The 72,089-nt window shown below is 35.4% G+C and overlaps 1 protein-coding gene and 2 long non-coding RNA genes across 7 annotated transcripts; all 3 read left to right on the top strand.

The window, feature by feature from the left end:
- The first annotated feature begins 31,711 nt into the window (after positions 1 to 31,711).
- Positions 31,712 to 35,931, top strand: LOC127840523 (uncharacterized). 3 transcript variants are annotated; one of them, XR_008030531.1, is made up of 4 exons: positions 31,712 to 32,336; positions 32,631 to 33,858; positions 34,023 to 34,078; positions 35,858 to 35,931. It is a non-coding gene; the product is annotated as an uncharacterized LOC127840523 (long non-coding RNA). The 3 variants fall into 3 exon arrangements; XR_008030532.1 differs by having other exon boundaries at positions 31,712 to 33,311; positions 33,522 to 33,858; XR_008030530.1 differs by having other exon boundaries at positions 31,712 to 33,858.
- Positions 34,108 to 36,370, top strand: LOC127840487 (uncharacterized). 3 transcript variants are annotated; one of them, XM_052368918.1, is made up of 6 exons: positions 34,108 to 34,207; positions 34,385 to 34,451; positions 34,650 to 34,701; positions 35,430 to 35,506; positions 35,714 to 35,792; positions 36,290 to 36,370. In XM_052368918.1, the coding sequence occupies exons 1-5, from the start codon at positions 34,190 to 34,192 to the stop codon at positions 35,770 to 35,772; spliced, it is 273 nt and encodes a 90-aa protein (XP_052224878.1). In that variant the 5' UTR covers positions 34,108 to 34,189; the 3' UTR covers positions 35,773 to 35,792; positions 36,290 to 36,370. The 3 variants fall into 3 exon arrangements, with proteins under 3 accessions (XP_052224878.1, XP_052224868.1, XP_052224875.1); XM_052368915.1 differs by lacking the exon at positions 36,290 to 36,370 and having other exon boundaries at positions 34,132 to 34,207; positions 35,714 to 35,863; XM_052368908.1 differs by lacking the exons at positions 35,714 to 35,792; positions 36,290 to 36,370 and having other exon boundaries at positions 35,430 to 35,621.
- A 596-nt stretch (positions 36,371 to 36,966) lies between these two features.
- On the top strand, positions 36,967 to 39,458 carry LOC127840537 (uncharacterized). Its single transcript, XR_008030533.1, has 3 exons — positions 36,967 to 37,873; positions 37,994 to 38,053; positions 38,219 to 39,458. It is a non-coding gene; the product is annotated as an uncharacterized LOC127840537 (long non-coding RNA).
- Positions 39,459 to 72,089: the final 32,631 nt, after the last annotated feature.

Here is a 72,089-nt window from a genome sequence, read left to right as displayed (position 1 = left end):
AAAAAAAACATTAATCATGTTAAAAAATAAGTTAAAATCATTAATTTCATTGATTTTTTTTTCGAGTTATTGACCACATGTTTGCCCAGTTGCAACTGAGAGTAACATTCTTTTGTGACATAGACATTTTGCTTCACTTCATTATAAGAGCTATCACACTGCAGTTTATAAATTAACTAATAAGATAAGCTATTGGGGGACATCACCGACCCCAGTAGACAGATTATCTCCAGAGCCAATTAAATATGCAGGTTTTGTTTTTTGCTATAATTAGCACATGCTTAACAGTTACATGTATATGTTTCAATTGTACTTTCTCGTGGAAGCTGTCTAAGCCAGCTTTTACCTTACCTGACCTTTGTAAGACAGACTGTCCAATAAAATTTCCTGCGGCTAGACACAAATAAAGACACTTCATTTATTCCATTGGCTGATTTGAGCGATATATATATATATGGTATGTCAATAAAAGATTCTTATTGTGTTTTCAACAATATCATGAAAATATTATTTTTGATTATTTCACCATATTGACGTTGCCAAATGTGTGGGGAATGCTTGCAAAAAAAAAAATGATGTTATAATATATTATACATTTTGGGAAGTAATTTAAGTATTTCTTTGGGGGGGGGGGGGGGGACTGAGACCGCTGAGACTTGCGAAATGTGACCCATTTTTATACTGGAACTCTGATAAAGTACACCCATTTTGATACAAGATTTTTTTTTAAAGCATACCCATTTGTATACGATACCATTGAGAATGTGGACCAATTTCAATACAAGAAGTTTTATAAACTGGACCCATTTAAAATACTAGAATTTGATAAAGTGGACACAGTTCATACTTGAATTTTAATTTCTGTCATATCAATACAGTATACTTATTGAATTTGCTATGATATCTTTAACACTACTGAAATTTACTTTTTGATACCCATTTATATGGTGTGCGGTAAAAATGCCAGAGGTAAAAATGCCAGCGGTAAAAGTGCCAGAGGTAAAGTGGTAAAAATGCCATAGGTAAAAATGCCAAAGGTAAAAATGCCAGACGTTATATAGTAAAACAGATTTTTGAGCAATATTTTTTAAGGATATTGAGTATTGTACGGAAACATTTTTTTTTTAATTGAACATGTTGTTAATGGTTGGGAATTTGTGTTTCTTTGATGAATCGGTCATTAAAGAAAACTTGTTAAATTCATTGTAAAAGGATATTGAGTATTGTACGGATACATTTTTTTAATTAAACATGTTGTTTGAGAATAATGTGTCAGTAATACATGTTATTTTATATTGTATTCTAAAGATTCACATGCTTTTTTTAAGAAATGAAAGATTCAAATGTGTCTTATTCATATTGTTTATGTGTCTTAAATGTGTCTTATTTATATGTGACTACGTGCTTATTTTTTGAAGAAATGAAAGATTCATATGTGTCATAATTGTATTTTATCCATGTCTTAAATGTGTCTTATTTAAGACTACAGGCTATACCGCCAGTGCGATGCAATAGATCTTATTTCTTAATCTCCACTTTAACACTTAGCGCTGTCTTTAATAAGGCTACCTCTATTTCAAGGACAGATTACTGAAAACTAAATAAAAAGTACAACGGTGATGTTGATCCATGTTGATGTTGATTCTAGCTAGATCATATTTAAGTAAATTATATTAGTTCGGAATTATACAATTGCGTATGCTATGCTTAGAATATATAGACATTTATTAAAATTTATTAATTGTACTGATATCCACATCAAATAATGATTTTACCTGTATTATTTGCCATTGAACGCGTATTTAAAATAATAATGGTAAATAAAACGGATGCTTGCAATAATTGTCATTAACTTTTTCAAATGGTATAAATATAAGACAATGGTAGAGCGTTTACTATTTATTGAAGTTTTTTTAAGGTACACAACAATTTAGCAATAAATGAAATCAGTTATTTTGGCAGTAAATCCAATTTTTCCAGTACAGTAGCCAGGTGCCTGTGTATTGAGCTAATAAGATAGTGATCAACACAGCAGGTTGCTAATACACAGTGTAGACTTCCCCTGACTTTATTCGAGCACAATAAATCCCAATATTATAAAATTAACAGAACAGAACAGCGAGTTTATTTGCGACATAAGCATATACAGCTAAACATCAAACTACCATAATAATAAATACACAATACACATGCATCAAAATAACACCAAAAATATGTTTATGCATTTTGTACAAATATATGACTTGTGAGAATGTGTGATGTAAGAGAAAGCTCTTTCTGTTTTAACAAAGTTAAGTGAATTTTTAAAATCCGCAATTGATAAAGAAAAAAATACAGTTAGATGTTATGTACAAAATTTTAGTTGTGGGGGGAAAATTTAATCTCTAAAAAATCTTTATATTATCTGCTCTAAGTTTAAATGCTATAATTAGCAAGACGTATCAATACATGCCTCATTTAACAATCTATTATGCATTTATATATAAGCAAATTTCTGATTTCAATAGTTTTATGGTTTCCCATATTTATGCCCCCTTCAAAGAAGAGGGGGTAGATTTTTTGTACATGTCGGTCAGTCCGTCCGTCCACCGAATGGTGACGTATATCATTTGATGTATATCAAAGTTATAATGGCAGACACAGTATGGTGCCAGATAAGAGATTAGCCCTCCCCAATTAAATCAACTTTTATAATAATTTAAACATTTATAATTTGACTTCATTCTCATTCAAAATCTTACTTTGTGTAAATTAGTATAAATAATGGTTTGTTTATTTTGTGTAGGTAGTTAAAATCATCGAAGAATGTGCTTAATTAAAAAAGTGCTTCAGTTTTATAAGTTAAGGAAAGTTTTAATAAATTGATCATTTAATATATGATTTAATTTATAAATTTAGTTTTGAAACAAGAGTCATTTAATAATTAAGATAAGAATTTAATTAATAATTTAATTTTAATCCATTGATCAAGGAATATTAAATCTAAGAATTTAATTTAAAACAGGTACTTGTTGATCAATTTATAATATAGGAAGATAATTTAATAAGGTGTCTTAGCTCAGGTAATATTAAATACCACACAATACCTGGAAATAAGACAGCATTTTGTCTTATTACCAGTTATTGTGTGGTGTAAATGGTGGATTGGTTGTTTATTGTCTTTCTGTGTTCATTTGCTTAAATATGACAATGAATTTATAAAAATGAAGCTCATTCTATTACAAGAAAAGGAATTTTGTATAATGGAAGAGTTTTTAAGTTACAATATTCATGTAACACACATAAATCCTATTTTAAAGGGAACTGGCCGTCAACTGCAGTAGTCTTTTGTATCTTATGGAGAAATTGCCATTATTACATTATGCAGTAACAAGTCAACTAAACAGCCTGAATGTTGTTGGGTTAAAATGGTTAAAATGCTGATAGAAAGAAAAGAATTCACATATGAAACATTATAAATTGCATGCTTATGTGCCTTCTTTATAAATTCCATGAGGCCTTTATATTTTATGCCCCCGGTAGGGTGGCATATAGCAGTTGAACTGTCAGTATGTCAGTCTGTCCGTCCGTCCGAAAAAAAATTAACGTTGGCCATAACTTTTGCAATATTGAAGATAGCAACTTGATATTTGTCATGCATGTGTATCTCATGAATCCGCACATTTTGAGTGGTGGAAGTTCAAGGTCAAGGTCATTCTTCAAGGTCAAAGGTCAAATTGCGGCACAGTAGGGGGCATTGTGTTTCTGATGAACACATCTCTTGTTTTATCTAAATTTAGAATAGCATATAATACATTTCATATTATTTGGTGTTCATCTGATATGCTCATTTGTATTTTCAGTTTGGCCATGCCCAGGAGGGAGTGACTGAGTTATGGGGTGCAGAAGAAGCACAAGCCATCTCGACATGATGAATCATCCCCAACAGCGCTTGAGGATGGTTTCTTGCTCGATGAGGATGAATCCATAACTGAGAATTGAGGATGATACTTCTCTCAACACTGCATTGTATGAAGACAAAGCAACTCAGTGTGGTTAGTCATCGTCAACAACAGAACCAGACTCAGCTGACGTTGGAGACTGTCAAGTTGAGATCACTGTGCCTATCAGGGTTGAGTGTTACATACTGAACGAAGTGATCCAAAGCAATTTATTGTCAATACGCACGCTAGAGACCTGGACATTCGCTTTTTACATTCAGATCAAAGCATGGCAAAACATATTTAAGGATGAAAGTATGTGTTAATGAAGCAGGACACACTACTGAATATGTTCATGGTTAGGAAGTTGCCCAGAACCATTTTTTGTGGGAACAAATTTCTAGTGATTATCTTTTTGCCCTTTAGCTCACCTGAGCACAATGTGCTAATGGTGAGCTTTTTTGATCGCCTTTTGGCAGTCGTGGAGTGCGTGTTGTGTGGCGTCAACATTTGCCTTGTAAACAATCTTGAGGCCACATTAATTGTCCAAACTTCATGAAATTTGGTCAGAACATTTTTCCAAATGAAATCTTGGACAAGTTAAAAAATTGTTCCGGTTTATTGTCCGTCATCATGAAACTTGTTCAGAAGATTTGTCAAAATGATATATTGGGCAAGTTCAAAAATGGTTCCGGTTGGTTCAAAAACATGGGCACCAGGGGGTGGGGCATTTTTCCTTATATGTCTATATATAGCTATAGAAAAACCTGGTATCCGGACAATCTCTCCTACAGACAATCGCTCCTACGCTAAATTTGATAGGGCGGACGGTCGCTCCTACGATGTTTTGACAGGGCGGACAGTCGCTCCTACGATGTTTTGCAAGGGCGGACAGTCGCTCCTACGATGTTTTGACAGGGCAGACAGTCGCTCCTACATTATTTTGCCAACCCGGACAATCGCTCCTACATTATTTTGTCAACCCAGACAGTCGCTCCTACATTATTTTGACTCCACGGCAAAATTTAGTGTACGCCGATCAAAGGCTAACACCTATGATTAACCGACAATTAAAATTGCCAACTTGTGTCGAAAAATGCAAAATAAGCCAGATATTTAAATTTGAAATCGAAAATGTCTGTACATTTGAATTCGCCATTATGTTGCATTTCATGAATTTTGTATTCAATGTATAATTGATTGAAGCGATTGAATAATTTGGAAAGTTCTAGTGATGTCGTTTAAATTTGTGAAACTACGATGATATAAGGTATAAAATACGCATCTTATGTATCCTTGGCAGGATAGCTCAGTTGGCTAATGCGTTTTTTACTTCGAGTCCTGCTGCGGGCTACTTTTGTTTTCCTTTTTTAAATTTTATTTTTGATTTTTTACTGGAGCTTTTAAAATTTAATGTTTACATTTATCAATATAAAGCATTTAATGACAAACTTCAAAACATGCCAAAATCTGTGAAAAGGCCCCTTTAATGTGACGCCATTCTGTAATCTTTATGCACGGTTGGCACATCATAGGTGTCAAAGTGGTCATTATCGATTGATACTACCATTGTTGTTATAGCAATTATTGATTTAATGCGGTTTTTATGTTTATTCCATTCGCAAAATGGCACTTATTCCAATAAATGTAATATAGGAAAGAATGTCCCTGATAGGAATAATGTAGGAACCATTGTCCAAAGTGCCCTTATAACTACCTTATATTTACAGAATCGACAAACTGTAACATAGTTTGTCAGTAAGTAAATTAATTAATTAAAATCAAATTGATCGGCTCATGTTAATTAAATTGGCTTTCTGTTAACAGGTTGGCAATTATAATTGTTGATTAATTATAGGTGTAAGCCTTTGATCAGCGAATAATATGTTTTGCCTTGGAGTCAAAAATAATGTAGGAGCGATTGTCCGGGTTGACAAAATAATGTAGGAGTGATTGTCCGGGTTGGCAAAATAATGTAGGAGCGACTGTCCGCCCTGTCAAAACATCGTAGGAGCGACTTTCCGCCCTGTCAAAACATCGTAGGAGCGACTGTCCGCCCTGTCAAAACATCGTAGGAGCGACTGTCCGCCTTGTCAAATTTAGCGTAGGAGCGATTGTCCGTAGGAGCGATTGTCCGGGATTCGAAAAACCTTTTTAACACTCTATAGAGTGTCCCAATGATATCATGAAAAACATGGCCACCAAGGGGCGGGGCTTTTTCCTTACATGACTTTGGTAAAAACATGTTAACACTCTCAGTCGCATTTATAGTCCAATCTCCATGATGAAAAATTCTTATGTGATTATGAATTTTCTTCAGCAACATTAATACCCTGCCCCATACGATAATGGCTCTTATGCTTACATGTTTGTTGCCTGCATAACTGCAGAATATTAGCTGTTTTCTCCCGATATGTTATTAATTTTGTAATATCAACAACTTGCTTAATACGTGTAATAAATTGCTTATTTTTTATGCCAGTTGTATTGATATGTGTTTATGAATGATGAAGTTTTGATGAAATATCATTAAATTGTAAAAACTATGTTCATGCATTCTTTTATTGCACAGACTAAAATTAAACCTATCTCGCCAAAACCACTGGATGCGCGAGAGTTTGCCGATATTTGGCGAGCTGCCTATCTCTGTTATCTCTGTTATCTATGTCTCTGATAAAACTAATTACTGCTGTGTTGTTTTTTTCATCCTTTCCATTTGTCTCTTATATGTCTGTCAAATACAGGGCATATTAAGGCTCGATTGGTCATTGTCGGCTCGGGTACTACTTACATTTACCCCGGGTACTCTTAAGTATACTTACATGTACCCAGGGTACGGTAAATATACTAAAACGTACCCGGGAATTTAAAGCTTAATCGGTCGTTGTCGGCTATTTTTATGTCCCCCACTATAGTAGTGGGGGACATATTGTTTTTGCCCTGTCTGTTGGTCTGTCTGTTGGTCTGTCTGTTTGCGCCAACTTTAACATTTTGCAATAACTTTTGCTATATTGAAGATAGCAACTTCATATGCTTGTGTATCTCATGAAGCTGCACATTTTGAGTGGTGAAAGGTCAAGGTCATCCTTTAAGGTCAGATGTCAAATATATGTGGCCAAAATCGCTCATTTTATGAATACTTTTGCATTATTTAAGATAGCAACTTGATATTTAGCATGCATGTGTATCTCATGGAGCTGCACATTTTTAGTGGTGAAAGGTCAAGGTCATCCTTCAAGGTCAGAGGTCAAATATATGAGGCCCAAATCGCTTATTTTATAAATACTTTTGCAATATTGAAGATAGCAATTTTATATTTGGCATGCATGTGTATCTCATGGAGCTGCACATTTTGAGTGGTGAAAGGTCAAGGTCATCCTTCAAGGTCAGAGGTCAAATATATGTGGCCCAAATCGCTCATTTTATGAATACTTTTGCAATATTGAAGATAGCAACTTGATATTTGGCATGCATGTGTATCTCATGGAGCTGCACATTTTGAGTGGTGAAAGGTCAAGGTCATCCTTTACAAGGTCAAGGTCAACCTTCAAGGTCAAACGTCATATAGGGGGACATTGTGTTTCACGAAGATAGCAACTTGATATTTGGCATGCATGTGTATCTCATGGAGCTGCACATTTTGAGTGGTGAAAGGTCAAGGTCATCCTTCACAAGGTCAAGGTCATCCTTCAAGGTCAAACGTCATATAGGGGGACATTGTGTTTCACAAACACATCTTGTTTTTAATTAAATATATTCACATTTATGTCAATTTTCTGTAAAATGACCTCTATATTATCGAAACTCATACTCACAAAGCATGTTGAGGCAGTTTTTTTTTAAATAGAAGTTTGTTTAAGATAATCGGTAGCGCGTTTTACGACATAGGATTTTAGGCGGGAATACAACTCGAGTACAGTCTAATATCGACCGGGTACGATTTAGTATATTTACCGTACCCGGGGTACATGTAAGTATACTTAAGAGTACCTGGGGTACACGTAAGTAGTACCGGAGTCGACAATGACCAATGGAGTCCATATTAAGGGATTAATTATGTCATGCCTGGGGTCGGGCAGCTTCCAGTACTTTGTCCAGAGTATTAGTCTTTAACTATATCACCTATTCACATGAAACTTCATATATGCATATATTGATAGATCTCACTGATTAGAAGTTCAGTGCACAAGAACTATAGCTATAGCCCCTTCATTACTTTATTTATCTCACTTTTTTAGTGTCCGGGTCATAACGTAATTACAATAAGACCCATTTACATCAAACTTCGAACAAAGGTAGGTTGTGGTGTATAGAAGTGCAGCGTTCAACAATCATAAGTCGAGAACTCTGGCTTGCATATTTCACAATTCTATGCCTTTGTTGGTTTCACATTTTTTCTTGGTTTCCTGTTTTCCTGAAACTACTAGTTCATGATTGAAAATTAAGTTTTTATTACATTTAGAAAGGAAATCATACTGCTTATATGGGTTATATCAAATATTTCAGTTGTGTGTGGTATATTGTATTTTATACACAATAATGAAAAGTGATATAAGTCCTTGGTGTTATATGTCTGTTTGTTTAGAGGGAAAAAGACAGCACAGGAACTAACGTCTGGATATCATATCCTTATCAGAAAACAAAACAGTTAATAACTGAAACTGCAAATATAACTAAAATGTATTTAAACATCATCGATTCTATTGGAGAAGTGGTGTGTCCCATAATTGAAACTAGCCAGTACAGTATGTTTCAAGAATACTCCCGCATGTCTCTGCTAATAACGCTACCAGTGCACGGTGTTGTTAAAGATAAAAAACAAACAACTGCAATAACAAAACAATGAACCTAACACACTGCCCTAATCAGGCATTTTGTGTAAAAAAAACACAACTTGTGGAATGTAACCGGTACACTAAGGTACGACATTGCACCGAAAATGTTTGCAAGGTAAATTTCTAGGAAAAAAACCTCCAAAACTGTTACACGGGAATAAACAGCAAAAGAAATACAATTCCGAATGACAATAATTATGCTTCCAATGTTATTGTCTTTCTGGATTGTATTTATCATCACAGAAATGGATAAAAGCAACGTTTGGATTATCAAAAGGTAAATGTAATATATTTTCGAGATAAGTCACTATATTATTTATACAGTCTTTCAAAATTATGGAACGTTTTAAATTCATCTTTCCAGAAATAGCAATATGTGGGGTTAATCTCTTTCAAAAAGACATTTTATTCAACGTAACGTACCGAGTTATGAAAATATAAAAATTATAAATTGATTTTGAAACCTTAAAAAGAAAACATTAATTATTTAATAAAGTTTGGTGTCTTTTACTCTTTATACAATGGAATATATTGCAATGGGTATAAACTGTTTATTGAAGTCTGATCCCCCCCCTCTCTTCTCTGGTCAAACTCCCATTGGAGTTCTTTATAAATTGGAGTTAAACGGGGATCCCCCGTCAAACACCCATTGGAGTTTAATTTAAATGGGGGATTGACGGGGTCCCCCGTGAAAACCCCGTTGGAGTTTAATGGATATGGGAGATGGACGGGATCCCCCGTCAAAACCCCACGGGGGAAGAAAATCTACAAACACTTTATTTTCTTATTAAAGTACATATTTCTTACAATTATAACTTAAACATGTGTATTTGTAAACATTGAAACAGAAAACAAAGCATAATATTTAAATTACATTTTTTGTAAAATATAGGTAAAATTCTCCCGTCTGGAAAAAACACCCGTTGGAGAATTGCAATTCTTAACGGGGGAGCCAAAACTCCGTTGGGATCCAACGGGGGATGGCAACTTTATCATCAAATAACTCTACTTTCCAAAAACATTTTAACTCTTTTTTTTCAATTATATGTATGTACTCAATGCCCCCTACAAATATGCAAAATTTCATAACAATTGTTCAATAAATAAAAAAAATAAGTTTGCAAATAATCTGGATTTGCAAACTTAATCTGGATACTGTTGTAATTTGCTACCATCGCAGCCACAAACTCACAGCTGAACATTTTTTACGTTATGACAACTACTGACTTTGCGTGAATGGTTTTATACTCGAGTTAGGCGCTTGTTATTTGAACTGTTGTAGTAGTTTGTAAACGTCTAGATTGAAATCCTTGCAACACATACGCAATAACTATAACTATAACCAAAGAAACAACCACAAATGTTAGTGCAATAAATAAGACCCAAAAGCTGTTTATTTTGGAATCATCGTCATTCGGTGAATCCAGTCCCATACCAGGAATTCTAATCTGACACAGAGTTCGTTTTGTTGTACAATCTTCATACGAAATAGATTTTTCATTCACGTCGATATACAAGCACGTATTGTTCTCATCATATGACACTCGCGAATAGACTATCGCGTAATCGTTTAATTCGAGCGTTTCGTTCAGACTGTCAATTTTGAACATCAAATTTTGAGATATTGCATTCACCTTCGGGTCGTGCGTTCTGTTAATCAGATAGTCAAAAGCGTTTTGCAACTCTTCTTCTGTTTGCAGCACTGCTGGTAAGCACTGGCCATCTTCATTCACCACGAAACAAGTTTTAGGTGATGTGATCGACGCTGCTGCGTTTTCGTCAAATGAACATGTCTTGTACGCACGCGGATTGAAAGGTGACACAGTCACAAACTCTCCTCGATCCGCTTTTAACCCATTTGAGTCGGGATACGGTTTCATTCGTATCGCCCTGATATAAGTTTATCAAAAATAAGTATATAAGCAAACACATTTATTTCCTGCTTTTTATTGTACAGCCATGAAACGCAAACGAGAGCATTTTACATTATGGGATGCTGCAAACGTCCACAAACACAAAAGTATGTGGTATTGGTGGGCGTACATAAGACGAAAGGATATGGTTAATCACGAGAAAACTGATTGCGATGTAATTCAATTGTTACAGTCTGCAAGTGTCAAAAAGCAAAAGACACATTCAGATGATTTTTTAACGTCTTTCTCGGTTGGAATTCGTCCTACTAAACATCAAAAACAAGTCCTCAACGAAATGCTTCGCGTTTCAAATTATACGTACAATTGGTGCTTGTGGTTAGTAAACGAAAAAGGATTAAAGCCACACCTATTCGAGCTTCAGAAAGTTGTTTGCAAAACAAATGCCAGCGATGTTGATCCATATTATAGGATGGAAAACGATAACTGGTTTTTCAACAACAAAATGTCAACTATAAAACTTACATCGTGCAAAAACTTTTGTACGTCTTACAAGTCGGCTAAGTCACTAAAATCAAAACTAAAACGACCCATGTCTGTATCGAATATCATACAGGGATCTTTTTGTGTTCAAAAACTGTTCATACGACGTCTGTCAGATAAAGATGTTTCTATCGATAATACTCAAATGCAGAACCGATACATTTGTATGATGCCGGACAATTTTGAAAAGCGTTCAAATCCTAAAGAACGATTCTTAAAATTGGCTAAACCGATAACAAAAATACCTCCTATTGATCACGACGTTAAAATTGTCAAGCGTGCTGATGGCATGTTTATCATGAATATTCCTTGTGATCCTAAGTATACACGAAGAAATGCATCAAATGATACGATAGAGAAACGTGTATGTGGCATTGATCCTGGTGGTAGAACGTTTGCTACAGTATATGACCCTATTGACTGTTGTGTTTTCCAAGTTGGAATTAAAGAAGACAAGCAGTATGTGATTAGTAAACTCCACAATAAAATTGATCATGCCCATATGCATTTGACTAAAGCGCAAAACAAAAAGCAACAACAAGCAGCACGTGAACGAATTGTATCACTAAAGAAAACACATTTAAAACTAAAAACGTTTGTTGACGATATTCACCTAAAGCTTTCCTCACATCTCGTCAAAGAATATCAGTATGTTGCACTGGGTAAAATCAATGTAGCGCAACTGGTAAAGACAGACAGACCAAAACCGCTTTCACCGCGAGCCAAAAGGGATCTGCTATATTGGCAACATTACAGATTTCGCCAAAGGCTAACTCACCGAACTACGAACACAGAATGCATATTGGATGTTCAAAATGAAGCATACACTTCGAAGACGTGTGGAGTGTGTGGAACAATAAACAAAAATCTAGAAAAGAGTGAAACATTTTATTGCGATAACTGCAAATATAACACACACAGAGACGTTAATGGTGCTAGAAATATTTTGCTAAAATCGTTGCGCATGTTTCCATTTGTCAATTCGCAGTAATAATTACTCTGTAACAATTAGGTCGATCCATCCTAAATTCGAAAGTCCATTGCTACGAGACTTTGCGTATGCTTAGTCCAGGGCAATTTTCTGCCGAATGAAATGGGTTAACAGCGCTACGTTAGCCGTTTCGCATGAAATGCCCAAATATTTTCGTTTGAACAAATGAACGAATTGAGCAGGCCTATCTTTGTTGTTGAACAGCGCTATCTTGATAGAACCTTGAATGTTGTTCAAAATAAATTCGTTGCTTACTTGAGTGAAAACCGTTTTTAGATGAATGTTTTTATGTCCAAAAATGACCACATCGTATGCATTATAGTCGGTGCTGTTTACAGTTTTACGTACATTGACGTTCGTTGAAAACTGGTTTCCAACTTTGAACTGTTGCTCAATACTGATAAAGTAGCAAGATCCATCATATATTTTACCAATACTTTTAGTCGGATCACACACATTGCAATAACAGTTTTGTAAACCGTAAGAAGAAACGCTTTGAACTGTTGTGTTTGCGCGGACAACAATGAACAAACACAAAATGATAAACGACCGCATGCTTGGCTTAGAACATCAAGAATGACAAGATCCGTTTGTATAAGTGTGTTTTATATTTATTTTAGTTCCTGTGTTTTTTTTATAACGTTATACACAAATCCTATAAGTCCAAGAACGATTGCAAACACGGCTAGAATGCAAAACACAACTTCGATTATAACAAGGACAGATCCTGTTTCGCTATTTTCGTTAGCCTTTGTGGTTGTTGAGCCATTATTTGTGATATTACCACTCGTTATGTTATGGATTTTACTGTAGTTTTGTTGTGTGCTAGTTTCGTTTGCAACTATCGATGTGCCAAGATCGCTATTTTCTTCAACCTTTGTGGTTGTTGAACCATCGCTAAGGGCATTGACAACTGATGTGTTATGTTTTTTACTTAATGTTTTAGTGGTATTTTCGTGTGCAACTCTCAGTGTTGCTTGCGTGCTTTTTTTGTTAACCTTTGTGGTTGTCGAACCATTGTTGGGGATATAAGCAAGCGTTGTGTTTTCCATTTCGCTGTTTGTGTGTGTGTCAATTTCGTTTGAAACTGTCGATGTAACAAAATCATTATCGCTACTGCGTTTTTCGATGTCTGCAACATGATTAGATGTATTGTCTGGTACCAAGAATCGCCATAGAGAATCAGTAGCTAGCATCCTACCTATATTCGGGGTCAAAATCAAAAAGAGTTTGCCTTTGATTTGGAAACAAAACCTGTCCCTGTGATTTTCAATGGTCAAATAATTGTCTTTCACGCCCAAATTTTGATTTATGACTTTTCGTATGGCCTCGAGAATATCATATTGCGTTGTGTACATTCTCTCAGGAATATATACAATTTTGCGTAACTTGTCTAGCGCATCATCATAGGAAACGATCGAGAATGCACCATTGTATATACCCAGATCGCGCTCTGGCGATTTCTTGAAGCAGTTATCGTTACAGCTACATAGAGACACAAACAAGACAAATAGTATGAAGCGCAACATAGCTGGTTTTTATTTCATTCATCTAACAAAACACATGAAATAGCTATATAACAAAAAATTTGCACACAACAGACTACAACACAAAATCTGCAGGAATGTACAAAACGAGGCCGTTTGTCAGCAATTCCTTCGACACACAAAATGCGACAAAGTTCGGTGGGATGTGAATGTTGGGAATGCATGTTCTAACCGCTTGAGAGAGCATATCTTCGTGTTCTTCGTTTTGACACTGATTGATGAAGTAAACTTTACATGGGTCTTCTTCAGGTAACATTTCGCTAACGGGCATTGGGGCTTCTTGTACCTCTTGTTCTGGGATAAACGTTTCCGCAATTTCTTCTTTCACGATTGACAAATCGACCGGCATACTGATTATCTCGTTTTGCTCCGAACACGCCTTCTTATCAGAACAAGGCAAGTCATTCCATGTTTGTTCTTGTGTTTTGCAAAGCATCTTTTTGGGGAGACTGGACTGATCCTTTGAATGTTCAGCAAATTTGCGTTTACGATTAGGAATAGCATTGGTTAGTCTTCCCTTTCCCCCATCAATCAGCTCCGTTTCAATTTGAAGACTCTTCCAATGCTTTATGTACAAAGGATGCATCACAAACAAAACCTCTAACGCCTGAAACAAATTTGTATTTGGATATCCATATTTTGGTTGTAGTGAGTATACGTTAGCATTCATCTCTCTCATTTCGATGCCAGTTTGCAACGCTTCGTATATTTCACCACAGCTTCTCACAATTTTCAGACCTATTGTGAGCTCTTTCTGTGTACTGACAAGCTGAAAGTTTTTACTCGGTAGCACTCCTTTTTTCACCAATATTTCCACGATATCATTTTCCGAACAATCGAGTAATGTCATGACTGCTCGAAAGTAGGTGTTCAGCTTCAATCGTATCTGTGTCCTTTCCAAAGATAGGCAAGTGGATTTCACCGAATAGACTTTGCTAAACTCCTCGATTCCGTGCAACTCCAACACTGGTATTATGCATATCGGCAGTCTGTAGTTTAACGTGGGATTCGACTGCATGTATCTACCCTTCTTTATGCGCTCGGTTAGAGTTGCGAAATGTTCTGGTACTAATGTTTTCAATATTTTGAAGTAGCACATATCAATCTTTTCATCGGCAACAGAAAACATCAAGTCAACATATCGTTCAAACGCAGCTAGTGTCGGTTCATCGAGAAACACATGGTCCAGCGTTGGCTTGTAGTTCAAGTAGTCATACGGACTGTTAGTTATCGACGTAAAACGCAGTCCCTCGACATCTGTGAAAGGACATGTAACGCTAAACATGTACTTCTTTTGGTGACCATTCGCATTGAAATTTCTTTTCTCACGAATGAATTTTTCGCACAATGTTTGGACCGACATGTTGTCGCTTCTGTTGTCAGATTGTAAATGAGACACATTCAGTTTTTGTTGCAGTATTTATACAAGTCGTCGTATTACAAATTCCATGATAAAAACCTAAATTGTTGAATTTGAATAACAGAAATGGCTCGTTGCATCGAAAGGAAAGGCGAAAGCAAATTGAATACACTCATCAAAGCAAACCAACCCGAGTTGCTAGCTACACACATTAATCAAAACTTTGGTTTCGATTCATCGTGTTACATTGTTATCAAAGAAAAACATGTTTTGCCTGTTGATTTCACACAAACAGACCTAGAACAAGTTGTCATTCATATATCTAAACCTGAATACATACAGTTTGTGAAGCTCAGGTTTAGTGATTCACACAGCAATGGGTTTGATTTTCTGCTTTGCGAACAAACCGATTACGAAGATAACTACGGCAATGAGGTTCATCAGTGTCACCTTTATTTTTCAAGAACATGTACCAAAGATATGGCAGCTACGAGCTATTACTTGACACAAGCCTTAAGTATGATTGGAGTACTAACATTTTCAAAGAATACGCATGACAAACTGGCTTCGTGTCTAATCAAACGTTATGGTCAAACACTCGTACCCAAATGCACTACTGATTTTTGGAACAAACAACTTGACTCATTTCGCATGAGAAGCATTCTTGAGGTCTCGCAGCAAGATGACTCGGCGACACTTCGTGAGGAAATTGAGCGTTTGATGCAATCAAAGTACAACTTCGTTTCTTGTGAATACAATACGGCCAACAAAAACCTAAAAATTCTGTATACTGAAACAAGTAACAACAGCTTTGGGTTAGTGGTTGTCAAAGAGTCGCTGCAAATAAAAGGCGCTACATGACTGGTAGATCAAATCATTCTTGATCTAACCTTCAAAGCGATAACATGTCTGTGCCAGCAACTACATTCCGGGTTCCAAAAACTGAGGACTGGGATATGGAGATTAGGCTGTCTGAGATAAAAAGTATGTTGTTAAGAATTTCATATGTTAGTGTTGGAGGTTTGATTGTAAACGTTGAATGCTGTAACTAACTTTTGCTTGTTCTGTTTCAGAAACCGTCACTCCAAAAACTGAGGACTGGGATGCCGAAATTGCGGTGGCGAAACGTCCTCCATTCTTTCTCAGCGTGGGCAAAATGACGCAGAGACAAATTAACAGACTAAACCGATGCTGGACCTGTCGCTGCGTGCCTGTCAATTGTACATGTTCAAAGTATTGAATTAAATTGTTGAAACGTTCACAGGTGTTTGTTTGTTTTGTAGAAAAATGTTATATAGCAGTAATTTGACTTAGTACACTTCACACAAAACAATGCTAGCCGTCGAACTCAAAGATTTAGGTTTTTTTCGACACATGTTACGTTTAAACCTCGAACAGTGGAATAAAGCTGTCGAAATGTACATCACGGATCTCTATCCAGATGCTAAGTTTACATTTTCGACGCGAGATCAATGTTGGAAAGCGACAGATACGGAAATTGTGTACTATGTCGATATTGAGGTTATTCTGATCAATCCGAAATATGATTTGTGCTGGACACACCAAGATCCCACAAAACGACTTCAAACCATTAATGGGATTTTGTTGAGCTCAAAAGCCAAGAGAACAAAACTCGTAACGTTTGACCAAGAGTATTTTTGAGACAAAAAATGTATAAAGATGTTGAAATAACCAATTGCATGTGTAATATAATATCATATCATATCATGGATGATACCGACGCTGTGTGCATGTATCGAACAAGTATTTACATGGACAACTATATCGATAGACTGAAAACTTTTGAGCATTGGTCTCCCCAAATACAACCAAACAAATACCAGCTTGCTTCTTGCGGGTTGTACTACTTGGGACAACACGACCGTTGCAAATGTTTTCGTTGTGGCATTGTGTTGTATCATTGGAAATCTACAGACGATGCGTTCTTGGAACACCATAAACATTCACCGAATTGCCAGTTTTTGCGAATGGTGGGTCCAGGAACAAGACTATTGATAGACACATGAGTAGGTTTTGTATGATCGTGTTGTAAATAAATATCATGAACCGTTCAATTCGTTTTGTTCTTATTCTTGTAGTAACATATACTTATTCGTGCAACTACCAAACGCAGAGTTGAAAAACAAGTACTATTGTGTGCACGAATGTTTGATTTCGCTATTGCGTTAGTTATTGATATAACCCAGTGTCGTATGTTTTCTCAAACTATATTATCCAACTCTAATCAAAGCAAATACAAACAACTATGTATATGTAGTTTCAAACGATTTTATTCTGCAACAATCAATATTTCAAACATTCAATCTTTCGCAACAACAACGTACAACAGTTTACATAGTCCACTAGATCAGCCCACATAGTCCACTCGATCAGTCCATCACAGATGCAAAAGCCTCGCTCCTCTGTTTTGACCGTAGCCCTGAATTTCGCCACACCATTCGCAGCGATCGTCGATCCGCGTACATGACACACAGCTGAGGGCCTCGCATCTACGGCAAAAGTTCACCATCGAAAAAAAGTTTTTGCACCTATGACACACAATCACTAACGTAGTGTCATAAACAGTTGGCAGCATTTCGCCCATGCTCTTAATCCATCTGTTACAAGCTGCTTTGTTGTTTCCAGCTGACGACTCATTCTCACGATGCTTATTCTGCCTCTCTAACCATGCCTGGAAACTGCCACTTTTCTCCACACTTGACATCCATTGCTCGCAAGCTTTTCTGTTACTCATTATGCGTGTTGTTCGTTCAGTTTCAAAAATCGAAATGATTCTAACACGATCAATTCGCCCTTTTATAGTATGCCGTTATTCAACTCAACAGCATAAAAACTCGAGATGCATGTCCCTTCCCCAACACATGAAATTTCACAAAGTCGACAAAAGCCCCAATTGTATGTAAACAAAGTGTTTTATGTTTTCATCGACGAGTATTTTTATCAACAAGCCGAATTTTGCGCAATATGCGGTGTCATTAGTTCTAGAAAAGATAGTTTTAATTCATGCTTGACAAAAAGTTTGTAGTTTACTTTGCTTTTTGGAAAAATACAACGTTCAAAGATATGAGTTTCATCCGAACCTTCCGAAAAATGGGTGTTGTTCTATGTACAGTATCGATACATGTATGTGAGGCATTTTAAGGCTTTCTTTCTTGGATTGAGAGTTTAAGAAACGATGAATTCTGTCAAAACATGATTACGATTACAAGTAAGTACCACCAAAATATATTTTTTTGCTTCATGATAGACAAAACCGTGTATTGTTGAAATGTCAACACATCCCATATGTAAACAAAGAAAGTTAAAATACATGATAGATCATCTTGTGTAGTTTTTTGTTTCAAAAGTGAAACACTGTAAACAAAATGTGTACTTCAATTCAGATTTTTGTGAAAACTTCTGATTTATACAAAGTCAGTCAGTTTAACACTTGATATGTGTTGTTTTGTTTTTTAGCTGCATCAGACTTTTTTGACTGTAGGTTATTTGTAAACATCAAACTCTGCCATGCAAAGTTGATTTCCAAAATGAATGAACACTCAGTATTTATTTGTAACTGTGTGCGGCTAACACCGTGATGGAATATTTCATCTCAAATCATAAGTTGAACAATTTCTAACCAGAATTTACATTTCAATGTGACATTTTATATATGTATTAATGAAAACATGCACTGATATATCAGAATATTCTAGGCTTACTTTTCATATTTTAGACATAGAATGCACAATTGCCCATGTTAAAGTCTTATTCGCAAGCACATTTTATGTCCTAAACTCCAAAAAATCTATATACACAACAAAATGCAAATTCTGCTTTTTGCCAACATGTGAATGTTTGGTCACAACAATCTTTCTTTCAAGTCAACACAAATGTGTGTATCAACAAGCAAACCCATTTGTAAGTCTGTCCCGAGTCAGTTTTTATTATCATTGCCTATAGTGTATGTATTTGCAAATTTTTCAAGCAAGCACGCATAACAATTTCAGATGAAAGTGGATGAAAAAAAAGTATATGAATGCTATTTAGAAAAATATGGTTTTTTGTCAGCACATTCATGTCTGTCCACAAAACTCATTGTGTGTGTTTGTTGTGCAGTGATTCAGTCATTCACAAAGCGCATCTAACAGTGTCTGCTTGAGCTAGCAAGCACAACCACAAGCCATGTTTTGGTTCAGATTTGTTTTATTGAGGTCCATAAGAGAATATTTGAACATTTTGATACATGGCTCTCATAACTGGTCTCATTCAAATGCTTAGAAAAAAAGTATATAAATGCTTTTTAGAAAAATATGGTTTTTTGTCAGCACATTCATGTCTGTCCACAAAACTCATTGTGTGTGTTTGTTGTGCAGTGATTCAGTCATTCACTTAGCGCATCTAACAGTGTCTGCTTGAGCTAGCAAGCACAACCACAAGCCATGTTTTGGTTCAGATTTGGTTTATTCATGCATATGGATAAGAATATGAGAATTTTTATACATGGCTCTCATAAGATTTCTGATGCAAATGATGAGAAAAAAAGTATATAAATGCTTTTTAGAAAAATATGGTTTTTTGTCAGCACATTCATGTCTGTCCACAAAACTCATTGTGTGTGTTTGTTGTGCAGTGATTCAGTCATTCACTTAGCGCATCTAACAGTGTCTGCTTGAGCTAGCAAGCACAACCACAAGCCATGTTTTGGTTCAGATTTGGTTTATTCATGCATATGGATAAGAATATGAGAATTTTTATACATGGCTCTCATAAGATTTCTGATGCAAATGATGAGAAAAAAAGTATATAAATGCAATTTAGAAAAATATGGTTTTTTGTCAGCACATTCATGTCTGTCCACAAAACTCATTGTGTGTGTTTGTTGTGCAGTGATTCAGTCATTCACTTAGCGCATCTAACAGTGTCTGCTTGAGCTAGCAAGCACAACCACAAGCCATGTTTTGGTTCAGATTTGGTTTATTCATGCATATGGATAAGAATATGAGAATTTTTATACATGGCTCTCATAAGATTTCTGATGCAAATGATGAGAAAAAAAGTATATAAATGCAATTTAGAAAAATATGGTTTTCTGTCAGCACATTCATGTCTGTCCACAAAACTCATTGTGTGTGTTTGTTGTGCAGTGATTCAGTCATTCACTTAGCGCATCTAACAGTGTCTGCTTGAGCTAGCAAGCACAACCACAAGTCAGTTTTTTGTTCAGATTTTGTCTCTTCATGTCTATAAGAGAAGATATGATAATTTTGATACACAGCCTACATAACAGCCTAATGCAAAATGACCTTGACATTCATCTGTCTACAAATACATGTAATCTAAGTGCATCTGCTGTCTTGTTTCAGTGTCAATATTTGAAAGGCATCTTACAGTGTGTGTGAGCTAGCAAGCACATCCACAAGCCATGTCTTGGTTCAGATGGTTTTTGTTTTAATGACTATAGTAGAGTATATGAGCATTTTAGTACACAGCCTGCATAACAAGTTCAATGCAAAATGACCTTGACATTGCAAAGGAATCTTACATTGTGTGTGAGCTAGCAAGTACAACCACAAGTCAATTTTTGGTTCAGATTTGTTTTATTCATCTATATGGATTAGAATATGAGAATTTTTATACATGGCTGTCATAACTGGTCTGATACAAAAAGAGATTGCCATTCCAAGCACATCTTACATTGTGTGTGAGCTAGCAAGCATAACCACAATCCAATTCTTGGTTCAGATTCATATCTTAAGAAGAAAATATGAAAATTTAAGGACATATAGCCTACATTTACATAACAAGTCTGTTGCAAAATGACCTTTACATTCTCTTGTCTACAAAGCATCTAAGTGCATCTGCACTCTTGTTTTAGTTTCAATATTCATGGAGCTTATTATGACCTTGTAGTACCCAAGAACCCAACGGTAAGGAATCTGGTTCTGTTGATTAGAGCTTTCATTTGCAATATTTTGTTTACTGTTATCATCCCTTGACATTCATCTGTCTTCAAAGAATCTAAGTGCATCTGCACTCTTGCTTCAGATTTCATAACTATAGACAAATATATGAAAATTTTAGTATTCAGCCCACATAACAGGTATGATGCAAATGATGAGAAAAAAGTATTTAACTGCAATTTTGAAAGCAGGCTTTTTTGTCAGAACATTCATGTCTGGCCATCAAACTCATTGTGTGGTGTGTGTTTGTTGTGCAGTAATGATCAGTTCATGGAAATTTAAGTACACGGCCTACATAACAGCTTGATACAAAATGACCTTGACATTCATCTGTCTACAAATTCATGTAATCCAAGTGCATCTGCTGTCTTGTTTCAGTGTCAATGTTTGTGAATGTGTAAGCTAGCAAGTACAACCACATTCCAACTCTTGGTTCAGATTTCTTTTTATTCATAGGTATGGGATAATATATGCAAATTTGAGTTCTTGGCCTACATAACAGCCTGATGCAAAATGACCTTGACATTCCCTTGTCTATAAAGCATCTGAGTGTATCTGCACTCTTGTTTCAGATTTTTGTATTTATGTCTATAACATTTCACAGAGTAGTACACATCCAACATAACCGGTATGATGCAAATGATGAAAAAAAACTATTAAAAGCCACTTTTGAAAGCATGTTTTCTGTCAGCACATTCATGTCTGGCCACAAAACTCATTGTGTGTGTTATGTGTGCAGTGTAATCAGTTCATTTAATCAGAGTGGTTCAAGGAAGAACGCCTTCTCTCGCAGAAGGAAATCTAGGTTCAAGTCCTAGCTCTGATATGAGTCTGAGAAATCACAGTGTGTGCGAGTTAGCAAGCACAACCACAATCCAATTCGTGGTTCAGATTCATATCTATAGAAGAAAGTATGAGAATTTAAGTACACGGCCTACATAACAGCCTGATACAAAATGACCTTGACATTCCTCTGTCTACAAATTCATGTGATCTAAGTGCATCTGCTGTCTTGTTTCAGTGTCAATGTTTGTGAATGTGTAAGCTAGCAAGTACAACCACAAGTCAGTTATTGGTTCAGATTCATATCTGTAGAAGAAAGTATGAGAATTTAAGTACACAGCCCTCATAACAGGTCTGATGCAAAATGACATCGACGTTCCTCTCTCTACAAAGCATCTTAGTGCATCTACACTCTTGTTTCAGTGTCAATGTTTGTGAAGGTTTTGATGACCTTCTTGTTATCAAAAAGCAGAAAGAATCAATATGTTTGTTGATGAGACTTTTCATTTCCAATTTTTATTAAGGTTAACATGACCTTGAAGTTGCAAAGAAAGCCAATTGTTGCATAATAACGTTTGTTGATGTGAAGTCAAGTTCGAACAATTGCTCAAGGTAAACATGACCTTGTAGCTGTATAAGCATATACGGTAACAATTTTTACAAGCATCAATCATGTAAAACAAAACACGTTGTAAGGTTCTATACATTTTATTCATTATATGTATCAACCAACAATGCCATAGCGAGAACCAATTTGACATGTTGCATTCTTATCATATTGATGTTTGCATTTCAGACAAATCAATTGCCCAGAATTTTTGTTGTAAACGTATTCAAAATACTTAACTATGCAGTTCATACAGCAGAATCCGTGCCCGCACGTCTTGCTTATAATTGTTGGTGGATTGTCTTCATTTTTACAAACTCTGCACGAGTCGATTTCGCCACTGCTCTGTAATTCGCTAGATATACTTTCAATAACTTTCGAAATATGCGTTGTCGCATGTCCAAGGAAAGAGTTTTGGCTTGAATTGTCAATGGTACTTTCTTCAGATTTTAGCATCAGCAATACTTTTTTGAGATTGTTGATTCTTATCTGAGCTTTGCCGTGCGACGATTTTATTAACTGTTGTTTTTTTAAATACTCATCTACAAAGTCAGTCTTCTTATTTTGAGTTGTAATAGCGTCTAGTTTTGCATTTCGTGAGTCTTTATGTCTTTTGATACTTTGATCGTCAAAATTAGCCATAGCTTTGCGTTTATTCAAAGTCTTTGTACTAGTCGAACTTGTTGATTCGTTGGAACTGTGCTGTGATGACTGAGCCTTGAAATTAGCAGCTGCATCGTTTTCTCGCGATCGATATTCTGTGTTAAATTCTTCGTCACTCATTGTGAGAAGTGAGTACAAAATTGGATTCTTTTGTATGATCTCACTGGATGTTGTATTCAATGGATGAGTTTCATCACCTAACTGAACACCAGTATTTGTAAGTTGTTTGGAGGCCATGTCGCTTTGCTAATCACACGAGAATGATTGAGTTTGTCAAAAGACTGGCTTTTTATCGTAAAATTTTGAGTTATATTATTTGTTTCTTATTTTGCTGCACATTGCGAAAAATGTTGATGCAACAATGATGCTAGATTCCACAATATGATCAAGGTCAACGTGAATATGAAATTGTGACGCTGTATGCAAGTTTCTCGTTCATGCATAGAAATGAGCGTAATGTCAGATATTGTCTGATCAAGTATTTTGATCCATCGCAATTCGATACGACATTGTTCGTAAGCTCAACGTTATTCCACTATACAATCAAACTATATCTAACCTGCTCGACTAACAACATACACATCATATGCATTTCAACATTTTATTTAACAACAAACAAACAAGCATATGAATACAGTCAAAACATCTAATCAGTCAAAAGCATTCGCACCCAGCCAGTAACGTCAGCTCGACACATAGCGCAGTCTCCATCAAACATCATCAGGCAGCAGTTTTCACAAAAAGTGTGCCCACACCTTGTCAAGGTACTGTTTTTTTCCTCATCGTAGCATATGGTACACGTTTTCAATGCTCGAATAGCCTCTTCTTTTTCTTCTTGAAGTTTTGTTCTAAGCGAATCCAAAGCCTGCTCTTTTTCAAATAGGAGCTGCGATATTATCCTATCGGTTTCGAGTTCATGCTGCTCTTTTAGCGCGCGTTCGCGTTTAGACCACTCATCCTCGAAGAAACGTTCTTGATCATTAATCAAATGTTCGCTCGCTTCTCGCTGATAAGATGAAGCCTTCTGAATACACGATACCATTTTTTTGCAGACATCGCGACCTTCCTTTGACATAGCGTAGTCGCTGCTGTTCACAAACGCTGTAACCTGACTTCCAAGTCTGTTCAGTTGATAGCCGAACGACTTTAGATCAATTGACGCCGATTGTTCTGGTCGAGTGTATGGCTTTGTAGCATGTCGCTTGCCCTTGCCAGTCGTTTCGCTACTACCACTAGCAGCGTCTGTGTCCTCGAACTTTGGCAGTCGGTTTGCGTATTTCGGCATGATTTCGAGTCAATGTTCTCTCTTGGAGTCTCAAATCAAGAATGATGACAATAGCTGTCCGTGTCGCTTTATATACCCAACGGGCTGGTGCGTTTTCAGTATATAGACAAAGCATAGCGCTTACATACCAAAGTCCTTGATAAAGATGAATAGCAAATTTCTAACGCGTGGCAGATATAGACACTCGTACTTAAGAAAAACGCTGAACAAAGTTGCATGTCTGAAAGATTTTGATCAAACGTACGTTAGCGAATTAGGTCAGTACTTCAGAAAGACATTTCCCACACTTCGCGACGACTGTCGGTTGTACATTAAGCACGAATTAACAATTCAGAACAGGCGACCCGATTTCGTTATTCATATACCAAATGTTACCCTAATACTACTCGAATACAAAACATCGAATGTTACAACAAAAGTACGCAGAGAATATCTAACTCAAGTACTCGATACGTATCACAAGTTTCGACAAAGCTTATGCGTTAGTGAAAATTCCAGCCATATACGCTTAATGAGTATTTTGCTCATTCGCAATTCTTCATCTCGACAAAACAAAATTGTGTGTGTGAAAAATGAGTCAATACCTAACAGCTGTTATTTGATATGAACTTTTATGAATATTTTTGCGAAATGTACTATGATCAAATTTCAACGCAACAGTGCAGTGGAGTATTTTTCAAATCACAATATCTCGCTAGTACAAATTTTTTTCCAATCCAATACTTCATCAACGCATGAGAAATTACACCCAGTACAGCGAGGTCATCAAGTGCAAATAATATCGAACGTCATTTCACAGTAAAGTACATAGATAGATGAGTATTTGCGAGAAAGTTTAACTGTACATTTCTCAACAACCAATGCAGATATTGGGATCAAATTTTGACTATGATATTCAACTTAGAAAGCTCCACAATGATTGTTCCAGACGTTGTATTCTTTTGTTTATGCTTCTTGGACAAAATGCGAGTTTTTGATCGAAAATAAAGCCTTTAAAAGAAATCTTTTTTGCCTTTTCGTTTTGCGATACATTGTTCAAAATGTGTACCGTCAAATATGAAGTTTTTGTGAGGATTTAATAATCACACATTGAAACGCCGATTTATCAGCAGAAAACTGAACTCAACTCTGATATTGTTTTTCTACAACGCACTTAAACTCATGACGTGCAGTAGATCTACGTAATTTCGCTTCATGTAAACAACCTTGGTGCAATATCGTACAACGAGGTTTAAGTGCATTTTCTTTGAAACCACTCAAAATATCAATATGAAATTTTCAGTGCATGACACAGATGGCTATATGCTACAATTACGTACTGATTAGTTTGCCCTGAAATATATGTTTCTATGTTAAATATCTGTCCGAAATCTTGTGTATGAAGAAAACTTTTTTGCCTTTTCGTTTTCATAAACAAAATATGTACCGCTGAATAGGGAATTGTTTTCTGAAGAATTTGGTGTATATCACTTTGTATGTATGTGAAACATTTCGATTGAACACGAGTTAAACGCAACATTGATATTTTTCTTTAAATCGCATCGCGCAAAAATTCATGAAATGTAGTACGTCATTTCGCTTAAATGTAAACAACCGAGGAAAGACTAAACATAATATCGGTTTAAGTTAAATATCTCCGGAACGATTCATGGCATCAATATCAAATTTCAAGTACAATACCCAGCTTATTGTTCGCTACAACTTTTCTATTGTTATTTTTGTTCCAACATACATGCTTATGTGATAAAAATCACTTTGAAAACGTTCGCAACAAGAAAACTTTTTCATTCTATCGCTTTTTGAAACAAAACTGATATCAACATGAAGAGCATGTATTTCCACATATTTTGATATGACATGCGTGTATGTTTATTGTATCGCTTGATCAAGACTAGCCGAAAACCATTTTGCCTGTAATCATGAATTGACTTTTAAAGCACACATGTACTGTAGCTCGAACGTCATTTCTATCCATGAAAACAACTTTGGCTTGGGTGCAATATCTTACAATGAGGTTTAAGTCAATTTTCTTTGAAACCACTCATAATATCCAGATGAAATGTTCACCACAATATTCTATCATATGATAGCTACAATTTTTGTCTCGCCTATATTGTTCTCACACGACTCATTGTGTCAGATATTCAATTTTGCAAAATTCGCTAAGAAGAAAACTTTTTCGTGTTAAGAGCATTTATCTTCATTTTGGTATGATTTTGTAGGAAATTCAATTCCACGCATTTTGATGTATTACACTTAAACGTCTGTCTAAACACACAAACAATACAGTGCAATAACGATTTCGTACTAAACGCATTTCTGTCTTTAACTTTAGATTTTTACAACGTCGTCTTTTATCCATGTAAACAAACGAAACAAGAGTTTAAGTTGCATCGGTTTAACTCATTTTGCTCGATAGCGTCTCTTGATATTTAGATGATTTTTTCACCACAGTATTGCATCATATGATAGCTACAATTTTTGTTTCGCCTATATTGTTCTCACACGACTCATTGTGTCAGATATTCTACTTTGCAAAACTCGCTAACAAGAAAACTTTTTTGCGTTAAGAGCATTCATCTTTAGTTTGGTATGATTCTGTTGGAAATTCAATTCCACGCATTTTGATGTATAACACTTAACTATATATCATAACACAACAATAAAACAGTCCGATAACGATTTCGTACAAAACGCATTTCTGTCTTTAACTTTAGATTTTTTACAACGTCATTGCATTTCTATGCATGTAAACAAGCGGGGAAAGAGTTTAAGTTGCATCGGTTTAACTCATTTTGCTCGATAGCGTCTCTTGATATTTAGATGATTTTTTCACCACAGTATTGCATCATATGATAGCTACAATTTTTGTTTCGCCTATATTGTTCTCACACGACTCATTGTGTCAGATATTCTACTTTGCAAAACTCGCTAACAAGAAAACTTTTTTGCGTTAAGAGCATTCATCTTTAGTTTGGTATGATTCTGTTGGAAATTCAATTCCACGCATTTTGATGTATAACACTTAACTATATATCATAACACAACAATAAAACAGTCCGATAACGATTTCGTACAAAACGCATTTCTGTCTTTAACTTTAGATTTTTTACAACGTCATTGCATTTCTATGCATGTAAACAAGCGAGGGAAAAGTTTCAGTTACATCGGTTTAACTCAATTCTTTCGCAAACGTCTCATGATATTTAAATGATTTTTTCACCACAGTATTGTATCATATGATAGCTACATTTTTTGTTTCGCCTATATTGTTCTCACACGACTTATTGTATCAGATATTCAACTTTGCAAAATTCGCTAACAAGAAAACTTTTTTGTGTAATGAGCATTTATCGTTATTTTGGTACTAGCTTGTAGGAAATTCGATTCCACGCATTTTTATATATTACACTTTACCGTATGTTTAGACACAACAAAAATACAGTGCGATAACGATTTCGTACTAAACGCATTTCTGTCTTTAACTTTAGATTTTTTACAACGTCATTCATATGCATGTAAACAAGCGAGGGAAAGGAGTTTAAAATGCATCGGTTTAACTCAATTCTTTCGAGAACGCCTCATGATATTCAGATGAAATTTTCACCACAATATTTAACCGCATGATAGCTACAATTTTTGTTTCACCTATATTGTTCTCACACGACTTATTGTATCAGATATTCAACTTTGCAAAATTCGCTAACAAGAAAACTTTTTTGTGTAATGAGCATTTATCGTTATTTTGGTACTAGCTTGTAGGAAATTCGATTCCACGCATTTTTATATATTACACTTTACCGTATGTTTAGACACAACAAAAATACAGTGCGATAACGATTTCGTACTAAACGCATTTCTGTCTTTAACTTTAGATTTTTTACAACGTCATTCATATGCATGTAAACAAGCGAGGGAAAGGAGTTTAAAATGCATCGGTTTAACTCAATTCTTTCGAGAACGCCTCATGATATTCAGATGAAATTTTCACCACAATATTTAACCGCATGATAGCTACAATTTTTGTTTCACCTATATTGTTCTCACACGACTTATTGTATCAGATATTCAACTTTGCAAAATTCGCTAACAAGAAAACTTTTTTGTGTAATGAGCATTTATCGTTATTTTGGTACTAGCTTGTAGGAAATTCGATTCCACGCATTTTTATATATTACACTTTACCGTATGTTTAGACACAACAAAAATACAGTGCGATAACGATTTCGTACTAAACGCATTTCTGTCTTTAACTTTAGATTTTTTACAACGTCATTCATATGCATGTAAACAAGCGAGGGAAAGGAGTTTAAAATGCATCGGTTTAACTCAATTCTTTCGAGAACGCCTCATGATATTCAGATGAAATTTTCACCACAATATTTAACCGCATGATAGCTACAATTTTTGTTTCACCTATATTGTTCTCACACGACTTATTGTATCAGATATTCAACTTTGCAAAATTCGCTAACAAGAAAACTTTTTTGCGTTAAGAGCATTCATCTTTAGTTTGGTATGATTCTGTTGGAAATTCAATTCCACGCATTTTGATGTATAACACTTAGCTATATATCATAACACAACAATAAAACAGTCCGATAACGATTTTGTCATAAACGCATTTCTGTCTTTAACTTTAGATTTTTTTTCAACGTCATTGCATTTCTATGCATGTAAACAAGCGGGGAAAGAGTTTAAGTTGCATCGGTTTAACTCATTTTGCTCGATAGCGTCTCTTGATATTTAGATGATTTTTTCACCACAGTATTGCATCATATGATAGCTACAATTTTTGTTTCGCCTATATTGTTCTCACACGACTTATTGTATCAGATATTCAACTTTGCAAAATTCGCTAACAAAAAAACTTTTTTGTGTAATGAGCATTTATCGTTATTTTGGTACTAGCTTGTAGGAAATTCGATTCCACGCATTTTTATATATTACACTTTACCGTATGTTTAGACACAACAAAAATACAGTGCGATAACGATTTCGTACTAAACGCATTTCTGTCTTTAACTTTAGATTTTTTACAACGTCATTCATATGCATGTAAACAAGCGAGGGAAAGGAGTTTAAAATGCATCGGTTTAACTCAATTCTTTCGAGAACGCCTCATGATATTCAGATGAAATTTTCACCACAATATTTAACCGCATGATAGCTACAATTTTTGTTTCACCTATATTGTTCTCACACGACTTATTGTATCAGATATTCAACATTGCAAAATTCGCTAACAAGAAAACTTTTTTATGTAATGAGCATTTATCGTTATTTTGGTACTAGCTTGTAGGAAATTCGATTCCACGCATTTTTATATATTACACTTTACCGTATGTTTAGACACAACAAAAATACAGTGCGATAACGATTTCGTACTAAACGCATTTCTGTCTTTAACTTTACATTTTGACTCAACGTCGAAAACTCTGCGAATAGAACAGTGATTTCGTACAAAGTTTAACTTCGCGTTTCTTCCCAACCATTTGACCGATCAACATAACATTTTCGCATTAATATGAAACACGATAATAGCAACAAGTTTTGTGGGGATCATTTTTTGCTAACATATTCGCATTTGGTAGAAATTCTTAGTTTTTCGCATGAAAATCACTTCGCTGACAAGAAAAAAAATTCCCATTTAAGACAAGTATAAAACAATTGATACCATTCGATAAGGAATTCTGTTCTGCACATTTTGATGTATGATACTCCACAATAGGTCTAATTACAAGAATACTGCTGAGAGAAAACGCATTCGTGCTTATAGAAATTTTGAACTTTAAAGTATCGAGTTAAACCGAACGTCGTTAGATAGCGAATAGTTGATAAAACTGTGTTTGTATCGAAGCGGTTTATGTTAACTGTCACATTAACGCGTGAACGCATTTCGATGAAATTTTCACAATCATAACCAGCAAATAAACAGGAACAATAAGAGTTTAAATATTTTGCAAGTAGATAAGTGGATATATGTCAAAATTTCTGTTTATTGGCCAAACTTGGGTTGATATGAAGAAAAAAGTAAATCGTTCACAATAGTACACTATTTGTTTTGTACAATTCGATAAGGAATTCTTTTCTGTGCATTTTGGTATAATATACTTGATACTTCTGTGAAACGCTGCAATAATACGGGCAGAAAACCATATAAAAACAAACACACATTTCATGAATCGTAATTTTGACCCTTCGTTGTCAGTGCAAATCGACGACGTCATTTCAATAAAACTCATCTTTCAACTTAAAGGGGTGTTTACATATCGACGATAGAAAATTGTGTTTCTTTGACAGTGGTTTAAGTGCAATATCTATAGAACCAGTTGTCCAAATTCCATAAAATTTTCACCAGATGAACCGAAATTTCGATGCGCTCATACTGGTACTATTTGTGTATACAAAATCGAACGCGCGAGTTATGAAATTTTGATTTTAACGCAAATTTTCTCGATATTTCAAATTTTCAAGAACAATTGTACACATAACCATACTATTTGTATATCATTGTGTAGGCGCCAGTGTGCTGAACATTTTGATATATGTGGTTTGATATTTATTTTCTATATCTTCGTTGTACTAGTACAAATCACAAAACACAGTTGAAAAAATCACAGCGCGATAGTTGCTCTTTAATAAAGTTAGTGCGAAATCATATCGAGCTGCTTTCGTCAGTCGAACGTCATGAAAACATTTGAGTTCTCGGAATTGAAAATAAATATTGAATTGTTCAGGCTATGTAGAAAACTAAATGGGTATACGGGAATATTTTGTGCTGATGTTAAATGTTCAGTAATAAATATTTTGATGGATTACTCACATATTTGATATGATCTAGGATTATTTCAGAATGATAGGTTAGTAAATCTATGTTTGACTAGATTTTTTTCTATACTCGCATTTTGTCGTTTTGACATTGACTATAAAAATCTGCGTTGAGTACGCCTCATAACAAGATTTAAAACTAGAAGACAATGGATTTGCTTTAACTCGAAGGAAATACTGGATGGATTGTACGGACTCATGCTTATCAATTTTTATGCCCATTCAAGCTGTGAGTGTGAATATTTCGGCTTGTATGGTCATGAAAAAATATCATCACAAAGTCAATATTGCTAGGATTTTTGCAAGGTAAGTATGATTTTTTGATTTCTCATCAAATACACATTCAGTCGTAACTCAAATCATGAAGAATAAACATTTTCAATGTGCTTTTCTGTCATTCTTCGTTTGGTCGTTGAAGGGTTCGGACGTGTTTTTCGAAGCTCTCGACGTCGTGACCTCATTATAATTTGAACTGCGCGGGTAAAGAACGCTCAGTTGCGACTTGGATATTGACCAATACGGACGTGTTTTTATGCGCTCTGAAAAAAGTTTTGACTTTTAAATTTTTTTTACTACGACAGAATCTTAGTTGACTGATGGTCTTTGACAAAGACAGACTTGTTTTTGTGAGCTCTGAAAAAAATTTGACTTTGAAATATTTTTACGATTAAAAAGTTTCAGTTGACTTTTGAACGTTGACGAAGACGGACGTACTTTCGTGAGCTCTGACTATTGATGAAAAGTTTTCGCGTTATAGAATAGCGACTTGGTACTCAGGTTGTTGAATGACTGGATGACTGTAGTGTTAGGTTATTGTTATGAGATAACAACTTGACTTTGACTTGAGTTGTGAAATGAAATCATACTCTTATGCGATGATAACTTTTGAACGTTTAGTACTGACTGACAACGAATTTTTGTGAGCGTTATATATGAAATGTTTGACTTACATTAATTTTTTTGAACGACTTGACTTCAATTTAAGTTTTGACATCGGACTGATCGGACGTGTTTTTTTAAGCCCTGACTGTTGTGAATAATTAAATTTATGTTGTGGTGTCAAGCGATTGACTGTCAGTTGAGGTTCAGATGTCGAGCTGTGCGGACGTGTTCATCGAGCTGCTGTCTACAAAAAACGTGAGTACAAATTTTTTTCGTTTTACTGTTTACAAGTTGCGTGATGATGTATGATGGTTGTAATGTGTTGGGTAGAAATTACTCAGTGCTGATACAGTGTCGATATGTTGTGATGAGCGATAATAGTGGATGATGGTGGAACAGAATATTCATTGAGCTATTTTGAGGAAGCGAACATATGATGGAAAAATGTTGCAAAAATATTAAATGACAATGTATTGAATCGCTTTTGTTGATATGTATGATATTGATTAAATTGTATTTGCATGCTGTAACATTTCTATTCCATTTCAGGGGGCTGTGGTGAGTATTGTAGTATAAATTTGTTTCAATAAATCATGATGAATGAAAACTGATTTTGATTCGTTTTGTACAGGTTTACTTGTATAGAAGTGTAATGCGTTGGGTAGAAATTAGAATCTACTCAGTACTGATATAGTGTCGATATGTTGTGATTAGCGATGATGGTGTATGATGGTGGAACAGAACATGAGCTACTTTGGGGAAACGAACATATGATTGAACAATGATTGCAAACATATTAGATGAATGATATGATATTGCTTAAATTGTATTTGCATGCTGTAACATTTCTATTTCATTTCAGGGTGCTGTGGTGAGTACTGTAGATTGTAGTGCATATGTATAGAATTCAATAAAAGATTATGACTGAAAACTGCTTTTGATTCTTATTGTACAGTTTTAGGGATTATAAGTCTATAGCAACTCTGTCGGTTGGTGTTCATGAGTGTGAGCTTAATACAGCAATGTTTGAGTAGTACAAAAATGTTTTCGCTTTTGTGGTCGCCAGCTGTCCGTGATCTGTAAAGTGAAAATACACAGAGCTATGAAGCATACAAATGTTTCGAAATTTTATCAATGATTGTATACTATGCATGTTTTGATTTAGTTCGTTTCAGATTTGACATGAGATGAAAACCTGACATGATTTGAACAGAGCTGGGAAACGAAAAGGTAAGTCTGTTTCATTCCACTATGAACACTTGTATTTTGACAAAAGAAGAGATAAAGTGAGTTACTTTATCATCATGGTTTCATTTGGTGTATTACACATGAACAGAGGTAAACCTAGCTAGCTTTTCGTGTACTCTATTTTGGATGATGAGTATGTCAGTAACTTTAATTGTACGGCTAGTAAAGTATGAACATGAATGCTTTGTTCAGATTTTCAGATGTGTGCTGGCAGTTCAAGTCTGGCAGCTGGAGTGAACAGTCGTGTTTTCTGGAGCTCCAACAATATGCTAGAAGGTAAGTAACTATGTTTGTTTTGCATTGCATGTTTTTATATGTTTCAGACTTTCAAGCAGAGATGTCATGCTGACTGGAGTTGAGCACAGGGCAGTGACAAAGTGAAAGGTAAGTACTTTTGACTGAATGTTTGTTCTATGCATGTTTTGTTTTAATACATTTCAGGAGTGCTTATCCAGTGATGATATGACAGTTGGAGTGAACAGTGGAGCCAAGCAGTCTTGTTTTTGGAGCTACTCAACAAGCCTTGAAGGTAAGTTTAGAATTTCTCAATGTTAGTGAATTGAAGTACTGTCACTTGCTTTTGGACAGTCGAACAGAACAGACGTGGTTGCGAGAGCTCTCATATCTGTTGTGTTAAACTGTTTTTATGATATGTTATGTTTGTTTGTTTGTTTGTGATGTACTATTTTTCAGATGCTGATGGCAGTGATGGGTTTTCAAGCTGACCTGAACAGAAAAGCACTCATATGGTAAGTACAAAATAGTTGTTATATGGGATGTTTTGTGCATGCTATGTTTCAGGTGTACTTGTAGTCAGCGACGAAGACGATTCAAGAAGAGGAACATTGCTGAGAAAGTGAATGGGACTTGCAAACAGGGTAAGTGTTACAATTGTTTGTTTGATTTTTACCATGCATACTTTGCTTTGCTCTGTTTCAGATTTCACATGCAGAAATTAAACAGGATTTCAACTGCTGAGACACAATTCATCAAAAGTAAGGTAAGTTTTAATTCATTGGTTTGAGTTGTACAATGTGTTCTTTACTTTATTTCAGATTCGAGTCACTGGTTTACACATGGAAGAAGATTTCCACGTCTGTTACTCAACTCTACAGAAGCAAGGTAAGTCGATCAAATTTTTGTTTTAGTTTGTACTGCTGTAATGTGATGGTAAACTTATGCTATTTTTCATGTGTGCTATGCAGAGATGGAGAATTCAATTTTAAGAAAGATTAACTGCTGCAGCTTAGCTCTGCTCTGTGTTGGTTTATGTTCAAAAACGTTTTACATGTATGTGTGTTTGAAGATGTTTTGTTTCAGTGGATGTCCAGATGGCAAGCAGAACAGACGTGTTTCTTGGAGCTGCCAAACAGTGAGTACAAACGTTTTATATTTTTCAGTTGTTTACTCATAGAAGTCTGTGAAAGATGATAACAAGGGTTGAATCTATCAGTACTTGTGTCTAAAAATGCTGATGTGTGATGGTTTACTGAAAAGGGTTAATGCTAGCCAGTAACACTTGAGCAACCGTGGGATGTCGAACTAACTGATGATGTACTATGATGGTGAACACTTACTATGTGTATCGAAATGCTTTTGTTGATATTTACTATAGATGATTTGATATTGGTTAACATTTGTTTGCATGCTGTTAACATTTCTATTTCATTTCAGTGAGCTGTGGTGAGTATTATAGAATAAGTTTTTCTCAATACACGATGATGAATGAAAACTGATGTCGATTCTTTTTGTACAGTTTTAGGTATTAGCACTCTATACAAAACTATGTCGGTCGGTGTTTGTGAATGTGAGCTTAATGTTTGAGTAGTACAAAAATGTCTTTACTTTTGTGATCGCCAGTTGTCTGTGATATGTAACGTAAACAAAAAACACAGCTATGAAGCATACAATTGTTTCGAAATTTTATCAATGATTGTATACTATGCATGTTTTGATTTAGTTCGTTTCAGATATGACATGACATGAAGAGTTGACAGTCGAACAGAGCTGAGCAATGCAGAAAGGTAAGTGTGTTTCATTTTAGTATGAACACTTGTATTTTGTTTTTATATGGTATGTTTTGTGCATGCTATGTTTCAGGTGTACTTGTAGTCAGCGACGAAGACGATTCAAGAAGAGGAACATTGCTGAGAAAGTGAATGGGACTTGCAAACAGGGTAAGTGTTACAATTGTTCTTTTGATTTTTGCCATGCATACTTTGCTTTGCTCTGTTTCAGATTTCACATGCAGAAATGGTCTCATAGCAGTGCCAACAGTGAATAAGGATTTCAGCTGCTGTAAAACAACTCAACAGAAAGTAGGTAAGCATTGAATGAATGCACTTGAGTTGTACAATTTGATGTGATGCTTTTCTCTGTTTCAGATTCAAGTTCCTGGTGTAGACAGAGAAATGTGTTTGAAGAAGGAATTCTACTACTGTGATTCAACTCTACAGAAGCAAGGTAAGTAGAAACACAATTTTGGTTTAATTTAACTCATGTGTTTTGCACTGCATGCTATTTTTCAGGTCTCTCATGCAGTGATGCAAAAGAAGAAGATTTCAAGAAAGAATCACTGCTGCAACTCAGGCCTATAACAAGGTAAGTGTTTACTATATTGTATACAAAATGTTTCTCTGTTTTACTCTGTTTGAAGGTTTCAATTGCAGAGATGTTGCAGAGATGTTTTGACAGCTTGTGACAGAAAAGAAATTCAGCAGCTGTGTCTCGACTCTAGCCACGAGGTAAGTCAAAACAAATATACTGGTTTGTATGTTATGTTGTTATGCCCTTCTATGTTTCAGACTTACATTGCTGTGACTGTTCCACAGTGGGTCAAAAAAGAGACGAATACAGGTTTCAAGAAGAAAATTGGCTGTTGAAAACCTGCACAAAATATGAGGTAAGTAAACTATTCTTTTGGTTTGTTTTGTGCTTTGTTATGCTTAACTATTTTTCAGATTGGAATGGTGGGTCGTTACAGAGCAGACTTTTGGACAACTGAGAAGTTGAGAAACAGAGAATGATTCAAGATCAGCTAGGTAAGTCTTGATTATTGTGCATTGCTAAATGTTTTTTTTCATTCCAGTATGGCTGTGGTAAGTACACAAACTTTCTATAATTTAATATTGAACTGTTTTTATGACCTGTATTCTGCATTGTAAAATGTCTGTTTTTCATTTCAGTATCCTGTGGTAAGTACACTAGCTTTCTTTAATTTTCATATTGAACTGTTTTGATGACTTGTATACTACTATGCAATGCCTAATGTTTTTTTCATTTCAGTAGCCTGTTGGTAAGTACACTAACTTTCTATAATTTCATAGTGAATTGTTTTGATGACCTGTATTCTGCATTGTAAAATGTGTTTCTTTTTCATTTCAGTATGGCTGTGGTAAGTACAATTGCCTTTCATATTGAACTGTTTTGATGACCTGTATTTTGCATTGTAAAATGTGTTTCTTTTTCATTTCAGTATGGCTGTGGTAAGTACACAAACTTTCTTTAATTTTCATATTGAACTGTTTTGATGACTTGTATTCTACTATGCAATGCTTAATGTATTTTTTTCAGTAGCCTGTTGGTAAGTACAATTGCCTTCTATAATTTCATATTGAACTGTTTTGATGATGTGTATACTGCTATGCAATGCTTAATGTTTTTTTCATTTCAGTATGGCTGTGGTAAGTACACATACTTTCTATAATTTAATATTGAACTGTTTTGATGACTTGTATACTGCTATGCAAAATGTCTGTTTTTCATTTCAGTAGCCTGTGGTAAGTACACTAACTTTCTTTAATTTTCATATTGAACTGTTTTGATGACTTGTATTCTGCTATACAAAATGTGCTTTTTTCAATTTCAGGTCAGCAATGGTAAGTATAGTGTGTTTCTTTATGTATAATTTTGTATACATATTGTTTTTTTTCATCATATCATGTCTTTCATATTTATGCTTTGTGTAAGTAAAATGTTCATAAATCATTCTTATCTTCAAACTAAAAATGTTTTGTGCTATGCAAAATGTCTGTATGATTTCAGTTGCCAGAGGTGAGTACCATAACAGTTGAAAAGTTAGTTTTGTTTAGTTCAAGTTTTGGTTCACAGTTCTGTTTGTTATTTGGCAAAATTTACATGTATGCATTTAGTCTTGATTTCAGCTCGATTGTGGACTGAAGAAGATTGCCCGCAGAGGGATTGGATACAAAATACAAAGTAAGTACTGAGTTTCTTACTAAAAGTTTTGAGTTGTATTCATTGTGTGTTAATATGCTATGATTGCTATGAACATGACTTTTGTATTTCAGCGAAGACAACATAGGTAAGTAAAATTGTTATCTGTTTCATGTTTACTGTTACAGTTCAATATTGTGTTTATAAATTGTAAGTTGTACAAACACATTCAAAAGTTTCTGATCATGCTTTCGATTTCATTTCAGCTTTACTGCTGGACGAGTGTTCTCTACTACTAGACGTGTCAGGTTAACTACCAGGCGAGCAGTGACAACAAGGCGCCTTTGTGGAAACAACACAACAAAAAAGTGAGTATTAGTTGAAATTGTTTTACTGTATGTTATACTTAAATGCAAAATTGTGCACATAAATTGTAAGTTGTACAATTACAATGAAAGTTTCTGATCATGCTTTCTATTTCATTTCAGCTGTACTGCTAGACGAGCAGTGACAGAAAGGCGCCTGAACATGCAACACAAAACAAAAAAGTAAGTATCAGTTAAACAGTTGGTAGAGTTGTGTGTTTTTCTTTGGAAGTTTGTGTTTACTTTTTCATTTGATACATAGTATATTACACATGCATGCTTTTTATCATTTCAGGCTGTTTACTCTCATTGTTTACTGTTTAACACAATTTGCTTTTCTATTTTCAGTGCCAATTTGCAAACCTTGATGTGGACACCGAGTAGTCAATACATACGTGTGGCGTATAGCTGCGACAAAACCGTGGGTCCATCGCACCGATAACTTGAACATTGGCCCGTGTATGGACATCAGTGCAACTTTGTGAATCCATGTAACTTTGTGAATCCATGTAACATTGCGAATGTGTGTCGATCGAAAAATGTGTACATTCTGCACTGAAACGAACTCGGTGTTGCAAGTGGCAAGTGTTGACAGTGTGTATGTTTATGTTTATGTTTTTACATGAAAAATAAAGGAGATTGTTCTCCTACCTTTTTTTTCCTTGTTTTATTGTGCTGGCCAGCAATATTGATGTATTGATGTATGTGTTTGTGTTTAAACTATGCAATACCAAAATCAAACAAAAAATAAACATTAACAGTCATTAACTGTGTTTGGGCGGCCGAGGGGTTTAAGACTCCACAAGTGTGAAGCGCACTGATAGCACTTGGGGGTAAACACCTCGGTATTTCGGTGCTAAAATGTTTTCACGGTGCTTATTTTGACGCACTGTTAGAACTACCAACCAGTAAATGATTGCTTGATTTATAAAACAAATATTCAGTCTCTACTTTGGCACAAGAGACTCTAAGTATCAAATACCAACAATTTAGACGCAGACAATCACATGGTGGTACACCAGTCCGAATATACTCATTGCTCTAGCCAGGATTGCAAATTACTTGTGTTGACTAGCAAGGCTCCCTAGTAACGGAGCAGTGTTACTGGCGTTTTTTGGGTCGATAGTGCTTAGGTGAGGTTTTGCTCGAATCGGGAGCGGGTCACTCGCTTGGGCGAGTTAGTTTTCGCTCGTAGTTTCCAATCTGGCTAGATCACTGTAAGGTTGTTTTGACTGCTATTTGGCAAGCAGAAAGACAACAGCGGTTAATTGACTGAGTATGGGCGACCGAGGTATGTAGGTGTCAATAGACCGACTCCACAAGTTGCGAAGCGAACCGATAGCACTTGAGGGGAAACGCCTCGGTTTTCGGTTCTAACATGTGTTATCCATGCTGTCGTTATACTCTGGCAAGGCTCCTCAATCTATCGCGAGGGACACTCATTATTGCCCGCAAGCTTTAGAACCTGACGTGGGTCGATGCGTATGCGAGTCCGAGGACGCGATGGCATTTGATAAGGCTACCAACCGGTTGATAACACGCATTGTTCAAATTGTTAGGTTTAAGTCTGCTAGGGCTGGGGTGGGAAGGCGACTTCTCTTGTCTGAGCACAAGAGGAACGGTCACAAGTCCGTGAAAACGCCGAGTGACACCACTAGCTTTCAAACGTACAAAGCAAAAAACTTTCAAACTTGAATTTGAGGTAAAATGATAAAAAAAACTATATAAACAACTAACCGTTATAAGATATTTGCCATATGGACACAAACTATGCTACTCAATGTTGTGTTGAACATTAATTGCGCCTTACGAACTACTCGTGTTGAAACTAACATTGAGTGACTCGTAAACTTAAAGCAGTTACTCGCTTTTGACTGCATACACATTTTGTACAACGGCTCGTTATTGGTATAACTTGTTTTTCAATGAGGAACGTCTATTGAGGTTGTAGAATATACGAATAAAAACACACAACATAAATGACGTTAGGATATTATTTTGACTTTCGATATGAGGTGATATGATGAAAAAAAGTATATACATCGGTCTGAGAGACTTTCATGACATTCACCACATGGCCATAAACTTGCGTTATTCAATGAAATGTTAAAATTTCGCTAGCAAAATAAATAAAAACTATATACGCAGTTTCATAACTTTCGATGTATGATCATGAAGTTTGAAATTGTGCAAAGCAATTTTGCGTTAAAAGTTGCATGTAGTTTTATCCCGATCTGAAACGTTTCGCTACAATACAGCCGTATTCGAAACTCAACAACTCAAATGTTTGTACAGAACAATACAAATGTTCCCATTTTGAAACGACAGTAAGTTAAACAAACATTTAGTGGTAAAGCGACATTTCTTGTACTCAAATAGGAGAAACGGTCACGAGTCAGTACACAAATCATAGCAAAACTACACTCTGCAGCTTGTATGAAACGTGTTTACAAAACCAAAGTAGTTCAAAGCAAAACGCTTTTCCTTCTTCGAGGGAGAAGAAATCTGGGTGCAAGTCCCGGCTTTGGTTATAACACGAATACTACTCGCTGCTCAATAGCAATATTCATCATCCTATCCTTATTTAAGGAATACAATCGATTTTTGCCATACGGCCACAAACTATGCTACTAAGTGTTGCGTTGAACATTAATTGCACGAAATAAACTACTTGCGCTGCAACTAGCAAGCAGTGACTCGTAAACTCAAAGCAGTTACTCGCTTTTGACTGCATACACATTTTGTACAACGGCTCGTTATTGGTATTACTTGTCTTTCAGTGAGACACATTAACACAAACGTTCAACAGTATTTAGGCTTTATATTGCGCTTGTAGAATATACGAACAAAACACACTATATAATCTACAATCGATCGCATAGTTAGCTACTTGAGTTGATATTGACAAGCGCTGGTCAATCATCTCGTTTGTAAGCTTTCGAGTGTACACAGTAGTTTGCAGTTTTGTTTCACACATAATACAAAATATGGATGAAAAAAATCTATATACATAACAGTTTGCGATATTAACTACTTTTGCCTCTTGGCCAAATCTACACTCGATCGCATAGTTTGCTACCTAGGTTGATATTAACAAGCGCTGTTTGAAAAGCAGTATTACTTCAATGCTATGGTTTGGTTGTAAGATAAAATACTAGTATATGATGCATTGATGTAACAGATATGTAGGCACATTCGTATAGTAGAAGAAAATTCTCAGCAGCAGCTGGTCTGCAAACACTACAATGCGATTTTGCAGTTTGATACGAACGTGTTTTGTTCACGTGAAGTTGAAATGAAAATCTGTCGTGTCTGATCAATGAAATATATTTGATAAAATAACACAGTTGAAAGGCAGTAACATATCTAAGGTTGTGCTATGTTACAGCTCCACAAATAGTTATTCGTCTTGCAAGATACTGGAACAGATGTCCACATGTTATTGTATATTATCTGATTTAGGATATTTTGAGAAATTATGCAACAGAACATTTCTGCAAGATGTGAAAAAAATATCTATTTAAATGGGATTTCTGAGGTTTAGCCATCGCCGAAAGGCCAATGTTTCTTCGTTAATGCATGGCAAAAGTAAAGGCTATATTGTTTGCTAGTATGCTAGTCCGTATTGCATATCGCAAGGTGGTAAAGCGGCTCTTTTCATTTCGCTGTGAAAAGAACGGTCACAAGCCCGTACAAACGCTGAGTGACACCTCTTGATCATGTAGCTTGTATGAAACGTGTTTACAAAACCAAAGTAGTTCAAAGCAGAACGCTTTTCCTTCTTTGAGGGAGAAGAAATCTGGGTGCAAGTCCCGGCTTTGGTTATAACACAAATACTCGCTGCTCAGTTGCAATATTCATACTCTTACACAGTCAATATAATCTCGGGACCAAATGCCACTAGGCTCGATTTTGAGTTGCTTATTAAGAATCACTCGCTCGAATCATGTTTCAAAATAAGGTTATACAATTCAAGTGTCTGTTGTTTCTTTGGCATTTAATGCTTAATGCATTTAATTTTGAATAAAATACTTTACGTGAAGCTGCTATTTTATAAAAAAAAATATTTTAATTAATGAATGACACGCTAAAAGTTCCTAAAATATGTACTGCTTACGACGAGTACTTGTCAAACAAATTCAAACAAAATCCTCCCTTAATATATTTGTTTTTTATTTTAATTAATGAATGACACGCTAAAGTTCCTAAGATATGTTATGCTTACGACGAGTACTTGTCAAATAAATTCAAACAAAATCCTCTCTTGATATATTTGTTTTAATTTAAATAGATCAAATAAAAGAAATTTCCAGTACCGATAAATACAATCTAGAACAGCCCAGTAAAGAGTCACCGAATATCGTATTTCTTCAACAAGTGGCAATACAAGTGCAATACATTTTAGGTTTTAATAAACTACTCAAACGTTAATAACTTTCGCAAATATCACTGTTGATTTATTGACATACAGTTTAATAATGCCAAGCATTTCTTAAGTAGCCTTACCCTACGGAGTTTGTCTTCGACTGTTGACTAAAGTAGATCAATAAGAACGCCGACTGCATATGACCGAGTGTATTTAAATCAATATTGGAACACAAATGGATGGGGGTTATCAAATCATCATCATCATCATCAGCAGCATCATCATCATCATCATCATCATCATCATCATCATCAACAACAACATCATCAACAACAACAACAACAACTTCATCATCATCATCTTCATCACCATCATCATCATCATCATCATAGTCATCAAATTGCTTTGACCATTCCAGGCTTACCACATTAAATATATTTGACAATTCCACTGACATTTCAAAACAGTCCCAAACGGGCAAATCTAACCAAGCCAACTGGCCATAACCATTCCGTAAAACCATGTTAGACTGTTACGAATGTTAGCTTCATGTTCTGTACGACTTTGGGCGAGTTTTCACTTGCCTTAAAGTGGACGAGCTGGTCGTTTAAGGACGACATTTGCTCGAGTTCTCTTCAACATTGACACGAACATTTAGACGAGCTCAGCCAATATATATATTTATATATTCCTTATGTTAGTGTATCAATCGCAGATATAATAACTGACTTTGAGAATGATCGAGTGTAGACGATTCTGCACGAGTTTATAATTGCCAATGCCTATTGTCTCAAATTAATAGAAGCATTCATGCACAATGTTAATTTATCACAGAAAAAAGATTCTCATTTTAAATGAATTTATGAGTAAAAATCTGTTGTTGTTTGTTTTAAATGTTGTGCACACAAGTATAAATATAAACATGGTAAAAACATGATGTTTATTGTTATAAAATTATCTAGAAGTGCGACAAGTGAATACAAGCTACATAGTTTGTTAATTCTTCTAAAACCATACTGTACTACTGTACATTATCATTGATCAGTAAATGAAATGTTAAAAAATACTACCTTCTTTACAGAGGCCATTGCTGATGTTCTTCTCATTATAGGACATTCCATTTGTAATTCAGTAACGCACTAAACATAATCAAAGATACCCTTCCAGTAAATTGAATTCCTGTCAGGAAACTCCTTGATTATGTTTCTGTAAATTCAGATGTGTAAGCTACTATACACATGCCTGTCTTCTCAGTATTATCCATCCATTTTTTTCCAGTTTGCTCCAGCAATTCCAGTTTGAAATATATCTGACTAACCTTCGTAAAAGATTTGCTTCAGTAAGAATCATCTCTTCTGTTTTAACAAAGAGCATATCCAGCACAGCAAAGAATGGCCACACTTGATTTTAAAAGAATCAAGAGATTGAACTTTTTTTACAGTTGACCCCTTTTTTCATCGCAATTTTGCAAACAAGGGAAAGAACTTTGCTCTTTATAAGGTACTTCTTAAGGATAAATGTATAAATATTTAGTCTACCGAAAGTTTGTTAGAGAAAGCAAATTAAATCTACTTTATGAATTTCTTTAAATGTTCTCTATAAGGTCCGCGCAATCACCAGACTTCTGTTTAGAGATTATTCAAACATAGCGACTAAGTTTTACGCTACGTTCGGTTTATAGAAACGCACTTACGCATTCAGAAAAGCGTACGTAACTTTATACGTACGTACATTTTCGTCCGTAAAGTTACGCATTGTACCAGAAACGGTCCCCTGGTATACATTGTTAAGGACTTTGAGACCATAGGACCAGTAGTTTGTGGTTATAGGGTCTTACTGAAGCCTTAAGTGTTATATGTTTCTAAAATTCGTTTAGAAAAAAATATAACTTATTTGTTAAAAATAGTTTTACAAAAATAATTAAAGTAACCAGTTATCCATTTTGAATTATTGTTAGTATTGGTGCAGATTAGAAAAGACCCAGTTTTGTTAATCAGTGTTTGTTGTACAATACATGTTTGTTGTACAATACACTATTAGCAAGTTTAGAGCAAAGCTATGCCTCTGGTACTATCCACAGTAGCAGACAAACAATTGTTTTGTAAAAAAAAGGCAAACATTTCCATTGGATTTGCTCGATTTATGAATGGTAGCATGTTGGAATGGTAAAACACGCCATTTTTATCTTAGATTCCGAGAATCCAATAAATAATTATATTTTATACCGTTCTTATTGTTGATTTAACATTTGATAAATTTGTTGTTGCATATGTAAACAAAGTGTGTGCGCGCATACTAGGGTCGGGTTAAACACCGTATAAAAGGATGTTTCATTATCGAAATGTTCTAGGGAGAGGACCTCCAAAGCCCCCGATTGCTGGAGGGGGACATTCCCTCCCGCACACCCCCTTCGCCGGCAAAAATGTACCCCCCTTTTCAAAACCCTGGCTATGGGCCTGCTTACAAATAATGCAATCGACCACGAAATAAAGGGAATTCTTTGAAAACTTTGTCATTTCAGTTCAACGTGATTTTCATGTTTATCTAGCTTTCAAATCTAACCACATTTAATGGTCCGTACAAAACAAAATCGGCTTAAGATCATAACTATATCTTCGCTATGACTCATGTCACGCGCCTACTTTTTAAAAGGACTAAAGCTCTATGTTAGGGAACTTCTCCGACAAATAAGTGATCGTGAAAAGGTTACCAGCACCATGGAAGAGAACTCAAGATCCAGCTATGTAAGCGAGCATATCGATGTCATGAAATAGACAGCCAACTTCGAAACGTTCGTGGAGATGATTGTATGTAGATAAAAAAACTACATTAAAAGCAGAAAAACCTACAATAAGAATAGAAATATAGGTCCATAAGAAATCGCGTATTCACAGCTGCTATGATAAATAATACAATAATTTGTTCTATTTAATAAGCATTTTTTTGTCCGGCATTAACTTCTCATGTGTTAAAGCTGATTTGGGTATTTATTACACATTAGCAAGTAAAACAACTGCATCCATATAATTAATCACAACGTTGAAATAAGTTAAGTACATATTCAACTAAAAGACCGGCCTTTGGCATACATTAATATTGAGTGTACGATTTTATAGCTGTAAAGCGTGTTCAACTTGAGTGTGTGCCGTACACTCGAATGTGTGAAATTCATTTTTTGTACTATATGCCAAGGAATCAGTAATGTTGAACTTCCTACTGTGTTTCTTAACCCTTTACCCCTTAGATACGTATTTAATCGTAGTCGTCTGACAGAAAATACATTTAATGTGTGAAACGTCCAGGTAGACGACGCTTCGATAAAAATTACATGTATCATACTCTTTTGGGTGATTCGGGATGAAATTGCAGATTAAAGTTGCATTTTTGTTTTTAATAAACCATGATATTCAGCAAACTTGTAGTCAACGATGCTAGTATTGGTTTCTTTGCAAAAGGCCAATGACCAGTTATAGTTGTCGTCTTCAGATTCATGGTAATATAAAACCCTTTGTAACACGAATTGAATAATAATGAATTCGTAAGGATTTACTTTTGTGGACAGTTCGATCGTATTTATCTCTTTCCTTTCACACATAGACATCTATCTTGTTGATATCATACCTCTGTCCCAATAAATTCACTATATTGACCATATTACATAGTTCTGAATGGAATATTGAATTTAAACACGACAAACATATCTATACCATGAAAAATGGTATAGTTTTATTTATCTTTTCGGTATCTCTTTTTGTTTACATTCGACCTCCATATGTGTCTGGGTTATCTCCATAAAACTTAAAACGAACATAAGAAATGAGGTTACTTATAACGACTCATTTTTGCCTTGTGAAAACAAGTACTTTGTATTTAAAAATAAAGTAAACCAATGCCTTGACAGAATTGCAAGCAATATCGAACATCTACCAGTGAACGTTTCTATCAAATAAAGATTGAGTTTAAAATTCATGTTTCCTTTTTGTGTACATGTGCAACATTTGATCGTGAAATATCCATTCATCACAACAAAATTACCGTTAAGGTTGTTATGTGTTTGCAAGATTCCGAAACAAAAGATCTCTGGCGAACAAACGTCCACAAAAAACACATTTCGTTTGGTATATATTTCATGTTTTATGAGCAAAAATAATGTACTTTTGTGTGTTATCATTAATTAGAATACATAAAAAAGAAAACCATTGAATTACGGGGAGAAAAATGACATTAAAGTTTTAAGCTTTACAAAAATTACAGTTTTGTTAGTTTTTGTATTTTCAAAAACAAGATATGTGAACATGTCTCTTAAAACACAACATTTAACACGAACATCATTACATTAGATCATTGCATTGGGGCTTTTATTGTAAAGCAATTAGTGTTTTATCCTGTTTGAAAATGAAAGGAATGTTAAAACGTAGTCGTAGCTCAGCAAGAATGACCTCATGGAAAATCACTGATGGATGATTCGACTATACGCATCGCTAAACGTCTGTCGCGTATGCAAATGTAAAGCGTAATTGTTAGTTAAAGCGGGTATAAACGATTTTGTTAAATATTTATAAATTTATATAAAATGTTTAAAAAACGTATTATATATGAATCACGCCATGAGAAAACCAGCACAAATGACATCGACGACGTCATTGGCAAATCGTAATTTTCATTACGGCATAATTTCTGCGAAAAATTGATTTGCATGTTTGCGTGATATATCTGTGTACAGGTGTGTTTGATTTCGTTTTAAAGTTAAAAACTTATGGAATGGCTGCCGAACTTGAGGTTAAAGCTTTAACACTATATATATATTTATTTATATTATGTTTTTCGCATAATCGTCACTTACTTATTTTGTTTAACATTCTTTGTTTAAACCTGATTTAGAAACACGTCACGTATTGTTATGCACTTGATCAGTGTCGACAGTGAATGAAAGAAACTTTGGTCGGTCGTAGAATAGTATCTGAGAATATCTGGACTATAACGATATTTTGAAAACATTATTTATTGTGTAATACATGTATGTGTTGTCGTTTGAACAATTGTATGTAATTTTATCTCATTTAAAGCATCTTAAATGTGTGTTTACAATAATATTTAAAAAGCATATGACTACTTCTAGGGATTAAAACTAGAAATGGCGCGGCAGAGGCCGACGCGTATCCCCACGCCACATGTTTGGCACAGGGGCGCCGCAGGGTTGTTAATCGGGCCATGCATAGTTGAGATTGACAGTATTGTCATAAGAGATGTTCTGTAATCAGTATAAATTTGAAGTAATTTAATGTAGAAATAAAGAAGTTCATGTAAAATAACCTAAAAAATGAGTGAAAATCTATACCCTAATTTCTCCTCTTCATCCTGCTCTCCTAACAAATCTAATAATGAATCAACTTCACTGTAGTCAATTATGTACATGTCATCCTTATTGGAATGACTTATGGGATGGCTGAACATGCTCTCTTATAGCCAATCTTCTTGCTTCTGTTTTGGAAAAGTTATGTTTTGAGGTTAAATGGTTGACTAAATAGTAGCGTCTCAGAAATTTTCTATCGCAATCTTGTACACAACAATGATTATGTTGAATTTCATGTCTGTCTTTGATGTGCCTGTTCAAAGTCCATCTTGCTTTAAATTGTTTCTCACATTTTTCCCACTTGAACATTTTGACAGATTTTCAGTAATGAGTCTAAAATTGTAATTGCACAAATTGAAAGTTTCAGCCCTTTTATAGATTCTTGAGGCTCTATTCCATGAGTTTCTCATGCTTTTTATGCTTGACTGCATTCTATCTTTTCTCTCATATACAGGTGTCCCTTTGCGCCAATATTTTATAATCCTTTGTATAAACATTAGATGGATCAGCTTAACCATTTCACAGATGAGTTAACACAAACAATTGAATACTAAATACATCTCTGCGCCACTACTGTGTAACTATGCGCCACTTTGATTTTTTTTTATATCATTTGGCAGGTTATTTACTTACCTCCCTTTAAAGCTTATTACTTCCATTGGATTTGTTTTTTTGACCTTTGACCTTGAAGGATGACCTTGACCTTAACCTTTAACCACTCAAAACGTGCAGCTCCATGAGATACACATGCATGCCAAATATCAAGCTGCTATCATCAATATTGCAAAAGTTATGGCCAATGCACCATATCGGTGGCATAAAAATAAGTGAAAATCTCTGACCCGGCCCCGCCCTAACTCCCATAACTTTTGAACCAGGGGTCAAATCAAATTTCCGTCACTGTCATCGTCGCTCATATGCTCATAGCTACCATGTATGTAAGTTTCAAGGTTCTAGTTCTAATAGTGTAGGAGGAGCAGGTGGCCAGGACGAACAGACGGACGGACGGACAGACGCACAACACCACAATATCCCCATTTTTTCTCCGGAAAACGTGGGGATAATAAGCGAAAAACGGGCTAAACCCTTTAGTGACCGAGAGATGGACGTTTTTAAGAATTTAATGAAAGAAAATCTTCATAAAATCATAGCAAACCAAAGCGACAACTCGTTATCTAATACGTAATGAACACCATGCTCATTGTAGTCAGAAATTTGGTACAAGACATTATTTAAAGGCCCATTAATACTCAAAATCAACGAATATTTCGTAAAATATTTCGTAAAGTAAAGTTAACCTATACAGAATCATTGTTCCCCAAAGCAATAGCCAAAATGTGAACGCTAGTTGTGGTCTGGTAACATATATTTAACAAGATATATTGTTACTAGACCACATCTAGCGTTGAAATTATGGATATTATATACGGAACACTGATTGTGTATTTGTTAACTTTATTTTACGAAATAATTAGCGAAATATTCGTTGATTTTGAGTGTTAATATGGATTTAGAATGATCTGTCTGGTTATGATGTTTACGCATTGACTCGCAAAACTCATTAAGTTATCGGGATGATATAACTATTGTGGTTAGTCTACATTAGCGACATGGAAATTCACATGGACCGAAGTAGGGTGCAACGAAGCAATACAACGAAACGAATACATAATTTAAAAAATATGTTGTCACAAGATTAATTATCGAATCCCTGGTTATTACAGTTTCATGCTTTTGTGCATAATTTCACGAAATTTATGATCGAATCCCGGCTGTATAAATTTTGAAGCAATAAAAGTGTGCGTTTTGCAACACTGCGTATTGCTAGATAGAATCTATATTTGATTATGAAATGAGTAAAATAGACATAAAATCATTCTTTCGAACGAAATCACCCGTATCAAAGTAATTAAAGTTTGTATTTAAATAGCTAATATGTATTTAATATTTATGCCATTAAGCATTAAATATTGGGGACTTGAAATTATAACTTCATTCGTTTCAAGTTACCGATTTGATATATGTAACATCACTAAAATTATGTTTCAATTAAGCATTTTTAGCTCCACTGGCCAAAGGCCAGTGGGGCTTATGTCATGGTCCTGTGTCCGTTGTGCGTGCGTGCGTCCGTCCGTGCGTTTACTTTTTCTTTAAACATCTTCTCCTAAACTACAAGTCCAATTCTGATAAAACTTCTCACAAGCGTTCCTGGGGTGAACCTCTTTCAAATTTGTTCAATTTAAACAAATTTAAATTGGGGTCAAATTTGACCCCGCCCCGGGGGTCAATAAATTAAACATATGTTTATACTAGAAATGGCGCGGCAGAGGCCGACGCATATCCCCACGCCGCATGTTTGACCCAGGGGCGCCCCATGGTTGGTAATGGGTCCATGCATAGTTGAGATTGACCGTATTGTCATAAGAAAAGTTCAGTATCAATTAGAAGTGAATCGGTGTAGAAATGAAGAAATTATAGTAAAAGACAATTTTGGGTTCGTGTGGCCTATTATGGGCGGGGCGCCACAGGGTTGGTAAAGGGACCATACATAGTTGAGATTGACCGCATTGTCATAAGAGATGTTCAGTATCAATTTGAAGTAAATCGGTGTAGAAATGAAGAAATTATAGTAAAAGGCAATGTTGAGTGGGCGTGGCCCATGTGGGCGGCGCGCCCCAGGGCTGGTTATGACGCAATGCATAGTTGAAATTGACTGCATTGTCATAAAAGAGGTTCAGTATCAAACTTAAAGTGAATCGGTGTAGAAATGAAGATATTATAGTAAAAGGCAATTTTGGGTGGGCGTGGCCTATGTGGGCGGGGCGCCCCAGGGTTGGTAATGGGGCAATGCATAGTTGAGATTAACTGTATTGTCATAAGAGAGGTTCAGTATCAATTTGAAGTGAATCGGTATACAAATGAAGAAATTATAGTAAAGGGCAATTTTGGGTGGGCGTGGCCTATGTGGGTGTGGCCTATTATGGGCGGGGCGCCCAATGGTTGGTAATGGGGCCATACATAGTTGAGATTGACCGTATTGTCATGAGAGAAGTTCAGTATCAATTAGAAGTGAATCGGTGTAGAAATGAAGAAATTATAGTAAAAGACAATTCTGGATGGATGTGGCCTATTATGGGCGGGGCGCCCCAGGGTTGGTAATGGGGCCTTTCATAGTTGAGATTGACCGTATTGTCATAAGAGATGTTCAGTATAAATTTTAAGTAAATCTGTGTAGAAATGAAGAAATTATAGTAAAAGGCAATTTTGGGTGGGCGTGGATATGTGGGCGGGGCGCAACAGGGTTGGTAATGGCGCCATGCATAGTTGAGATTGACCGTATTGTCATAAAAGAGGTTCAGTATCAATTTGAAGTGAATCGGTGTAGAAATGAAGAAATTATAGTAAAAGGCAATTTGGGGTGGGCGTGGCCTATGTGGGCGGGGCGCCCCAGGGTTGGTAATGGGGCCATGCATAGTTGAGATTAACTGTATTGTCATAAGAGAGGTTCAGTATAAATTTGAAGTAAATCTGTGTAGAAATGAAGAAATTATAGTGAAAGGCAATTTTGGGTGGGCGTGGCCTATGTGGGCGGGGCGCCCCATGGTTGGTTATGGGGCCATGCATAGCTGAGATTGACCGTATTGTCATAAAGTAGGTTCAGTATCAATTTGAAGTGAATCGGTGTAGAAATGAAGAAATTATAGTAAAAGGCAATTTGGGGTGGGCGTGGCCTATGTGGGCGGGGCGCCCCAGGGTTGGTAATGGGGCCATGCATAGTTGAGATTAACTGTATTGTCATAACAGAGGTTCAGTATGAATTTGAAGTGAATCGGTGTAGAAATGAAGAAATTATAGTGAAAGGCAATTTTGGGTGGGCGTGGCCTATGTGGGCGGGGCGCCCCATGGTTGGTTATGGGACCATGCATAGCTGAGATTGACCGTATTGTCATAAGAGAGGTTCAGTATCAATTTGAAGCGAATCGGTGTAGAAATGAAGAAATTATAGTAAATGGCAATTTTGGGTGGGCGTGGCCTATGTGGGCGGGATGCCATAGGGTTGGTAATGGGGCCATGCATAGCTGAGATTGACCGTATTGTCATAAGAGAGGTTCAGTATCAATTTGAAGCGAATCGGTGTAGAAATGAAGAAATTATAGTAAATGGCAATTTTGGGTGGGCGTGGCCTATGTGGGCGGGATGCCATAGGGTTGGTAATGGGGCCATGCATAGCTGAGATTGACCGTATTGTCATAAGAGAGGTTCAGTTTCAATTTGAAGTGAATCGGTGTAGAAATGAAGAAATTATAGTAAAAGGCACTTTTGGATGGGCGTGGCATATGTGGCCGGGGCGCCCCAGGGTTGGTAATGGGGCCATGTATAGTTGAGATTGACCCTATTGTCATAAGAGAGGCTCAGTATCAATTTGAAGTAAATCGGTGCAGAAATGAAGAAGTTAGTGTAAAATAACATTAAAAAAAATGAGCGAAAGTCTCCGACTCGGCCCGCCCCAACCCCCACAACTTTTGACCCAGGTGTCAGATAAAAATTATGTCACTGTCACCGTCGCACATATGCTCATAGCTATAATGTATGTAAGTTTCAAGGTTCTAGTGCTAATAGTGTAGGAGGAGCAGGTGGCCAGGACGGACGGACGGACAGACGCACATCAATACAATATCCCCACTTTTTCTCCGAAGAACGTGGGGATAACTAAAGTTTAAGTAGCAATGATGGAAAGGTTTATGTTTTGTGTTAGTATGTGCATGTTATAGAATGCAATTGTTATTAAATTGGCACTTCATTGTTGCTTTAAATATACTGATATATACATGTATATAAATCATCAATTGATTAACGCATATTTATATATTTCAGGATTTGTAAAGTATCATCTCAGAACACTTTGGTCGAACTCCGGCGAGTACACACGTTTTTATGGGGAAGACATGCAGCGACGGTGAATTAAGAAACCTCTTTGTGTTTATTGAAGAACACAGGTTTCTTCTTAACGAAGACCGACCGTCCAGTGCAGCTGCTCGCTCCTGGATTATCTGCAGCACGGCGTTTTACTTGCGTGATGACTTGCGACCTCTATTGTCAGATCAGGGTCAGGAAGGCTTCGCGTGTTAGACAGAATGTGACACTTTTTAATGTTCTAACTGTGCTAACGGTTTATTTAACCAGTAATTGTTAATGTATTGTGGATTCTTTACGTTTGTTTGAATAGCAAAAATATATTAACATTCCGAGTTCAGTTAAATTATCAAACAAACTTCGGTATTTATTTTCGTGAAGAAAAACATAAATTTATATTTACACATTATATGACATTACCAAACAGTAACACATTTACGACATCGGTAACTACAACAACATCATTGAACTTTTAAATAATGATGACGGACATTTCAAATAAAATATGTACGAAGTTAGTTCGAAGATAAAATGAAATATGACGTGGCGTCAAAATAACGGCGTAATGACGCTCACTTAAGCGTCACATCGGTAAACGAAAATGTAAATTAGTTTAGGTTATAGTTGGAACAGTTTGACATTTTATACATATATGGGACCGGAAAAGAACGTAGATACCGAAAATGAAAAAAAGTAAAAATCGAAAATTTTGATATTTGTGGTGGTTTTCTCATGGCGCAATACATATATATTTCAATATAAATTAAAATAAAAGTTAAGAAGAACATGTGTCGAAAAATGCGAAAAAAGCCAGATATTTAATTCTGAAATTGAAAACGGCTTTACAGCCGAATTCGCCAGCATGTATATCATACATGTACGATGTGAATCTAAACTTAGTTTAACGGTTTATTTGAATTCCTGCAACGATATCTATTCAAACGACACACGAACACTAACTCCAATCTTAATACAAAGACGAATGCTTCGGTTATTGTAGGAAAATATGTACGTCACAATCGGCTCGGGCCGCTAATTTGTCTTTGCTGCATTTTATGAAATTCGGCTTTAATGTATAATTTTTCTTGCCTATTTTGTGCAATTGTAACATATTCTATCAATATTTTACAATTAAACACATATAAAAAATCCTATATACCCGCTTTAATGTCTTCATGTACACTGTCAGTGTGAGGGTATGGTGTTAGTTGAAATAGCATAGAAGAAAACTAAAACATCGAATTTGTGAATTGTTTTAAAGTTTTGTCTATGCACATAATGTCAGTTAAAGAGGTTATATAGAATTAAGGTTTATGAAATAATTATAGTTACAATATATTTAGGCAAGCGATTTGCAGTACACAGAAATGATTTATTGAAACTTATAAATTGTAAAATTGTAAAGGGACTTGTTTACAATTTTGTAAAATAACAATTTAAAAACAATTGTCATATACTTAAACAAGAATGTATGAATTAAAGTCAAACAATAAAAAGAACACCTCTGGCTGAGTCAAATTCTTAACATGTATGTTCGTTTATTTATAATCATTAATCGAAATCTTCGCAATTATAACGCGAAAGTAACGCTTGTCATCGATAATGACAACAAAAACAAAAACGTGAATTAACTAGATGTTGGTTAAGCTACCATTTATGGTTTATAAGCCTGCGCGGTGTTGTTTTAGCGGAGTTGCTATTGGATCGAAAGGTCAAGAGTTTGAGGCCCACGGCTGACATCTTTTGAAGAATATATTTTTCAACGTTTAAATCAGAATGTATAATATATATTACAGTTGTTATTCGTAAAGTCATTTAATAAAAGTCCATAAAAACAAAGTAAACAGTTTGCGTAGTTGATAAAATACATATCCTCATTCGCATAACTTACCATCATATAAAGGTAATTTTTGTTAAGATCGTGTACTCACGACCAAGCCCTCGCATCGCGATTGCAACATACACACGATCGGGAAATTACCTTTAAATTGGGATTGCGACTTATACACGCTCGGGAAATCCCCTTTATATTGACATTGAGACACACTGGCATTTTGACATACACACGATCGATTGTTTATGGGATTGCGACGCACACACGATCGGGGAATCCTCTGTTAATTGAGATTTACAATTGGGAAGAGTGTCAACACTCGTCTTTGACCATATATGAAATACTTCCGAGGCCTCGAAACTTGTAAAGGGCACACAGTCTGATAACTAATACTGGTCCAAATTTCAATATTGTGCGTCAAAAGAAAATTATTACTTTGCTTGATGTTAAATGCGTCACCGGTCCAGGCAATCTTTGGTATAATCACGGACGCTGAATAGTTGCTTGTCCAGAAATCCTCTGGTATAAACACGAACGCTGAATGGCCACTGGTCCAGACAATCTCTGGTATGACGCGGACGCTGAATTGTCACCGGACCAGACAATTTCTGGTATTAACCAGGACATTGAATATTTACCGGACCAGACAATCTCTGGCATAAACATGGACGCTGATAAGCTACGATCTAGGCAACCTCTTATTTATACACTGACGCTGCATAGTCACTGGTCGTGCTAATCTCTGGTATTAACAAGGGCGCTGAATAGTCACTGGTCCAGGCAAACTCTTGTTTTTAAACGAACGTTGAATAGTCACTGGTCCAGCCAACCTCTGGTATTAATAATGACGCTGATAAGTCGCCGGTCCAGGCAATCTTTTGTTTTTACAAGGACTCTGAATGGCGACCGGTCCAGGACATCTCTGGTATTAACACGAATGCTGAATAGTCACCGGACCAGGCAATCTCTGGTATTAACACGGACGCTAAATATTTACCGGTCCAGGTACTCTCTGGTATGAACGCGGAAGCTGAAATGTCACCGGACTTGACAATCTCCGGGATTAACACGGACGCTGAATAGTTACCGGTCCAGGCACTCTCTGGTTTGAACGCGGGAGCTGAAATGTCACCGGACCAAACATTATCTGGTATAAAAACGGACGCTGAATAGTCACCGCTCCTGCTAATCTCCGGTATTAACACGGACGCTGATTAGTTACCGGTTTAATCAACCTCTGGTATTAACACAGACGCTGAATAGTCACCTGTCCAAACAACCTCTGATATTATCTAGGACGCTGAATAGCGCCTCGTGAAAACATGAAAAATGACCGGTCCCGCCAACCTCTGGTACTAACACGGACGCTGATTAGTCACCAGTCCAGGCAACCTTTGGTATTAGCACAAATTTTGAATAGTTACCGGTCAATGAAATCTATGTTATGAACATGGATTCTGAATAGCCATTGGTCAAGCGAACATGCTCTGGTATTAACCCGGTTTCTGAATATTCACCGGTCAAGCCAACATCTCTTATGAACACGGATTGTAATTAGTGACCTGTCCCAGCAACCTCGAGTATAAATACGGTTTCTGAAAAGTCACTGTTACAGGCAATCCCTTGTATTAGCATGTACTCTGGAAAGTGACCGGTTTCGCAAATCCCTGGTATTAACATGGATTCAAAATAGTTGCTGGTCCATGCATCCTCTGTCATAAACACGGATTCTGACTAGTCACTTGTCGAGACAACTTCTGGTATCAACACGGACTCTGAATAGTGACCGATTCATCAAACCTCTAGTATTTACACGGATTCTGACTAGTCTCTAGTCAAGGCAACCTCTGGTATTAACAAGGACTCTGGCTAGTGACCGGTTCAGCTAATCTCTGGTATTAACACGGATTCAAAATAGTCACTGGTCAATCCAACCTCTGGTATTTACACGGATTGTGATAATTGACCAGTCCCAAAAACCTCTTGTATTAACACGGGCTCTGAATATTGACCGATTCATCCAACCTCTTTTATAAATACGGATTCTGACTAGTAACTTGTCCACGCAACCTCTGGTATTAACAAGGACTCTAGACAGTGACCGGTCCAACCAAGCTCTGGTATTCACACGGATCCTACAAAGTTACTGATCAAGCTGACTTCTGGTTTTAAAACGGATACTGAATAGTCACTCGTCCAGACCATATCTGTTTAAGAACGGACTCTGAATAGTGACCGGTCCCGCCAATTGCAATCTCTGATATTTACGCGGACGCTGAAAAGTTATCGGTCCAGCTAACCTCTGGTATAAACACGAACGGTGAATAGTTAGCGGTCCAGCCAACCTCTGGTATTAAATCGTAAATCAGAGAGGAAGAACCGCAGCTGGTTCACGATCGTAACTGTTGGGACCAAGATGGACAACAAACAATGGACAATGTATTTTACTGAAAAGAAAACTCACATATCCAGCTGAATTCCGTTGATCTTTTTGTTTTTGAATCCCTCAAGCAATACCATACCGTTGTATGTACATCATTGCGATTTTCAAACGAAAAGGTTTTTATTAGTTTGTAGGCTTCAACTTCATTCAAATACTATACTATTTTCTCATATCCACACGTATATTCGCATCATGATACTGTTGTCATTTCCATTTGTAACGGAGCGTATCTGAAGAGACGGAATGCAGAATCCTTATTTAACATGGACAGGCAAATTAACACCCTTTTCATAGTCAATGCGACATTTTTTAATACGCAAACGGGTGAAGGGACGTAATCCCACTATATTATTTAAAATTGAAATAATGTGTTCGTGTTAATGATTCCCCTTATCGGCACGCAAGAAGAAAAAGCTAAATTGCTCAGACTGTTAATTTTAATGTTTTTTTAGCACGCTTTGCTAGTCAATCATTTTTTTCCCCATATAATTTCAATAATAAGCGTAAAAACGCATTAAAATTTACAAGATTCTAATTGATCACTATCAATAAACTGAACGACATTTGGAATATTTTTTCTCTCTGTTTTATGAGTGTTTGAGTGCGTTTGAATCTATTGCATTTATTCTTTTTAGAATATATGATTTACTTTTTTAGAATTGTTATTTTCCTTAACTGTTTACTAGTCCCTCTAATTCCACTCCCATAATAATATAGTATAGAATGAAACAAATCTTCGAGAACATATTACACAAGTTTAATTGAAAAGTTTGCGTCAAATAATTGGGTATTTCGCATAGGCTGATCATGGATGATACTTTCCTTTTTCATTGTATTTTTCGTTTACAGAAAGTCTTATCTTAACACAATGTTCTGACTATCTGCGTCCGGATGATCCGAAAAAACAAATGGTGATAGCATCAGTATGGCAAACACAGACATGACCAAAGTGATTGCCCTAGTACGGCAAATACAGACATGGCTACCGGGTCTCATGAACATGCTGGTGAGAAGACCGGTCATACCAGCTAGAACGGAAATAATTGAACTTCAGCATCAAACGAAAGAGCATTATCAATGTCATCTTATCTGAGCTCTGGTGGCATCCAAGCTGTCATAAGGTAACTAAAAAGCAGAGAGTTTCTACAGCAGCTACCGACATTATAATATCGGCGAGACGTTGAACAAAACGCGAATATTATAGCAAAATTTCATGATGGTGTCAATTGAGTGACAATCAACATACTGATTTTCAATTTCTGTTTGATGTTTTATATAATTGGTTTACAGATCAATATAATAAAGGATTTGGTTATAGTTTATTGCATACAACATTCAAAGCACTATGTCCTTTAGAAATAATATCATACATATTAAAAATGGAGTACACCCTAAAGTGTAAACTGTAAGAACTATGTTTACTGAAGATATTGAATCCGAGTGTTTTGAACTAAAACAGTACATTCCTAACATGTGTTAATGGTGTATATAACAGTTTTACATTCAATGGACCTAACATAAGATCAAGTTATAGTCTTATTTTACCTTTCTTTTACAAAATGTTTAATAAAAAAATACAAAAAAGAAGAATTGTTTCGTATAGGTGAAGCAAAATTATTAAGACATTTAATATTGACACTTCACATTGACTGTGTTGATCACAAAACACCACGTCTATGTACCTCCAGACATTAATATAACCCCCAAAATGCGTTAAAAATCGTTGGTTAGCTATAAATACTGAACGAACGCACACATTTTGCTAGATTATATGAATTAAGCAAAATGAAGCGTCTGTATATACTATTCGAACTGATATTTAAGTTTTCTTATGGCAGTATGTGCGTACGAGAACTGCATTTTGATCAAATAAATAATGATAACCATGGACCAGGTGGCATGATAGTTTTAAATAATCAGTAAGGAGGAGCCACTTACTTATTAGAATTGGACACCTTGTCTCGAAAGTATGTCAGGGTCTCCATCTGTCCGTCTGACCCGACAATGTCAGTATTGTAACTTGCCCATCCTTTAATTTATTTCGAAAAAGCTTAAGACATATGTTCGCCTATGTGACCCAGTGGATTGTTCTTATAAACTGTGTTACCACGTGGCTTCCATCAAGGTCAACTTATCAGTTTAAGGTCAAGGGTGAATTGCGGACCTTGAAGTAAACAAAGGGCTAATCAGCTCTTAAACTTGACCATGAATTGGAGGCCTATTAAATAATTGGGCGCATATTTTCGTATATATGCGTCAGTGTGTCATGCCTTCTATGCCCATATCATTCTTAACGATCAGCAGACACACTTAAGCTCTTTATTTTAGAAAGGCTTGCCCACTCTACTATTCAAAAACCAATTAAAGCTTTCGAATGTTATTATTTACAAACGGTATATCACTCACATGTACACCAATTTACATTTAAGTTCATACTTATAAATGAAAAGTTACAAAACAGCACTGAACATCAAGTCTCTACATTTCTGTCAAAGCGCTATGTGCGCGTCTTAATCACCGTCAGTGATACCAGAATACTTTTAAACTGGTATACCATGATTGTCGCTATCTCATAATTTATATTTACAATCTTGTATTTAACTTGAACATATAAGTTTCCTCTAAATGGCAATTTTTGATGACGTGTGGTACAAGCTTTAGACCAAGATAGTTGTCTTCGTTCTGCATAAAATGGTCAAGGGCGTATATGATGTTCTTCTGTAAAGAGATAAAAAATGATTTCTCAAACAAATATTGTATTTGGACAAAAAGAGAAAATTATTATAATATATAACAAGACACAGTAAACACACTTAATGTAAAGAGCAATATTGTTCATGGATACATAGATGATATTGTTTGACTTCGAGTTTTTTTTAATTTACGAGTGGTAAGAGAAAACAATTTATTGTGTATGTCAATTGGATAAAAATCAATGGTCTATCAAAACCAACAAGTTTTATTTTTATTAATGCTTATTTACCGTTTGTTAATAATATAAAATGGTTGAACAGGGAATTTGTGATAGTAATAACCCAATTACGATTACATTATGTTGTCTTTTCAGAGAGAAACACTAATTTGCACAATACAGTAAATTTCTAGTTTATAAGATATCTGATAATTTTCTATAAACAACAGGTAAGTTATACAACATTAAAGCATTAACGTTTTTCAGTTAAATATCCTCATTTTGTTAGAATCCAAATAATTTGAAATCACTCAAAATTCAATTATGATATATTTGTAAAAAATATTTCTTTTAAATTTGACATAATCGACTTAACGCAAGAGATGTTCAACATTGTCATAAACCTTGTCTGAAAAGATTCAAGGAATTTCAAACATGTTGTAACGTTGTATTCACTGTTCACATATCAATTACATTCAAATAGTATGTATTACTGCATTCCAATGAAAACATGAACACATGGAATTTACATTGACAATAAAAAATGGTATTTAGTTAGTCAGAGAACAAATGATATTTACATTTACAATAACAATTATATTCATATTTACAATGAACAGATTATATTTACATTTACAATGAACAAATTATATAATTTAATGACACTTCTTGAATCTGATTTACAAATCAAACGCATATAAACACGAATTGTAAACATCCATTTTCGATAGCATATAAATAACTATGAGTTACATTCATATATTTATAAGACTTACTTTAAGATGAAGCCTCAGTATGTGTAATCTTAAACGCAATCAAACTTGATCAAATAGATAATTAAACAAAATTAACAGCCACTAAGACGGTCTTCATCTGACAAATAAGTTATATCTTTGCGCTTGCAATTTTATAAAAACAAATGTTTAACAAGCCATTTTCGCTCGAAAATAGTATGCATTAAAATTTGTCTCTAGGCTTCATGATCAGTCGTTATATGGATGTATGACAGACATATATTTTGATATGGTAACTAAAAAGGAAGTGTAAAATGTGTTTTGTATACTGTATTGTTAATAATTTGTTTCCCGTGTGACCTTTCAATTCTTCATTAATATCTAAATATTTTGCATGCGTGCGTCAGCATAAATTGGCAACAGTTAAATGGTATGTATGACTCTTGTGACTGATAATATTATGCGTCTCATGGGAACACTTCAAGATCTGACAACAAATCTATTAGACAATAAAGTGAAGATCATTGTGAAAAATTTTTGGCACACTTCCTTAAACTTCAATTTACAATTGCAAAAAAGGTTTATTTTTCAGGCAAATTAACGCATTTGGATATTGAAGAGCAGCATGATGCTGGCGAAACCCATTCTTATATTTGGTGAAAAAGTTCTTCCAAAAAACGCAAGAAGAAACTCACTATAAAGAAGTGTGTTCATTTTTTTTTGTAAAAAAATGCGTGCCATTAAATGCATGCTTGATTTTCGACTGTGCGAAATCGTGTATTACCACTTGCTTCTTCAATCTTGGGACACTGTCGTTCGACTTCAAACTGAAATGACGGATGTTCACACACATCTTTGAACCACAGTGTTACTAAAACTAAATTGCTAAATTATAATCACATAATACTTTATATTAGCGAAGAGAACGCATATTTTGCCGTTAAAAGCGGTTGTAACAAATTCATTAACAATTATTTAATACTTACATTCAAGGTCAGGTTTATCGTACATGGGGTCAGAAGGCTGTACGCAACTGGGAACTTGTTAAGACATCAATACAACGTCTTCTGTGAATGATCACTTGGAAAGTTTTTTATATAAAAATTACGATTTAAGTCATCTTTCAAAGATAACATTTTTTTATAATCCATAAAACTAAACTCAACAAAATAATACGTTTCCCAATTGTAACCAATAAACAATATCACTATTGTTGTTACTGGATGTGATAAAAAATATATTCAAGATTTTAACTTGAATTCTCGATTTCGCCGTGTATTTAAGGATTTGCAATAACTTTTTAAAATTGTCCTCTTTTTATCGCCAACTCGTCGTATTCTTCGATTTTGAGAGGAAGGGAATTTTTGTTACTCTGTTCAACTGTTTGGCTTTCAGCCTAAATTGTACAATTAAAATGGCAAATTGTTTAAACGTAAGTATTTAAAAGGGTTATATATTCTAAGGATATTCATTTGAAGTTAATTATATAACTAACGGAATGCGATGTGGTGAAAAGGCTAATTAACGTTATTATCTTTACTAACTTTCTCCTGTTGACCATCCAGGTACAGTTCGTTTGTCTCTATTAATGTATTTAATGGTCTGTTCATTTTTCTTCAAATATACACACAATATAAAAATATTGTTATATAGTAAAAATGATACATAGTGCAAGACTCCACATTGTGAGTGATAATTGTCATATTGTAAATATAGGATTGCAGTGAATATGATTTGAACTTAGGATATTAGTTAAACATCGAAATTGATAACTTAAATGTTTTAACGTGCGTTAATATGATTCATTTAATATAGTATAACCATGTATTCACTCTCGCCTTTTCGAAGAATGTTGTGAATACTAAGCAGTAATCTATTGTGTGACTGGAGCATGCATAGGCTATAATAAAAAGATGTAAATATACTGCGAAAACCTACCGAGTACTTTAGCTTCAAGTGATACCTTGTATAGTTTTGTATATTATGTTTAAATATTAATAAGTCACACACTATATACTTAGGTTTAACAGGTAAAAGATAGTCCGTGCATGTACATATTTCATTGAGTCTGTTCGCGTAATTGCCTTAAGTTACCGTACTTGAAATCGGTAACAATTGTATAGATCGTAGCGGCTTGTAAATATTTGTAGATTTCTTGCATATGAAAGTATCCGTGTCATGTTGAAAGTGTGGGCTATTTCCACCATAAAATACATTTCATTATATGTATATATGATTATTCGTTTTAAGTACAAAAGTTGAGTTTGTACTTCTTCTTTACGACTACTTTGTTATTGAATTAGAGCTTTCTTTTGGGGTTAATGCCTCATTTTCGACACAGGAAGTAACGACTTTATATTTAATTTCATTCATCGCCGGAGTACAGCTTCACTAGTGAATTGAACACGTTTTTCAACGAAAGAGCCTCACTTTGGTTCTTGAACCAAATACCTTAATACAAATAGATGTTTCGGTACATAAAACATTTTTCTGGCTTAAAATGCCGATATGTAGCACAACGAGTTTGCTTATTTTGATAGTTAATATCACGTACAACTTTCTTAAAAGGTTCAATAAAATACTTACAATTTCATGTTCATATTTTGTTTTAGATGACACATGCACAGTGTTTGACAGAATCGGCATTATGATACCATGTCATAAAACCTACTGTCATTTAAATGTAGTTTTTTTATAAAGTTTTTTTCATTACATCGGGTACAACTTTTTTGTATTTTTTTTATTGCTCTTCAGCTTGAATGAGGTTTAACCTTAATGAACTTAAATATCCAGTAAAGTTAATTCGTATTTGCCCGAGCATTACATTTATTTCTTTATATTTCGTGGTGTCGTGTCATGTTGGTTTGATACGTTTCGTGTGATCATTAAAGACTCGCGCTGAAAAGCAGGAGTTCAGTCCTGTTCGGTCAGCTGATTTTTCATAACTTTGTATATATTATGCAGTGTATAGTTTGGGTTGTGTCGTGTGAATATAATTTGTATCCATATGCATGTTTTAAATGTTGCAATATGTCTAAGAGGGTATAAATGGAAGTCTGACTATATCTTATTCTAAGGGCAAGATGAGTAAATGTTAATGCGTCGTCCTGAAGGGCGTTTACGCATCTTTCTTTCTGCGTCTCTGTTTGGAAGATGTCCTATGTTAAAGAAGGTTTTATGTTATTTAGAATGCGTATAAATCGTCATTTTGTTTATTTAATATGACAATACTTTATTTTGTTTATTAAAAAACACAAAACATTTGTACATGTTGTAACAGTTCTTTTTCTATATTGAGCATATAGTTGCATTCATTCAAGAAACTTTCAATTCTGCTTGAATGTAGTTCACACTTGTTCGTAGTTTCATTTCATCGTTCCTCAAAAAGTTGTAGCTCTGTTTCTCTGGTCTCTCCTACCATTGAGTAATTAAATGGGAATTAAATTTAATGCGTTTTAATTCCGTTTTATTATTGTTTAATTTGAGTTACAATGCTATGAGGTTAAAATTTATTTACACTTAAATGTATCATGAATATTGCTGGGCCAACCGGTTTAAAACCCCAATGCTTTGCATTGACCGTTCCAAGGCGGTGACCCCAGCTTTATTCATTTACGTGTTATGTATGTTGTTTTGTATTGTGCTGTTTTGTGCTGTTTTTGCAATTGGTCACTTGCCTTGCCTTAAATAAAGGACCAACTAATTGTGTATAATGAGAATTCAATGCTGCTCTAGCAGCTGGAGTTTCACTTCTTCATTTTGAATCACTTATGTCTGAAACAAAAAGGCAATTCTATGTTAGTTTAAACATATTTTTTTCAAACAATGCACTTTTGTTTACATATAATTACAACAATGTTTATAATACGTACATGTTCGAATAGGATAGGAACGAAAGACAAAGTCTTATAGAGTTCTTCTCCCTATACAATAATAGTTTCATGTTGTCAAGCGAACATACTTGGATGTACATGATTTAAACAATCATAACATAAGGGTGAAAAAGAAAGACTCCGTATATATAGTTTCAAATGTGCAACACAGATAACGGATTGACACGTGAACAATGTAGGAGAGAAAGTAGCAGAGGTTTAGAAAGAAAAGAGATGTTTTGAAAGGCCTCTTGTGTGAAAGGGGAGAAGAAGGGTTTAGAGTCGTTCTGCAGCATATTACGAATCAAATCGCTTACTCATGAAAATAAATTTATGAACTGCATCAGCTATTTTAGTATTGATTAAGTTGTCACGAGTGGTGTCTCCATATAATATAGTTTCAATGGAGGGGAAGGAATACATAGATATTGAGTTTATAATGTTCACCGCGAATATGTTCATACTGAGTGCATTCCAGAAAGTAATGCGACGTCGTTTCATTGAGTCCGCATATGCATAACGAAGAGGAAATAATATTGCGTCTGAAGAGATGGTCATTTAAGGCGCTACACTTTGTTCTTAAGCGCGTGTGTAACATTTGAGGGCGTCTTTCACCGTAGGAAAATAATGGATTTGGAATCGGTCGATCTGTGTTAATAAGCCTTTTGAAGGAATGGATCGATTCAGCGTTCTTAACGTCATCGGGAAGATTATTCCATTCAGATACAGTAGATGGTAAGAACGAATTTGAAAACAGTGATGTTCGCGCTTGAATTGTTTGGAGATTAGACGCATTTCTTAATGTGTAATTGCTACGCGATCCAACTGTTGCGGGTAAAAGGGATTGTAAGTAGTTTGGTACATTGCCAGAGTACATTTTATACATTACTATTAATTTATGTTTGCGTCTTCGTTGACTAATAGTTTCCCATCCTAACTCATTATACAGATCTTCTAGTGAGTCTAAACGCGTGCAACCAGATACTATTTGCGCTGCTTCAGTTTGGATTTTGTCAAGTTCATCGTTTTCATATTGCGTACAATTATCGAATACAGCATCTGAGTATTCCAAGGTTGGTCTTATAAACGACACATATATTTTCTCGAGAGTCTTTCTATCAAGTATTATTTTTAATTTACGCATTATATGAATTCGTGTCCAAGCCTTTTCCTTTATGAAAGATATATGCGCATGCCAGGTACAGTCATTTGAAATAAAAACACCTAAATGCTTATGGACATCAACAGTGGGTATATTTACGTTCTGCATAGTCGATGGGGGATGGGATAGTTGATTTATTTTGCGGGATATGAGCATTGATTCTGATTTTGATGGGTTAAAACATACCAACCATTTATCAGCCCAGCTGGATATTTTATCAATGTCTGACTGCAGTACGGCTGCAGTTTCGTTTGGCGAGTTAACTAGCATAAATAGGCTGGTATCATCAGCGAATAAGAGGCCCTAAGATAGAGCCTTGAGGGACACCGGCGAGAATCTCGATAGGGGCTGAATGCGCTCCCGGTAATATTACTTTTTGTTTACGATCAGAGAGATAATAAGCCAGCAAAGATAATAGATTTCCTCGAATCCCTGCTTGTTGTAGTTTAAACAATACACCTTTGTGCCATACTTTATCAAAAGCTTTACTAATTAAAAAAAAAACTCTGACTTCAAGGTTATTGTCTAAGGCTCTGCAAAATGTATTATAAATATAAGTTAACTGATTGGCAGTCGAGTCACCTGGCAAAAATCCAGATTGAGTTGGTGCAAAAAATGAGTTCGAACGAAGAAAATTAAATATGAGTTTATGTAATATCCTCTCAAAGACCTTCTCGATAGTGTTCAGAAGTGATATGGGTCGATAATTGGACGTTAAGGATAGGTCTCCTTTTTTGAAGATCGGACACACATTTGCGATTTTCCAACAAGAAGGCATTTTGCAAGAAGTACGACAAGAATTAAACAAATCACACACAGGGTAACTTAATTGATGCATTGCCTCTTTGAGAATACGATTGTCTATTTCAACAGGACCGGACGCTTTTCCTATCTTAAGACATTTTATTGAATCAATAATCTCCTCCTGTGTTATATTTATAGACTGAAGACTGTTAACGTTTGTATTGTGGAAGTTCGTGGTTGCTTTCATCAATTGAACACTGGCCAGCAAAATACTGGTTTAGCATATAAGCTTTACTAATGTCATCCACTACAAAGATGTTAGTTTGGTCATCGTAAAGAGGTGGAATAGTGTTATTTGATTTCGTAGGAATAAATGTTCGAAGGGTTTTCCACCAGTCTTTAGCGCAAAGGTCGGATTACTTTAGTTTCTGTGAAATATTGTTGAAATATTCTAATTTATTGCGTAAACGTAATACAACCTCATTCCTAACATGTTATAATGGCAGCCTATCCAGACGTGCTGAAAAAGTACGGCTAACATTGTGGTTCGATAATTAAACGATTTTCTCTTATCGTGACACTATACTATTTCGGTAATTATTGTTTTCTCATCTTGAAAGCAAAACTGAAATTCTGCGAGATGGATTTTAACGCGTAATTGTAACTGGGCCACAATTTGTGCCGTTTGAACATCCATAGAGTAGTCCGGAATTATTTACACGGGACAGTGCTACATCCTTTGCACTGAGCACAGACACAGTGATGTAGTTAAAGTTCAGAGGTTGTATCTCGAATCAGCCTATGAAATATTCGAAAATATTCATGCGTGTCTGCTGGCGTTATGTAAAAGTCATTAAGATGAAAAGCTGAAAAGCTGAGTAAAACAGCTTTGCCGAAAAAGCGCATTAGTGCTCTATATCTATATTTAGGTTAGAGTTGTTAACATCGTGTGAACTGCTCGGGTAACAAGTAATGGGTAAACAACAATGTATGGGCCAACATAGCTGTCTTCATGGCTACCTAATTCGTGAGTAAAAAGTATTGCTCGCAGATTATTTTTTTGTATTTATTTTCATCAATTATCTTATTGTTTATTTTGAATTTGTATATGATGTCAAAAATCAAAAATTTTGTACAGGGAATTTTCATCATGAAATTATATTCTTCGTGAGATAGGTATTCAATATTCCAACAATATTCATTTAATATGATGGTGATTGCAAATTGTCTTTATGTCTTTAATTGTCAAATTATTCAGTTCTCATTACCATTTTCATCATACTTTCTATGCTCTCAGAACTTCCAAAAAGAGCCATGCTGTTGTTATTTTGTCTAAGTTATCTCTATATGAAATAAATAGGACGATAAAAAGTGCACACAAAGCTCGACCCGTGCGTTATGACATGACACACTCTTAATAAATATGAATGGCGTGTGTTCATTGCAAACTTGCGATTAATTTTGAAAAATGAATTGCGTCTAAAATTATTGAATAGCAAACAACTTCTGTGCCTTCAGCGCTTTGATTGTGTTAATAAATTAATTTGAAGTTATATCCATTTATGTACTAATTCAATCTTTACGACTTCTGAGCTTTGTAGACCACAATTTTACAGATTGTAATTTAGATGAGCTAATATAATGAATAAAATTAAGTTACTTTAAGATATTCTTTAAATATATTACAATATTATATTGAAACCACATATTTGGGCCTTGCTCTGTGAACAATGTGTTTGATCTGCACAGGCTTATCTGGGACGACACTTTCCACATTTATGATATTTTCGTTTCAAGAAAGTCAAGAAAATATATGATATTTTCGTTTCAAGAAAGTATTTAGAAAAATACAGTTTAGGCGGAAAGTGTCGTCCTAGATTGCGGACTGCACAGGCTCATCTGGGACGACACTTTACGAACATGCATTAAACTCCTTTTTCACAGAGCACGTTCCTTTTTATTTACAGGCTTGCAACATTCACGTTGATATTAAGCAACTGTGGACTTTTGCTCACCATATTTTGTCATAATTACAAACCAACTAGGGAAGATCGATTCTTATCATGTAATGTGTAATTAATAATAATTAAAGTTAAAACACTTACGGATTTTCAATAACTTCAAGGCAGCGCACTGATAATCATTTTATATTCAAAGATATTTTAATTGTGATTGCAGGGGTTACCGCTTGGGAGGTATACCACAGAGAAATATTCAGAGACTTCATACCTTAAATAATGTGTTTGCAGAAATGGAAACATGCTTTACACCGGTTCTTAAGAAATTATTGGCATACATTAATAAAATCATCGATTTCAAAAAATTAATTAGAATCCTTTGGCAGAGATTAGGAATTGTTTAATTGTATTGTCTCCCAAACTTAGTAATTACATTGTTTTTTTATTTTTGTTAGTTTTACAATGTTGCATATATACTTTTTTATCGTACCGTTTGTTATCCCAAATGGAAACAAAAAGCATTGTGCTAAAATGTGCCATTTACAACTCGCAATGAGATTTTTTATGACCCGCGTCATGCGAAAATGGGTCTTATTCCATATGCGCCCATCATATATATAGCCCACTCAGCCTGCGCATCTGTCAGTCTGGTCAGGAGATACATTAATGAGATTATAACATATTGAGTGATCTTATAGCGAACAGTATCGCCTCTGACCTGACTGCGCAGATTCACATGTTGGGTTTAACAAACGCTGGCCGAAACGCATAAGACCCATTTTCGCATGACGCGGCTATGAACGTGTGATTTAAATGTGTCGAACGAAAACTGCCTTTAAATCAAATAATAACATACGATATATTTCGATAGTGAAGAAATATACTCATAATAAGGCATGTGAGGACACATATGATGTGCACTCCCGTAGTATATTTTTTATCTACACCAGTGTGTGGTTTGACAATGCTTACAAACATTTCATGCGTTGAATATGCAACTTACAAGTGAAAAGAAAAACACACAATAGTTAAACTTTTGTTTTCATTTTATTTATTTATTTATTTAGAAAAGTAAATTGCAAACTTTATTTCAAAGTCAGCGCATACGACGACTACATTTTTAAAAGATATTTCTTGTTATATTTAGTTGTTTTCGGTTTAAGCGATTATAAAGCATTTTTTGAGGTTGTCTAAAGTATGCCTGTAATAATTGGTGAACTCATGCCCAACGTTTTATAAATTGAGAACTGTGCGTATAAACAAGCTTTACCTTCTACTAACCTTCTACTAATGCGTTGCTAGCACCCCTAAATACAAAAGATCGCCGCTATCCGTTGAGAACAAAAGAACGTTTCCCCAAAATCCCCGCTGTAGAAGCATGAACGAGGTTACGAAACAGATTATTCGTATTATTATTATAATTAATTGTTATATTCGGTTTAAGCGATAATGAAGCATTTTTGTTGTTGTCTATCGTATCCCTGAAGCTATTGTTGAACTCATGTTCAACGTTTAATAAATTGAGAATATAAGCAAGCGTTTCCCGAATCTATTAATAGCCTCAGATTATGAATGACCTGTACTACGTCATTGAGGTGTATGTGAGGGCAAAGAACGACAACTTAGCGTGGAGATTGCCGTGCAATTGGACTCTCCCTTGCTTATCGGCAGCCGCATCTATTAATAGCCTCAGATTATGAATGAGCTAAGCAAAAATACTACGTCATGAAGACGCAGCAGAAAGTAGACTATTTTAATCATTCATAAACAATCTCTTCCGCGACAGGTATAATACAATCATTGTTTATTGATTCTTTTCTATCTTAGCTCCGTTCGAAACTATTGCATTTGACACGATAATTATATAATGTTTCCATTTGTGAATGAATATGGTTGGAGAACTCAAACCTCTTGCATAAGTTATACAACTATTTCTCGCGCGGATACGGCATGTGTGGCGAGTATTAGGCTTTCCGTAGATAAACCGAACCGACTTGAAATTTTCAGTAACAAAATAAGTGTTCGCTTCGCGACCACCTAAAAACCATTGATACGAAACACCAATTTAAAAATTAACATAAAGACAAGTAAGACGTTATCATGGCGTCTCGACAGGATATTCATTGCGTTACTCATTTTTCAATACTGAAATGTATGACAAGATGACAATAATGCAGATGCAATGAACTGTTGACTAATCGACTGTTTGAAGGCAATCACGGGCAGCTTTATAAAATGAATCTCAAATACATTCTTTAAAGAGGGTGGTGTGGGGTAGCAAATATCAGTCATATGTATTCCCCACAGTGTATTTAGTACAAAAGAATTGTTGAACCTCTGCTCCGATTACCACAAGCGAGTACAAACAAATTTGATTTTGACCATCTGTAATGAACACATGGACTTTGGCGACAATATGAACACTTGTAATTTGGATATTTAAAAAGAAAAGAAACAAATCCGTAATTGTGATAAAACGCTTTATTTAAAATTTAACAAAATTGTACAAACTGTAGTGTTTGGTCAATGAAATTATCGTTACAGGCAACGAAACGTTATCTTACCTCATACTCCGCGAGGTAACGTAACGTGAATAGAGACAGCAAATTATACCAATAAGACAATTTAATAATCACGTAATTTTCTAAAATAACCTGAAAATATGGCAAGCGGTTCGACGCATAATCCCAAGAAACTAGGTTTCTCATTAGAACCTAGGTTCTCAGAATGAGAACCTAGGTTCTCAGAATGAAAACCTAGGTTCTCGCTTGAAGATTGCACATGGCTTTAAGAACCCAAGTTTTCAAATGAGAACCTAGGTTTGAATGAGAACCTAGGTTCTCATTTGGAAACCTAGGATCTCATGAAACACCTGGTTTCTTGGGATTATGCGTCGAACTGCTTGCCATATCCGTGGTTTTCATTTGGGAACCATAGGTTCTCCTTATGAGAACCTAGGTTTTCATAGAACCTAGGTTCTCATGAGAACATAGGTTCTCTGACAACCTAGGTTCTCATGAGAACCTAGGTTCTCTGAAAACCTAGGTTCTCAGAGAACCTAGCTTCTCAGAGAACCTAGGTTCTCATGAGAACCTAGGTTTTCAGAATTACGCGTCGGACGGCGTAAACTTGCTCGTTTGGAATACGGAACACATATTATTCAGGGCGCAGGATCAATGCGGTTCACATACGATTACACACGGGCTGGACAGAATGAAAACACGCCGTTAAGAACTTTATTTTTGCAGATATGTCAAGTTATTGAAAAATGTTTGCAAAGTCTTCAGTGCATAAGTTTTTCTTGCAATGTTGCCAATATCTTACGATTGAATAATACATTATTACACATTAACAATAGAGATAAATTTTTTATTTATACCATAATGATTGCTTACAGACTTACAGATTGATATATCACAGACATATTTAAAATAGAAAATTGTACCGTACAGTCTTTTTTTACAGCCCGAAGAAGGGAACTGAATATCTGAAACTCATTTAATGCTGTAACAATGTATTATGTAACGATTGATCTGAATTGTTTCAATTTTAGTCTCAAAATAATATTTACAATTAAAGATGTATTTCATAAACAGTTTAATGTTTTATTAACGTGTTAAGACCAATGTCGACCGATTACTTTATTAATTTCATTCTTGGAGAGTAACATTCACGGTTTCACGCCTATTTCGTATCATTTTACACTTATGCCGCCAGCGTGTACCAAGCAATGGGACACAACTGGAGGGTAATTATGGCAAGCGGTTCGACGCATAATCCCAAGAAACTAGGTTTCACATGAGAACCTATGTTCTCATGAGAACCTAGGTTCTCATGAGAACCTAGGTTCTCATGAGAAACTAGGTTTATGAAATCCCAAGAAACCAGGTTTCTCATGAGAACCTAGGTTTTCATGAGAACCTAGGTT

This window comes from Dreissena polymorpha, chromosome 1 (genome assembly GCF_020536995.1).
Source record: "Dreissena polymorpha isolate Duluth1 chromosome 1, UMN_Dpol_1.0, whole genome shotgun sequence".
NCBI classification, from domain to species: domain Eukaryota; kingdom Metazoa; phylum Mollusca; class Bivalvia; order Myida; family Dreissenidae; genus Dreissena; species Dreissena polymorpha.
The sequence above is the reverse complement of the archived record's forward strand: the minus strand, read 5'-3'. Positions and strand labels throughout refer to the sequence as shown.

What these genes read in the sequence shown, in the direction of transcription:
- LOC127840487 (XM_052368908.1), top strand. An exon ending in CTCAACTCTACAGAAGCAAG is followed by an intron (nt 34,452 to 34,649) that starts GTAAGTCGATCA and finishes GTTTTGTTTCAG; the next exon opens with TGGATGTCCAGATGGCAAGC. An exon ending in TTTCTTGGAGCTGCCAAACA is followed by an intron (nt 34,702 to 35,429) that starts GTGAGTACAAAC and finishes GCTATGTTTCAG; the next exon opens with GTGTACTTGTAGTCAGCGAC.